Consider the following 72,089-nt stretch of genomic DNA (forward strand, 5'->3'; position numbering starts at 1 on the left):
CACTGGCAGATTGCCATGGTGCAAGCACGCCTGGCAGACTGCCATCCCTGTCAATCCGCCAAGCGTGCTTGCACCTTAGCGGATTGCTGTTATAATGGTGCAGTCTTTCCAACAGAATTAGATTCTGTGTGTGGTGAGTTCATTACATTTTGTGACTGGCCAGTGAGTCCAGGCCCAGCACACACACACAGCAGCTCTGTGCAACCTGAGCACAAATCACAGCATTAGACATATATAATACAGTACTGTATAATATGCAGGTTTAAGTTATACTATGAAAAATGTAAATAAACTTTTGGTTCATTATGAAACTGTTGTGGGAAAAATGTAGTCTCTGTGATGAATGTAGCAGATTTACCAGGTAGTAAGAAAGAACACTAAAATGCAGAGACTTGTTTACATCTAAAAGACATCCATGATGCATGGCAATGTTATGCAACACACAATATGCCACAAATAATGCTCCAACCTTCTGATGGCTGTATTTTAATGTTCCACCTGACTTATTCAAAACATCTGTGTGCTGAAGCGCATTTTCAGCACACTGCTTGTGCTAACAGGCAGAGTTAATGCACATTGTGCACCTGCCTAAGCGGGCACTTATTACTATCTTAATAATGTGCCCTTAAAATAACAGTGAAAAACTGCACCATTGACTTTAGACCAGGTTTTTGTTGGTCAATCATGCAATTGCTCTCCACTGCCTCAGGATAGCAATGCGCTAAAAATGTGCCTGACTACACCTCATTTAAAGACCACCACACCCATTGGCGCTCAAATGGGACACAAGTGTATTTGCTATTTAAACAAGTTAGGCGCTGGAAAGGAAAATGACGACTGCATCAGTCTGAAAATAGCAAAGACACTTACAAGGTGTAAGATATGACCTTTCGGATTATTCTTATATTTATTTTTGACACTTCGCAGCATCTGCAATGATATGTTTTGAATTATTTCTCGATTGTGGTGGTGCAGCAACTGAAACATTTTTAAACCCATACTGTATCTCTGCCATGACTGAATTGCTAACTTAGAGTTTAGTCACTTTTTTTATGGCTGAAACTATAATAACATTTAACTAACACTCTTATCATTATCATCATTATCATTATTTTTATTTATTTATTTAGTTATTCATTTATGAATAAATTGGAAGTAGTTTTTGATTGGTTTTGTAGACGAGGCAGCCTTTGACTCCATAACCTATTGGGTTTCTATTGTAAGGTTTCGATTTATTATTTATTTATTCATTTACATATTAAGTGCAAAATCGTTTTTGAGTCTAGAGGAGTTAACTTACTAATCAATTTACTTTTCTACTATTTTAGATCCGTCAACATCAAGTAGTCCTCTTCGTCCTATACAGTGCTCTCACCGGCAGTCTTGTCCTTTACACTGCTGGCTGTAGATGCTGACAGGCTTATAAAGGAACCCAACACTTTCCCTGACTAAATAAATAGCTTCTGCTACAGTACATCAAAAGCAGACATAGATGAGCAAAATAATTTACAAATAGTGTCATAAGATATTACCTGCATAAAAAGTTAAACGTATTTTATTTTTGATTGTTAAAACATACTGTTATATAGTTAATGCAGTGTTATAGTAGGGTTTTACAATACATTCTTTTGCATTTGTGAATCTCTTTGCAACACACACAATGTATGAGCTCCTTCAACCACTGTAGGCTGCTGATTACATTTTCGCAAGAGCAGCGCCAAAAAATTGCTGTTTTTATAGACTATGTTCTGACTTTTAACAAGCTTTGTTAAAAGTGCAATGCTTGATAATTGTTTTTGTTTGTTTGTTTGTTTGTTTGTTTGTTTTTAACTTTTTAAGCATTTGCTGCTGAGTTGCCTTGAAAGATTATGTACCAGCTCCTATCATAAAGCAGCTATAAATACAGGTGATTAGGTGGATAAGTGAGGCAGGATGTGGCATTGAAAAGTGTCCAGTAATTTAATTTTCTTTTTATGGGTTGGTAAAATCAAAGAAGTAGCATTCTGTCCAAATTAAGTTAATCATAATAATTTGATTATGTACGCTCTATATTTTCTTAACTTAAAAAGAATAGTAAAAAGATGTTTTGAGAAGATGAAGTGTGTAAACGTGTGTATCACGGCCAGAACATTATGAAGCCTCCACCTTTCACCATGAAAGTGCTACTATATGCAGTCGACACTTTAAAGGCGCTGTTTCTCACTTTTGCTGTCTGGGAAAAGATGTCTTTCATAAACAAGGAGAGGAAGGGGACAGTTCTGAGACAGACAGACAGACAGCGCTTACAATGTCTGCAATGTCTGCAGAGCTTCATATTTTTTCCAAATAATACTGCTGACATGTTTTGGCCAGAGGCCCTCCTCAGAGCACTTGAGGCAATGACAATTCAACACAGGCAGACTGTAGACTGAACCCAAAAGGAATGCAAGCTCTAAGATAGCCAGAGACCCAGGACCAATAACTTGAATAATACATGACTATCATAGAGTTGGGGCACCAAGCTTAGACAAAATGGTGCTTGTTTAAAATAATAAGCATGCTTTGATTACTGACTCTGCAATGTTCTTTATATCTTTTAACTCAGTCAATTCAATCAAACCCTTGTTTTACACAATACCTGAGGATCAGAGCTGCATCTGGATTTGTGAGCTGTGGATTGAACTTTAGACATGGGAATTCATGTACATCAATAGAGGAGGTCCTGCTAACTGTATAACAAGGTTGGCTTTGAGAAATGACAGCAAATCTTAACATTGGTGCAGTGATTTTGTTTTGTAATTTTAATAACAATTTTTGAAATACAAGCTTTCTTTTTGTTTTTAGTTCAGCTTTAAAGTGACCATTGTTCTCCTAACACCACAACTTCTAATTGACAAAATGTCTTATGTGAAGAACACAATAATGACAGGAATGCATAAAATTCTCAAGGGCGTACCATTCGAGGTGTGTATGTTGACACTCATAAATGACTGCCTTGCTTTTCAGCGCTCTAATAATGTGTTAGCTAGATACAAGTGTATAACTTTTTAAACAGCTATGGTTGTTTTATATGTATTTAAATTAATGTATCACTTGTAGAGACAAAACATTCATTTGACATATACAAATCAACAACATTTGCTACAAGAAAACATTAAAGTGGCCTCTAATTTGAAACTGTAATGGATAAAAAGCATAGTATAATTGTTTAGTTTAACTTTAATTTGTTCAAAAGTCAGGTTACTAATATATTAGGTAGATTGAAAAGGCCTACTTTATGAGCAACTTTCGGAGTATACAGAGGCTTGTACTTTTTATGGCTGCCATAAATATACATAAAATGTTGCTCAGCTTTTGACAGTCAACAGCAAGAACTAGCACACAGAAGTAGCCACCAAAATATCATTGTAAGAAGAACTCATTCAATCTCATCCTATTCCTCATTGTGTGGCAGATGGACTGCATTTGTGATGTGCATAACTGCTGAGCCTCTGAAAAACAAAAGAAATGGTGAAATTCTCAACTATTCATGTGGGTGGATCATACGCAGGTACCTTAAGTTGGAATGTCTAAAAGTCCCTGAAGCTGTGAAACTCTCCCGGTAACCCAGACTTGTCTCTCCAGAATGTTGGCAAACCTGATTCAGTGTGGAGATAGCCTCCTGTACCTTTTGTGGCTGCCAAACTATGAGCATGTGTGGTGTGTGTGGTGCATCATACAGATGAAGAGGAGGACTGAAAAATATTAAGATGCTATGATGTGATATTAAGGACATCAGTGCATGTTTTCTCACCAAAAAAAACAAACAAACAGTGTAGTGTGTTTCTTCTTTTGCATAAATATGTTTACATTTTCATGACAACTGAGCTCTCTCTCGTAATCTCTTTCTACCTCACTCTTTCTCACTTTCAGAACAGTGGTATCTCTGAATTGGAAATTCTGCCGTCTAGGGACAACTCGTTGTGTCCCCTCCCTTTTTCTCTCTATCTTTCTCTCTCACCCTGTCTAATTTGCAGGATTGTATATTGATTTGATTCTTGAGTTTTAATTGTGTTTTAACACGTCCTGCCAGAACAATATTTTTTTTGCATGAATTGTGAATGGTTTTTCAAAGATGCATATATACTATTTTAAAAGTATTGCAGTTACAATGAATTCCTTAGTATATTACTTGACTCGTAGCTCACAACGATGGAAAGTTTGCAACAGTGAGCACATTACCATCAGTAATGTGATCAAATAATGCTAGATATCAGTGATAGAAAAATCAGGTAACCTGATTATTATTATTTATTGAATCCTTTTTTAAAATAGGTAGACTCATTGAGATTGGGATCTCTTTTTCAAAATAGCTAAATAGTATAGCATGCTCGCTAACATTTGGGCAACATAAGGAAAAGGTTTTTACATTTTACATTAGCATTATGCTGTGGCTATGCTTAATACAATCAAATTTATATCATTATGAATATTTTTTTATTTCAAAGCAATATCCTTAAAATATTTGAACAGAAATAATGATTAAAATAAAAAACAAATAGAAACAATAGCAAGATCATAAAGTTTTTCTTATATCATTATGATAATATTCTGAACTATTTCTATACTTATCAAGAGTATCTGTTAATAAATATTGTAGATTAACTGATCTTATGACACTTAGTTTATCATATCTATCACACCAAGTAACTTTCTGTTGTGATTATATGTTGCCCACCACACACCCTGTTCAGTGGCACTCAAAAAAGATTTGTTTGCCATTAGCTGTCAGAGGTTCAACAATGTAGTCAAACCTGTTTACACTCAACAGGAACACCTCATCCTACATACCGGAATAATGCTGCACAGCCCCCATGCTAATGTGACATTACAATACTTACTTGCCAACTTTCATCTTCATATAATAGACCACAGCTTCAGTGAAAACATATCTTCTCCATGAATAAATGCCTTTAAATCACATCCAGTATATTGCACACATAGGTCCTTTTCCGAAGTAGCACAAGGAAACAAAGAGAGCTTATTACAGTCTGAGTCACAGTCAGAGTGAGGTACAGCTCATGCGTCAGGGGGGCTAGTGAATTCAAAAAAAAGAAAAAAAAAAAGAGCCATCAATAATGCTATTAGCTGTAATTTTCCTGGTATGGCGGTCATAAGAGTTTTTGGCCTTCATTTCACTTCAAAACGTTTGGGGATCACTAGGTACATTGAAGGCAGGTTATCTTTATGTATTCTCTATGAATTCTAATCAGCCTTTTGCAAACATTGTGGCTGTCCATATGTACCCATATCTATTATATACTGAAAAATATACTGTATACTTCACTCAGTATACAACAATACGTCACTACAACAGTCCCGTTTCAACACAAACTGAACATTATAACCATCATGAAGGTAGGATTTATTGCAGGATTACTTGCATAAAAGTAGTAGCTACTCTGTAAAGAAAAATAGAAATTTTCAGTGATGTTAGTGTAGCATACGGAATATCATTGATTAACATGACTGTGCTCAATGGTGTTGTTTTACAGTGAATTGCTACGAAAGCTAGGCTGCCTGTTAAACCACAGTACCTCATTTTCTCCTTCTACATGTGTTAAATACTGAAGATGTTTGTGAAGAAACATATCAATCGTTCTTTCAGAGTTAAATAATCTTCAAATCTTATCTGCTGCAAATACTTTTTTTGTGTTAACTTTGAATTGCTAGTCAAACTCGTAATGTTAAACAAACAAATTATTTCATGTGCATGGAAACACGAGACAAACACTGTCACACTTTAAGTACAGCCTACATAGAAAATTATTCCTGAAGATGCTTTTTACCATTTGGACAAAGGTTAGACGACCTATTATTAAGTACATCAGTACAAACCTTGAGTGTATGTTCAATAATTCCATGTGTGCTGGACAGATATAGCCTATAGTATATTAGTCTTACAGTATAGTGTGCAGAGCTTTGTCAGTCACGCACGTATCAGTCACACATGCTGCTGGGAGAAGAAGTCAGCTTCATGCTCTGAAACATGATCAGGCATATGTAGGACTTATTATGTTATGAAAACACCATATCTTATCATAAACAGCTTAATAATCCATAATATATTTAGTTACTGATGCTATGCACAGATAATAAATAAAAGTCTTTTACTTTCAATCTGGCTGTACCATAAGGAGAAGTAGACAACCTGCAACATCTGCATATAAAACAGTTAATAATAATGATTGGCTTCAGTGTGCACATGTAAGCTCACAAGATGATCTAAACCAGGAGAACGTTGCTTTTGAATATTAGATCTAGATTTACAGCAGTAAATGCATTAAATGAGTGGTAAGGAATGAAACAGTCTTCCTGACTGAACTTGTCCTTTTGAAAGAAGCAGCTGATAGTTTATGTGACAATGTCTAAGTTAATACAGACAAATCATTTTTGCAGCACTGCTCTTTGAAAGTACTAATTATACACTCGAGTTTTGGCACCAGAGGCTGAGACTTTATTGTGATGCCTTATGCATGTTTGAAATTACAAGGATGTTTTCATCATTCACACATCATTGGCATTTATACCACATCAACAAGTCCCCCCACCCATGATCCCACCCCCTAGTCCACCAAGACAAGTCCTGCAACATCTGTCAGATGTTTCAAAAAGCAAGAATTTCTTGTTTCTCAAACAAAAACCTCACTCACCAACAACTCCTCACTTCTATTTGTCTGATGCCATCTTACTGTCAGCTTGTACCATTCATTGAACCACTGCTCTGAACAGAACAATATTGCCGCACGATTGGACTTGGGACTTGACTGGGGTAAGAAAGCAAATATTTCTGTTAATATTGTGTATAACTGATTATACAATTGAACACTGAATATATCAGCCATATAATAACTGCATCACCAGTGTCCATTTGATGTTTACATCTACCCATTTTTAATACATAGATGCATACATACTGCATTTTAAAATGTGGTTTTCTGTACCATTTTTGTAACAGTAAATTGAATTGTGTGATTTTGTATGAATGACTTCCATTTGAGCTCAGAGGAAAGCTATCAATGGAATTCTAATCATAATAAGTTTTTCCATTGTGTTATCATACATTTTGGTAAATAACACAAAAATGCCTGAAGAACAAAGCATTAATAATAGAAATGCATATAACTCTGAAGGCTGTAAAAGTTAAACAAAATTGGCGATGGATTGCACTGTGTGGCTTGTCAGGGTGTGGCCGCTGCATGAGCATCTTATTGCTCTGTCACCTGGGTATAATGAATGTAAAGAGCAATGATTCTTGTGCTGTAGCAGTTAAAATCGTCTAACAGGAATGTCAGTTAATTTAATCCTTGTAAAAGTAATTGTTTTATCTGATAAATACATACCAATCTTTATTACTAGAAAATTGAAACAATGGCTTCTAATTGGAGAAAAAATATGTAAAGCACAGATGTATTTTGATACATGTTACTTCAAATACACTGATTCAGTTTGTCACAGACACTCATAACTTAAATCAGTACTGGTTTAGGGAGTCTAAATGATTGTAACATTTTTTATGTGAAAACTGCATCATTATCAGATAATAAATAAAATGCTGTTGCCTTTAAGTGGCGGAATAAGAGTCCAAACTGCAATCTAAATGAGACAAGATCATTTCTCTTAATAATTATCGTGCCTCTTGAAAATTGTATTGCGTGTTGCCTCTGCATTACCATTACCTTTCATTACTGAGCTGAACATCAGCTTGGCGTCACAAATCAAGAGTCTGCTAGACACCCAGAAGATTCTTCCTTCTGATTTCAGCTTATATTTAAAAAGTGCGAATGTCTGTGAATATAGGTTTAGCTGGTGACATATCTTATGTATGCTCTTTAAGTGATGCCAATGAAGTAAACATAACATAACAACATTTTGTTGGAGTCTAGCTAGCTAAAGAGTTGTTATTAGAATGTTATTGAAAATGTAATTTGATCATTTTCCCATGACTTATAAATGAAATGTTCAGATGTCAGTGTGAATGGAATCCACAAGAGCAGAAAAGTATGCCTCCTAAACTGGTCAGTAGTAACACAAATGATTTAAATGATCTTGTAGGCAAAGCATACACCTGTGATTGGAATCTTGAACAGTCCCAGAGGTGTGATGCTACTTTGTCAGATAAGACAAAGTAACCCAAACTTGTCTCTCCAGAATGTTGGCATACCCAATTCAGAATATCTTACACTTAGAGTGTGTGTTGAATCTCTTTTAAGCTGTTTTATATATTACTATATATTTATATATTTTAATGATTTTAGTCTTTATTTATTTTAACATATCTATCTATCTATCTATCTATCTATCTATCTATCTATCTATCTATCTATCTATCTATCTATCTATCTATCTATCTATCTATCTATCTATCCATATTAGTTCTACGGATCATTTTAGCAGTGGGTCAAAATCAGTTTCATTCTGTTACTACATTTGAGTTTGTATATCATATATCTAGTTGTCAGTTTATTAGGTACATCTAGCTAAAGTTAATGCAGTCTAATACAGCAGCCCTGCTATAAGGTCCTACCTTCCCAATGATTATAAAATTCAGTTTTAGATACTTGTTGAATCAACTTTATGGTCATGGAGAATAGAGTTAAATGTTAAATTGTATTGCGTGTGATACTGACTGGCTTTACTCATATTTAGCACCCTCACCTCACAGAATATTAATAATTTATATAAGAATGACATCAGTGTGCGTATTTGTTCTGCATACTAAAATGTATTAAAAATATATTTATAATGGGTTATATTTCACAGGAACCGGAGACAGGGAGGATGGATCCTCACATATTCATGCTCCTATTAGCAGGTATGGAGAGTTGAGAGTGATTCTCTCTTTCTCTTTCTCTCCCTCTCTCTCTCTGTATGTATGTGTGTGTGTGGGTGGGTGTGTGTGAAAAAGAGAGAAAGAGCGAGAGAGAGAGTGACAGAGAGAGATACTAATATGGTTATAATATTTACAAAAATAACATTATTTTGAACTGGACAAAATTTCGATTTGATCTTTGTGACATTTTCCCCAACAGGACTAGTGGGAACGTCAGCAACCACTAACATGACAACAGGTAACATACACAAATGCTTTAATGTCAAGATATTGAATACACTACTAAAAGCATTGTATTCACATGTTGTCACAGGTGACCTGTTGGTTGTCTTAATTGACCTGTTATCAGTTTTTGCCAAGCCAAACCAAACACTTTGATTATTACATAGTTTATATAATTTTTAGCCAGTAGGATTAATTAATGGAGACATACTTTTGTTTGGTTTGATCTAAATCTCATAAAAACTATTATTGCTTAGCTCATGTGTTAGTCTGCTATACATTGAAAATTTTACAAAATAGATTTAAAATGCTTTTTCCTATCAAAATATTTTTGACAGATGTTCTATATTACTGCAAAACATTGGATTGTTGCTTGTTGCTTGTGAAAATGTGAAAAGGTTTTGTGTAATAAACTAAATCAAACAATTGCACCACCAGTGAACACGACGTCACCACCAGTCAACATGACCTCACCACCAGTCAACACGACCTCACCACCAGTCAACATGACCTCACCACCAGCCAACACGACCTCACCGCCAGTCAACACAAGCTCAACACCAGTCAACACGACCTCAGTGCCAGTCAACACGACCTCACCACAAGCCAACACGACCTCACCACCAGCCAACATGACCTCACCACCAGCCAACACGACCTCACCACCAGTCAACACGACTTCACCGCCAGTCAACATGACCTCTCCGCCAGTCAACACAAGCTCAACACTAGTCAACACGACTTCACCGCCAGTCAACATGACCTCTCCGCCAGTCAACACAAGCTCAACACTAGTCAACACGACTTCACCGCCAGTCAACATGACCTCTCCGCCAGTCAACACAAGCTCAACACTAGTCAACACGACTTCACCGCCAGTCAACATGACCTCTCCGCCAGTCAACACAACCTCACCGCCGGTCAACACGACCTCCCCGCCGGTCAACACGACTTCACCGCCGGTCAACATCACCTCACCGCCAGTCAACACAACCTCACCACCAGCCAACCCGACCTCACCGCCAGTCAACATGACCTCACCGCCAGTCAACACAACCTCACCACCAGTCAACACAACCTCACCCCCAGCCAACACGCCCTCACCGCCAGTCAACATGACCTCACCGCCAGTCAACACAACCTCACCACCAGTCAACACAACCTCACCCCCAGCCAACACGCCCTCACCGCCAGTCAACATGACCTCACCGCCAGTCAACACAACCTCACCACCAGTCAACACAACCTCACCCCCAGCCAACACGCCCTCACCGCCAGTCAACATGACCTCACCGCCAGTCAACACAACCTCACCACCAGTCAACACAACCTCACCCCCAGCCAACACGCCCTCACCGCCAGTCAACATGACCTCACCGCCAGTCAACACAACCTCACCACCAGTCAACACAACCTCACCCCCAGCCAACACGCCCTCACCGCCAGTCAACATGACCTCACCGCCAGTCAACACAACCTCACCACCAGTCAACACAACCTCACCCCCAGCCAACACGCCCTCACCGCCAGTCAACATGACCTCACCGCCAGTCAACACGACCTCACCACCTCCAGTCACCACAATGTCATTGCCAGGTACCTATCCCACAGTCTGTCACAATCTTTCAATTCCACTGTCATTAAATGTTCTTACACAACAATCTAACAACAAGTCAAGGAAAAAATAATTGTCTTCAAGGTATCAATCCATGAAATTTAACTCTATTCAACTTAAAGGACATGATATTGTCATTTAAATATTACTCAACACAAATACAATGTAATATCACAATTCAGTGTAACAACCTGGTTGTCATGACATGCCTGAACATGCCTGTTTTATTTAATTGGCTTAAACAATTGCACCACCAGTCAATGCATCCTGACCACCACTCAACATGACCTCAGCACCACTCCAAAATGTGCAAAATATTGCATTAACATTTGATAATTCTCTGCCTACAACTTCTCTATTACGTATGCATAATATTATACGTCATAATCAATTGTAATAACAATTATGTGTTAAACGTTCCTAAAGCAACTGTCATTTGAAATGAAGACAACCAAAACTCTGAAAGTGAAATTAATGTATATAAAATCACCACCAGGAAATGCAACTTCTCTACCCCTCAACATGACCTCACCACCAGTCAATATAACCTCACCTCCAGTCAATGTAACCTCACCACCAGTTAATGCAACCTCACCAACAGCCAACATGACCTCACAAACAGTCAATGCAACTTCACCACCAGTCAATGTAAACTCAACCCCAGTCAATGTAACCTCAACACAAACCAATTTTACCTCACCACCAGGCAACATCACCACACCGCCTGTCAATGCAACCTCACCCCCAGCCAACATCGCCTCACCTCCAGTCAATGCAACCTCACCAACAGCCAACATGACCTCACAAGCAGTCAATGCAACTTCACCACCAGTCAATGTAAACTCAGCCCCAGTCAATGTAGCCTCACCACAAACCAATTTTACCTCACCACCAGGCAACATCGCCACACCGCCTGTCAATGCAACCTCCCCCCCAGCCAACATGACCTCGCCTCCAGTCAATGTAACCTCACCCCCAGCTAACATGCCCTCACCACCAGTCAATATAACCTCGCCTCCAGTCAATGTAGCCTCACCACCAGTTAATGCATCCTCACCAACAGCCAACATGACCTCACAAGCAGTCAATGCAACTTCACCACCAGTCAATGTAAACTCAGCCCCAGTCAATGTAGCCTCACCACAAACCAATTTTACCTCACCACCAGGCAACATCGCCACACCGCCTGTCAATGCAACCTCCCCCCCAGCCAACATGACCTCACCTACAGTCAATGCAACCTCACCAACAGCCAAAATGACCTCACCGCCAGTCAATGCAACTTCACCGCCAGCCAACACAACCTCTCCGCCAGTCAACACAACCTCACCGCCAGTCAATGCAACCTCACCTACAGTCAATACAACCTCACCTACAGTCAAGGCAACCTCAACGCAAGTCAATGCAACCTCACCCCCAGTCAGTGCAACCTCACCGCCAGTCAATGTAACCTCACCCCCAGCTAACATGACCTCACCACCAGTCAATGCAACCTCACCCTCAGCCAACATGACCTCACCACCAGTCAACCTCAACACAAACCACTTTTACCTCACCACTAGGCAACATGACCACACCACCAGTCAACATGACCACACAGCCAGTCAATGTAACCTCACCTCCAGTAAATGTAACCTCACCCCCAGCTAACATGAACTCACCACCAGTCAATGCAACCTCACCCTCAGCCAACATCACTTCACCTACATTTAAGGCAACCTCAACACCAGTCAATGCAACCTCACCACCAGTCAATGCAACCTCATCTCCATTCAATGTAACCTCAATCACGACAACAATGATCAATATTTTATTGTATGATAGGTGTGCTTATACAAACTGATAATCATAAGCAAATTTCATTCAATTATCTAATAAAAATTGAAATGATTAATTTTGTATAATATAACATAGGTTTTCATTTTCAGTTGCTGCAATGTATGTTGTGATGTAAAACACTGTCAGTGATCCTCCTCTTCTATCTTCATGTTTATTTTAAGTGCAATGCATGCACACATGCACGTGCACACACACTTCACAATAACTTTCTGGTTCATGTTATTTCTGTGTCATAGTATTATGCGACAAACAGACAATATAACGTTACTTTGTCAATTTAAATACCTGGTTGCTAGCTAGCTTTCAAATTACAAAATTAATGCAACCTTTCTCCCAATCTATCACTTTCCTTACTGTCACAATGACTTAAAAACTAGTCAATGAAAAATTATCATCTACTCAGTTAAATGTCAGGTACACTAAAGAAGGAAGCTACAATATGTGCATCACAAGCACTGAGTGCAGTTTTTATATTTATAAATATAGTTTGACTGCTACAATTTCACCACCACCTCCCAAAAATATTTTATATTTCTAGGTAATGCAAGTTCTCCACCTGCAAATGGGACGTCAGCACCACCAATATTGACCACTACTGGCTCTCCCGCTGTAACCACAACACCTGCCCCACCACCAGAGCCAAAACTTAAGGTGGAATTCAAGTTGCAGCAAACTTTTACTCCACAATTGACCAACAAATCTTCACCAGAGTTCAACCAATTAAAGGACACAGTATCCACAGCGGTAAGTAATATATATGTATTTTATTAGTCTATTGCCTTTTGTTTTGTTTCTTCTTTTTTTCAGATTCCAAATAATACTTGGACATTTTAAATAACAGAATTTCAAAAGACACTGTTTCCTTAAGAGAGTTTTGCACAAGATTCTCAACATAGATATAATTTTGACCTTTGTAGTGGGAATTATTTGTCAAGACACTATAGCAGGTGATGGGATATAAAAAGCCAATACTAATACTGTTATAAAATACATTTCCCTTAAAATATTGCTAACCAAAAATATTTAGAGATGTCAGATTTAACACGTGACATCCAAACATTTTTAAAAATGTAGTCAGAAAAAATGTATTGTCATGGTTTAATGTAACGGAAAACAGTAATGAAATTTCATGAAAAAGGTTTGTACTATAAACAGACAATTAAAAAGGATCCTTTATGTTTATCTTGAAATTTTATATATATGTTTTTATATAATTCATTCACAGCTCAACACAGTCTATTCACAAAAATTTGGACCCAGCTTCAATCGCACTGTCATCAACGGCTTCAGGTATACAACATGGCTTGGTGATATATTTTTGCTAATGTATTAATTTGTCTTTGGTATTGTTGTAATGGAAATGGAAGAGAATGTTTTGATTAGTTTTTTTAATATAAATTTTAATTTACAATGCTATCATACATGGTTTATCATTACTATTAGAAATCAGATGTTCAGGTTTTTATGAATGGATATTGTTTTTTCATTGACAAATATATAATTCCTCCTTGTCATGGAGCCTTAGTTAAACAACGATGGCCACAATAGCCAAATAAGATACAACATTAAAAAGTAACTCTAAGTAACTCTGTATTACAGTCAAGGATCTGTTGTTGTGGATGCTGAGTTGATATTCAATAATGCAACTACACTACCAAATGCCAGTTCGGCGACACAAACTTTGAAGACTGCTGCTTCCAGCTCTAATTTTTCCCTCAGTGTCAACACATCATCCATTGTTGCTGAAGGTAAGGCTTTACATTGTTACCAAATGTCAAATTTTGTATATGATTATTGTAAGCACATACTGAATGTATGATGACAATAATGTATTAAAGGACAACACTTATTTGATGTTTGGTATTTTCAGTTGTGGTGGCACCAACTGAAGCCCCAGCCACAGCTGCACCTTCAACACTGATGATAACAACTCCCTCAACAGGTATTATAATGACACAATCAGTCCATAACATTTTATCTCTGTTGAGTTTATACTTTCAGTTAATGCAGTTACTTAATCATTATTCAACAATTAACTTAATCAAACAATTGCACCACCAGTCAACGCAACCTCAACACCAGTGAACACAACCTCAACACCAGTGAACACAACCTCACCACCACTCAACACAACCTCACCACCAATCAACATGACCTCACCGCCAGTCAACATGACCTCACCACCTCCACTCACCACAATGTCATTACCAGGTAGTGCAACGTCTCCCACAGTCTATCACAATCTATCAGTTCCACTTTCTTTAAATGCTTTTACAATCAAAACAATCTAACAAGTCAATAAAAAAAATAATTGTCTTCAAGGTAAAATGCCAGGTCCACTAAAAAGGTATTGTCTCACTACATATTTTCATGACACATTCAGTCCATGAAATTGAACTCTATTCAACTTAAAGGACACAATATTGTCATTTAAATATGACTCAACACAAATACAATGTAATATCACAATTCAGTGTTCACATGTTGTATTTAATTGGCTTAAACAATTGCACCTCCACTCAATGCATCCTCACCGCCACTCAGCCTGACCTCAGCACCAGTCAATACAATCTCATAACCAGTCACCACAAAGTAATTTCCAGGTAGTGCATCTTTTTCTACAGTCTTTATACCACTGCAGTTTCTTAAATTTTTTAAACAATCAAACATAAATCAAACATTATTATTTTCTATAGATAAAATTAATGTATATGAAATCACCACCAGGAAATGCAACTTCTCCACCGCTCAACATGACCTCACAACCAGTCAACATGACCTCACCGCAAATAAATGTAACCTCACCACCAGTCAACATAACCTCACCAACAGTCAGTGCAACCTCACCCCCAGCCAACATGACCTCACCCCCAGCCAACATGACCTCACCTACAGTCACTGGAACTTCACAACCAGTCAATGCAACCTCAACACAAACCAACTTTACCTCACCACCAGTCAACATGACCACACTGCCAGTCAATGTAACCTCACCCCCAGCCAACATCACCTCACCTACAGTCAATGCAACCTCACCACCAGTCAGTGCAAACTCACCCACAGCCAACATGACCTTACCAACAGTCAATGCAACCTCACCACCAGTCAATGTAACCTCACCCCCAGTCAATGCAACCTCACCACCAGCCAACATGACCTCACCCCCACTCAATGTTACCTCACCACCAGTCAATGCAACCTCCCCACCAGCCAACATGACCTCACCACCTGTCAATGTAACCTCAGCACTAGTCACCATGATATCACCACCAGATAACTCAACCTCACTACCAACAGTCACCACAATGCCATTTCCAGGTAATATAACCTTTCCCATAGTCTATGACCATGGTCTTTAACTCTCTTTGTAATCACAATTGCTTAGCCACTAGTCAGCAAAGGTTTTATTCTTCCAGATATGATGTCAGGTACACTAAAGAAGGAAGCTGCCATATGTGTATCTCTATGTAAACACTCAGTGCAGTTTCTATATTTGGTAATGCAACTTGACTTGCTCCAATTTCACCACCACCACCAATAAATGTTTAATGTATTTTTAGGTAATGCAAGTTCTCCACCCGCAAATGGAACATCACCACCACCAATTTTCACAACTATTGGCACTCCTGTTGTAACCACAACACCTACCCCACCCCAAGAGCCAAAACTTAAGGTGGAATTCAAGTTGCAGCAAACTTTTACTCCACAGCTGTCAAACAAATCTTCACCAGAATTCAACCAATTAAAGGACACAGTATCCACAGCGGTAAGTTCATATTGGTATCGCCCTTTGTTTTGTTTCTTCTTTTTTATTTATTATATTTAAATGACAGAACTTCAAAAGACACAGTTTCATTGAGAAAGTTTTGCATAAAATTCTCAAACTAGATATAAGTTTGATTCTTGTAATGGGAATTATTTGTCAAGAAACTGTAGCAAATAACTGGATAAACACTGTTAATACAACATTTTTTTTCCATTTTTTTGTTCTCATTTCATTTCATTTATTTTAGTTAACAGGGAACATGTGCAGTTTTCAACATAAATTTCACCATTTGATGCGCCAAACCAGATTATAGCTTCAAGATAATTTACCTCTGCAGTCTTTTGGCAGTTCATATCAGAAAAAAACCATAGCAATACACAATACTAGTATGTTTTTTGAAATGTTATGTTTTATTTACAATTATTTTACAGTTGAACACAGTCTATTCACAAAAATTTGGACCCAGCTTCAATCGAACTGTCATCAATGGCTTCAGGTAAGAAACATTGTTTGTTAGTATATTCTTAAAAGTTGTTTAATGTATTAAATTGTATTTGATTATTAATGGAAATAGAAAGGAATATTGTAATTATTTTTTCTTTTTCATCACATGCTTTATTCGATAATATTTTTGGTTTCTCATAGCTATTAGAAAATAATGTGCATATGTTTATGAATCAATTTAGGTCATATAGCTTTTTCATTGATATTTATATCAGTCATCCTTGTCTTGCAGCCTTAGCTAATTGACAATGGCCACAATAGCCAAATAAGATTGCAAAATTAAATAATGACTTAAACAATACGTCTGTTACAGTCAAGGATCCGTTGTCGTAGATGCTGAGCTGATATTCAATAATGCAACTACACTACCAAATGCCAGTTCTGCGGCTCAAACATTGAAGACTGCTGCTTCCAGCTCTAATTTTTCCCTCAGTGTCAACACATCATCCATTGTTGCAGAAGGTAAGACATTATATTGTTACTAATATCAAATTTTCTACATTATTATTGTAATACTGAATATATGATGACAAGAATGTATTAAAGGACAACACTTATTTGATGTTTGTTATTTTTAGTTGTGGTTGCACCAACTGAAGCCCCAGCCACAGCTGCACCTTCAACACTGATGATTACAACTCCCTCAACAGGTATTATCATGACACAATAAGTCCATGACATTTTATCTCTGTTGAGTTTAAACTTTCAGATAATGCAGTCACTTAATCATTATTCAACAATTAACTTAATCAAACAATTGCACCACCAGTCAGCGCAACCTCAACACCAGTGAACACAACCTCACCACCACTCAACACAACCTCACCACCACTCAACATGACCTCACCACCAGTCAATTCAACCTCACCACCAGTCAACATGACCTCACCACCAGTCAGTTCAACCTCACCACCAGTCAACATGACCTCACCACCAGTCAATTCAACCTCACCACCAGTCAATGCAACCTCACCACCAGCCAATGTTACCTCACCACCAGTCAATGCAACCTCACCACCAGTCAACATGACCTCACCACCAGCCAATGTTACCTCACCACCAGTCAATGTAACCTCACCACCAGTCAACATGACCTCACCACCAGTCAATGCAACCTCACCAACTCCAATCACCACAACACTATTGCCAGGTAATGCAATCTGTTCCACTCTATCATTGCCAATTTCTTTAATTTTTCCTCACAATCACAAAAACGTGACCATCACTCAATGAAATATTATCATTTTGTGAGTAAAATGACAGTAACACTACAAAATCTAACTGCAGTATTTGTATCCATGGCATTGCTTGCAGTGCAATATCTGTATTTTAACCCATTTATATCCACAATATAATTGCATAATTTGTTTTACAGCACTTAAAGTAGTAGCTGGGCTAAAATTTTTGAATGTTTGAGGCTACCGTGCAAGCTTTTCTTAACATTCTTTTTTTTTTTGTCATTAATCACATGTGGTTACTCATTCTATTATTTTTTTCACAAAAACACTTAATATAGTTTCCTCTGATCCATTTATCTAAATCATTCATACACTTAATGACCAGATAGAGTCATGTAAGAACTGACTCATAAAAAGATTTTCCAATTTACTTTTAAGGAGAAATTTAATTGCAATAGCACGAGCTTCCATGCATTTCTATGGGGTTTATGGGTATTACTTTGTTCCTTTTTGAGGTTTCCCAACCACTGACAAACACCCACACCCACACACACACACATATCATCCTAAATATCATATGATATTAATGGCAGTATCTCAAAATCTACAAGGAGCTACAAATGCTGGGGTACCTTTGGATTCAAAATGACTTCAATTTCAATATTTATGCTTTGATCCAGTGTAAATCTAATATTTAGCATGTCAAATTAATGTTAAACTTATATATATGTATATGTATACTTATATACTTATACTTATACATATACTTATATATATATATATATATATATATGTATATATATGCATATGTATGTTGGATTTTCCTTGACATACTAAATATAGTGGTTTGTCATTAATGGGTTTGCAGCTTGAATTGTTCTATGGTCATATTTATTAACAATAAATATCTAATACATTTCTAGGTAATGCAAGTTCTCCTCCTGTTAATGGAACATCAGCAGCACCAGGAATCACAACTATTGGCACGCCAGCTGCAACCACAACAGCTGCCACAACATCAGACCCAAAAATTAAGTTGGGATTCAAGTTGCAGCAAACTTTTAATCCACAGCTGACAAACAAATCCTCATCAGAGTTTAACCAATTAGAAGACAAAGTAACCACAGCGGTAAGTTCATATACAGACAGTTGACAAATTAAAGGAAAAACTTGTATGAATAAGTAGAGAAACATGATGAATGCAGATGCTTTCAGACATGTGCACTGCACATAGACGTTTTACTAAAGACGTTAGTAAATAGGGTCAGACATTGTGGTCGACAACACATTTGATGAGGGTGATGTCCATATTTTAGCGCTATATACAAGGAAAAACAGAAGAACAACTTCCTTAGGTGACTGAGAATGTCAATGCAGGACATTGTCAGACTGTGTCAGCAAGAACAATCCGTCGATTACATAGAGAGGGATGTTATATTAAGGTTGCAGCATATAAAGCCCCCATTACCACGATGAATGCACATTTGAAAGTTCAGTGGTGCAAAAACCATAGACACTGGTATACAGAGATGTGGAAAATAGTGATATGGTCAGATGAGTTATCTGTTATCATATTGTTGACAAGTGGGTGAGTGCATGTGTGGCGTACACCAAGAGAACAGTATAGGCCTGAATGCTTCAACCTTACAGTGAGGGGATCCAGTGGCTCTGTCATGCTGTGGAGGGCTTTTACTGGCATGGTTTGGGTCTATTTGTCCCCTTAGAGGGAAGGGTCACTGTAAATCAATAAATACAAAGTTGTTCTGAGAGATCACCTTTATCCTATGATGAAAAATTTCTGTCCTGATGGGAGTGGTATCTTCCAGGATGGCAGCGCCACCATCCACAGAGCATGAGTGGTCACAGAGTGGTTTGAAGAGTATGAAAATTATATGAGTCATGCTGTGGCCTTCACAGTCACCAGATCTCAACCCAGTTGAACACCTATGACAGGTTTTGGACCGATGTGTTAGACAAAGCCAAATGAGGCATCCCTCCAGTATAGTCCAGAGGCTTGTAGAATTAATGCCGAAGAGCATTGATACTGTCCTAGTGGCATGTGGTGGTATATTCATCTTTGTGGTGCAAAGTTTTGAACAATCCAAGATAGATAATCACCATTAATGTAATGCTAATTAACGGTTAATAGGATACCTATAAAGCGGCGTGATACATGTAGTTAAAAGTCCCAGTGCTGTTGTCTCTCGTCCAATCAAATTACTTGGTTGGAACTAACTGTTGTATAAAAAGGTAATATCAATTTTCTTGCCTCATATGTATTTTGACAATTTATAACTTTTTTTAAATGTAATTCATTCACAGCTCAATGCAGTCTATTCACAAAAATTTGGACATAGCTTCAATCGAACTGTCATCAACGGCTTCAGGTATAAATCATTGCTAACTTTGTTATTTAAAAAAGTTCTTTTTGCCTGTTTGCTATTGTATTGTTCTGTCTTTTGTTAATAATAGCAATGAAAAGAATGTTCTAATGTCTTTTTTGGTACTAGAAAACAGTGTTCAGTATTTTATGAATGGAATTAAATCATTTTTTATTCATAAATATATCATATATCATCCTTGTCCTGGAGCTTTGGTTAAATGACAATGGCTACAATAGCCAAATAAGGTTACAGTAGTAAAAAATAACTTCAACAATATTTCTGTTACAGTCAAGGATCCGTTGTTGTGGATGCTGAGCTGATATTCAATAATGCAACTACACTACCAAATGCCAGTTCTGCGGCTCAAACATTGAAGACTGCTGCTTCCAGCTCTAATTTTTCCCTCAGTGTCAACACATCATCTGTTGTTGCAGAAGGTAAGACTTTATATCAATACCAAATGTCATTATTATTATAATACTGAATTTATGATGACAAGAATGTATTAAAAGACAACACCTATTTGATATTTGTTATTTTTAGTTGTGGTGGCACCAACTGAAGCCCCAGCCTCAACTGCACCTTCAACACTGATGATTACAACTCCCTCAGCAGGTATTATCATGACACACCCAGGAACCATGAAATTTTATCTCTGTTCAGATTGTACTGCCATAAATACTGTCACTTAATGATTACTCAACACAATATACCAAATACAATACACTTTTCACAACTCAGTGTAACTTCCAGTAAATGTGACATATGTATCTAATCACCAGTTCTAATCAATGGAACAACAGGGCACAACAAGTTAAACACCGTGTGCAATCAATGAAATATTCTATATGTTTTATTTTATTAACTTAATCAAAATCATTGCGCCACCAGTCAACACAACCTCATCCCCAGTAAACACAACCTCACCGCCAGTCAATCCAACCTCACCAGCAGTCAATGCAACCTCACAACCAATCAATCCAACCTCACAACCAGTCAACCTGACCTCACAACCAGTCAATCCAACCTCAACAGCAGTCAATGCAACCTCACACCCAGTCAATCCGACCTCACAACCAGTCAATCCGACCTCACACCCAGTCAATCCGACCTCACAACCAGTCAATCCGACCTCACAACCAGTCAATCCAACCTCACAACCAATCAATCCAACCTCACAACCAGTCAACCTGACCTCACAACCAGTCAATCCAACCTCAACAGCAGTCAATGCAACCTCACAACCAGTCAATCCAACCTCACAACCAGTCAATCCGACCTCACAACCAGTCAATCCAACCTCACAACCAGTCAATCCAACCTCTTCACCAGTTAACATAACCTCACCACCAATCTCCACCATACCACCTACTGGTAATGCAGTCTACCACAGTTTATACATCATTACCAGTTGACTTTACTCAGTAGACAGAATGCAATGTTTTTGTGTAATTGTAATCAACATCAAAACCTGCATTATTCCTAACTTCAATTTATGTTTATATCAACAGCTCCAAATACTACAGCTGCTCCAACTACGGCTCCTAATGCAACAGCCGCCCCTACTGCTGCTCCAACTGCTGCTCCCAATGTAACAGCTGCTCCAACTGCGGCTCCCAATGTTACAGCTGCTCCAACTGCTGCTCCCAATGTTACAGCTGCTCCAACTGCGGCTCCCAATGTTACCGCTGCTCCAACTGCAGCTCCTAATGCAACAGCCGCCCCTACTGCTGCTCCAACTGCTGCTCCCAATGTTACTGCTGCTCCAACTGCAGCTCCTAATGCAACAGCCGCCCCTACTGCTGCTCCAACTGCTGCTCCCAATGTTACTGCTGCTCCAACTGCAGCTCCTAATGCAACAGCTTCCCCTACTACTGCTCCAACTGCTGCTCCCAATGTTACCGCTGCTCCAACTGCTGCTCCCAATGTTACAGATGCCCCAACTGCGGCTCCTAATACAACAGCTGCCTCTACAAATTCTTCCACCGCTGCACCAGCTATTTCAACCACCTCTGCATCAACAGATCCTCCTACCTCCAGTGAGGGAACTCTGGGTCTTCAGTTCAGTCTCAACCAAACATTTACATCAGTTCTCTCCAACTCATCCTCAGCTGCATTTCAGTCTTTGGCTACAACAGTGGTCACAGAGGTAAGATGTTGCTGAAATCCTCAATGGGGTTTTTTGACTTAAGCCACAAAAGTGGTCAAAGAGTTTAGATGTTTGAATATACATCAGCCATATTTTAAGAATTATTATATGAATTTCCATAATTCACACTTCATACAATGACTATTTCATTGTATTAGAAGGTATTTTTTTCTGTTCTTATTGGCTTCAAGTTTCAAGTCACCTAGTCAGACTGAGCCCACATCCCATTTGTTTTATATTAAATTGATATGTTCTCTTTTAGGTAAATGAAGCGGCCAAAACGCTGTATGGATCATCTTTCCTTCGTTCCTTCATTAATGCTTTCAGGTAAGACTAAATTTCAATCACTAACTAATGTTTTCCAAACGTGTGCTGGTCAGTTGCTTTTATAAAGTCTTACTCTCGCTCTTTGTCACTGTAGAAGCGGATCAGTGGTTGTCGACATGACTCTTGTGTTCAAGGACAAAAATTCAGTTCCTTCTGCAAGCAATGCAACTACGCAATTCAGCACTCAACTTTCCAGCAACTCTTCTACCCTGAACCTTATACCAGGCAGTGTATCTGCACGTAAGTTATTAGTTTTATTTCAGACTTTTTGAATTCATGGTTTACATTTATTAATCTGTTAAATAATGAAATGCAAGTTAATATGTCATATACTGTATGTAATGCCCCGATTTTTCTAAATATAAAAGCAAAATCCGTGCTCAAGTTTGGGATGTAGCTTCTTTTTGAACATTCATTTTGAACTTGCAAAATTTGTTTCAATCCAGAGAATTTCACTGATTAATATTTATGTTTTTTCTAATATTTCAGAGACGACATCAAGCAGTCCTCCTCGACCCACGATGGGCTCATTGGCAGTCTTTTCACTAACACTGCTGGCTGTTGCACAGATGCTCATTGACTTATAGTATATTATAGGGTTATAGTACACTGACTTGACTAATAACTTTTACTGGCCTATCAAGTGTGGAAAAAAGCAAGTAGCAATGAACCAAAAAAACACATGAATGTACATTATGAAATTTACCAGTACAGTGTCATGTGGTAAAAAGATATGTGCTGTGTGTCAAACATTGAGAAAGTTTTTCAGTATTTTCCACATTTGATGTTGAAATTTCTTGTTTTAATTACATTTTTATTTACGTTTTATTTAAAGTACCAATCATAAAGATTTTAGGGTCAACAGTATCTCTATATGATTTGGCATTTTTGTTGCAGTTGCCATTCAATGCATTTGTTTTGTAAAGGCTTCTTTATATACTATATTCTTCATTGTGGCATTGATAATGTTTTCAAAATGTAAAACAATAATGTACCAAATATTTATTTCAAAGTAAAAGCATTGCATGATTCAGCAAGATATAGTAAATATCCAATGCCATTGTTCAGTGTGAATGAAGGAGCAAGTGTCAACATACTGTGGTGCCAAAAGCTAAAGATATGGAGGTAACATGATCTTGATGCTGGAGAACAATGATTCATGTTCTGTCTGAGACCAACCATTAATGCTGGAACTTTTAAACATTTTGAACTATGAAGATGATCTTCATAGTTAATAGATTTGAACATTCAGAATAATTGGTATGGATATGCTATATATTAGTTTTGTGATGACTGAATGGAGCTGAACCTTTTGAAAAAAATGTATTTGTAATTGTCAACAACAAGGTTTATGATTATCACCAAGACTTTAAGGGAATTCAAAGAATACATCATAATGTGGACATGAAAGTATCAGGAGAAAAACCTGGCTTTTCGACATCTGAGAACCTTACAAGAAACACATCCTGGCAAGATTCTGCACATCATGTGCAACTCTATCTTGTTCTGAAAATCACTTAATCAGAAAACAAAGGTAAATTAATAGCCACATTGGAAAAGAGGAGCTGTCCTAAATCGTCTGTATTGTTTGAATGGTGACACAGAATATATAAATCTTCTCACGTGTCATATCTTAAAGGTCTTTGATTTCTGATTGGACACTTTAACCAGTTTTTGATGTCATATCTATGTATTTTTCATAGTTTAACACACCTATTTAAGCTTTTGGTTATACACTCTAGCACATACAAACCTGTAATTATGAAACTGCCTTGTTGCCTTGGCCTGTGACTGCATAATCAGGTATGTAATATCTAGAATGGTGACCACATCCTGCATATGAGACTCCCAAAACGGGAGGGTTATGGTTTGGGGTTTTAAAGGCTCCGTGATTTGTGTAGCTTGTGCATACACAATATTACATACATGATATTTCTAATAGTGAAAGTACAATCCATTGACTTCTATTGAGAGTGACTTGCCATTTTCTCATAATGTACATGCAATATGAATGACACACCAGAAGAGGGCTGCATTGCCCCGAGGATGTTTCAGACTTGTGTATGTGCGTGAACTGCTTTCATCCCTGAAATGTTATATTTATAGTTTTGTGCACTCTTGTTAGTCAAGGTCGCACTGCTCTCACATTACCCCCAGCTATGACCATGACTTAGCTTTGATTTTTTTTTTTTTTAAATGGCCAGAGAGAACAATTTTAAATGAAAAAAACGTGAATCAATGAGAAAAACAAGAACAATAGCGAGAAAAAAATAATTTATCTGAAGTTGTTTGGCTCCAAGTTCATATGGGATTTTTGCAGCCCCAAAAATTTGAAACTGAAATGACTGTTATGCAGGTGTGTATTCAGTTTTCTTTTTGCCCCTCTAGCAGATATTTTATACCTAAAGACACATTCAATCTATACACTATAATGGCCATAATAATTACTTAATTGAGGTGGGGGGTGGGGGGTGGGGGGTGGGGGGGGGGTGGATGGAAAGGAAGCAGAGAGTTAATATTGGCTTACTAACCAGATGGGGTCAGCAGTGTATATGCAGCATCTTCTTCTGAGGGTAAGATGTGGTACATAACTGAGCATTTTACAGACTTATCTTTTGAAAACAAGTAAGCTGGAATACATTAAAAACTAAGTGTTAGTGTTAGCTCATGGTACCTACAGTTAATAAAAACCTGGTGGCTATAGTCCTCATTTCAGCTGACAAAGTCCACAGTTGCAACTAGAGAAGCTCCTTTTGTTTACATTTGTGTGTCACTAAAGATCCACTGTTTAAAAAAAATATAAATTTCTACTGGTAAATCTCCTCCTGTTATCTCTGTAAAATGTATTTGTGGAAAGTGACTAAAGCCTGCACAAAAAGTGGCAAGATGTGGCTAATTTAAAATGTCATACTTAAAATATTTACACATATGCAAGAGTAATACAAGTGGAAGAAAGAAATAGTCAAATTAAATTTTACAAAAAAAAAGAAGTAAGGATTCAATAGTCAGGTGAAATCATCAAGTTAGAAAGTTAGATCATGGATCAGTGATTGATTGGTTGGATAACACAGCTCATTCTTTCCTTCTTGCCTGACTCAGAGGAGTCTTAAAAGTTGGCATACGTTGGCATACCCCAGATTGAGCAAAAAACCTGCAAAGTTGGAATAACGTTTGACAGATGAGGAAACACTAACTCCTTCATTGATTCAGCACATTTAAATGAAATATATGAAACAAAGTGTCACTGAACATTTTGCAGATACATACAGATACATTCAAAAATGTTTCAGTTTTGTTCATTAAAAATATCTACTCATGTTGTTCAAAAAAAGTAATCTGGACAGCATTATGTTTCTCTTAAAATATATTTTATGGATGCAGTTTTTTAGTATATGAGCATAAATTTAAGGAGAAAGTATGGCAAATTCATACAAAGTCCACAATGATAGAAAACTAATTTGAAGGATCATATACTACCATTAGTCAGTAGTACACTGCTGATAATGAAATGTGTAATCATACAAGATAGGTCACTCTATTTGTCCTCCAGCAAATGCAACAAAGCACGGGAATCAACCTCTGCTCACTCCTCTTTCGGAAACAAAAGAACAGATGTGCAGCCAGTCTACCCTGTCTGTAAAGCACACTTGTATTACACATATGAATGACTGGTCTGAAAAAACACTAGTTATTGAGCCAATGTGCCTTTTATTGCACCCTTCATTAAAAATCCCCCATGTTTAATTAGAACACATCCGCCACACTTGAGATACGTCTGTCACTGGCTGAGGCCCAAGGTATTCAAGCTCAGTAGGACTGGCTGTGCTCTACTGCACACTGAAACACATGAAAGGGATGATGAGCGCTGTTTCAGGGGTATGTAGAAAGTGAAGCTGCACCCATGCAAAACTCGTTGGAAATGTGAAGTCCGATAATAAGTATCTATGCTGTCAGTATATGCTTATACTGTATATATTAAGAATAGAACTTTGTTCTTATTTCTTTTTGTTTCTTCAGTTATATAATATTAAGACAAAGAAACAATACATGGACAGGACATGAACATTTTTTGTATGTAATTTCTGCCCTGGATAAACACAGCATCATACAACCGTTGTGTTGTCCACTACTACTTACTGTCTGAGTAAAAGTCTGCGCCGTGCAGCTGCTGGTTCATGCTACCTTTGGTTTTTTCCAAAATTATGCTCACTGTAGGTGTCCAAAAAGACGCCTGTATTCAGATGCTTTCAAAATTGATACAATGTCCAAATGTGTTTTTCAGCAGTTAAAGATGGCCCTCACAGCATGTAATTTGTAAACTTCTGAGTTACACTGCTTCCAAACTCCCCATGCCTGGTGAAGGTATTACAATCCATCCTGAAGGGGACATAAATGTCTGAATCAAATATCATGGCAATCCATCCAACAGTTGTTGAGACATTTTACTAATAAACAAAAATGCCAACCTGCAGGAGGTGCTACAGGGAAAGTCAGAGGATCACCAAAATCAGTAGGATTAATCTTCTGAAGACTGAGAATGTCTGCACAAAATGTCATGGCAATCCATCTAATTATAACCATTTAGTGTTTGCACTGTATTATATACAGTAGTCTATAGTCGTAATGACAGGGTTAGGTGCTTACATTAAGTTGGTGTCAAATATAATTTCCTCCAACATGATTTTCCATGCACTACTGTGCAAATGTACTAATTTCAGAGTCATTTCAACATACTGTACCACAATAAGAATGGCAGTGTCATCAAAAAAATAGAAAATGTAAGCCTCCTGGTTGCTCTTTGTAGAGTCGTTTGAACTGAGTTGGCAGGGGAGTTGGCAGCAGACTGTATTTTTTACTGTGATTATTGTTGCATGTGTTCATTGCAGCCCACTTCCCACATCTCCCATCCCTCTCCTCTCCGTGTAGAACCAAGGTTGACAGACCTGTAGTATGACACAGACATGAGGACTGACGATCATCTCTCTTCTATACAGGTAAGTGACATTGTTTAAACATTTTTTTGGTACTGCCTAATGTGAACCAGTGCAATAAACAAATCTTTGATTTTAAACTGAATTTAAAAGATCTTGTTTGAAATGCTAACATCTATAAATAAGTCATCTAGAGTCACAGTAACTGAGCGGCTCTTGGCAAAGATGGAAAGATGCGTATACTACTGAATTTATGATACTTTAAATGTGGCTTTTTCAGAATTGCAGGTATTATAGCTTCTAAATGAAAAAACAACTAAACTTCCTGCTTCGATATTTTATATTACATTTTAATGTGAACACCAGCACCATACTAGGAGTATTGTTTTCTTCAGTATTTCATTGCAAAGGATGCAACCACAAAGAAAAATATAAAGATATTTTTATTATTACCAAGCATCAAATATGACAAACATAAAAATAATTTTGTTTTCACTAAACTACAGTTGGTAATATAAGCTTGACAGGAAGACATTATGTAAAGCTTTTGCACTGATAATAACTAACTATTGTCTACGAGCACTGTAAATCACCAAATTGACTTTAAGAAGACAATTTTATGGATAATAGAGGATGGGAATATGTACTGTACAAAACAATAGACTTTATTATAATTGCGTGTTTCTTGCAGACATGGGGCTTCTAAAGATTAGAGGATGAAAGGGAACAGTGACGTGTGTGTGTGTGTGTGTGTGTGTGTGTGTATGGGGGGTGGGGTGGAGGTGACTGCCCTTACCATTTTTGCGCAGTGCCAAAGTGCCCTCTACCTCCCTGAAGAGGGAAGTGTGGCAGAGTAAAATGCACTTTCACCTGCTTTAACTGAATATATGATTAATTTATGAGCAGCTTTCAATTCAGGAATGAATATACACCTAAATAAAATTTTCAAAACTGGATGGGTATGATATATACAGTATGTCGTGAGTTTAAATGAATACATTTATTTATTTTACCTTGACTTCATTGACACTAATGTGTGTCATTTCAACTCAACAGGTCTTCAAGCCCAAACAAGAACCTACATTTTCAATCAGCTTTGCTTTGCCATCACTGCATAGTCCCTGTGGTGTTCATTAAAATCTGTTCCAAATCAGCTGGAACATCTGCTCCTTGTTCACACCACTGGCACTTGGAATTTGTCATATGTGTTCAGCTGTGTGACATCCTCTAATGTGCAATGCCTGAATTCAGAGGACTAAAATTTAACAAATACATAATTATTCCCAGAGGCAAACACACTTGGAAAATGAAATAAATGACTAATATTCTCACAAACCTCCAATGCATTTTGTGATAACATTGACGTGATGATGTTAATGTGGAGAATCCCATGCCTCCTCAAGCTACTTGGTGCTATCTGATGCTTCAGAGTATTTTTTTTTGTTTTTTCTTGGATTAGAAAACAAGTGCTAAACGTAATAATGCATTATTCTCATCATAATATCAAGACCTGTGTTGATGGAAAGAACATCTGGTTTTGCTCACTACACCAAGCAAATAGATAGCATTTTAGACAAGGCATATCAACGGCTTTTCAACCCAACACTCTTTCGTGATTGGTACGTCAAACTAAAGCTTACAGCTTAGAAATAAATTAATGACAAGTTGAAGCAGAAGTTCTGTCTGAAACAAATTTTTGTCTCTGTTAATGAAGCACTAGAGTATAAGCAGAGCGCTTTGAAATGCCTCTCTTACTGCAATGTCAAACAAAAACACTCATTTCTTACAACTGTATCTGTGTGTTTTGACAGGTTTGATTAGACCATGGATAACGGCAGCTTGGGATTGCTTGGAGATGCTAACACATCTCTTCAGATTGAACTTCAGTCCTGTACTACAGTGAGGAACCAGGCCTCTCGCATTTTCCTGTATGCCTCCCTCTCTGTTGGCATCGCCTGCACAGTGGTGGGAAATTTCCTGGTGGTCTTGTCCATCGCCTACTTCAAGCAGTTGCAATCACCCACAAATTCCTTCGTCATGTCCTTGGCAGTGGCTGACTGCCTCGTTGGCCTGGTAGTGATGCCTTATAGTATGATTCGGACTGTGGAGGGATGCTGGTACTTTGGTGCCCTTTTTTGTCAACTTCACTCGAGCCTAGATGTGATGCTGTGCACTGCCTCCATATTTCATCTAAGCTGCATTGCCTTTGACCGCTACTATGCTGTCTGCAACCCGCTAGTTTACTCTTTAAAGATGTCTCGTAGTCGGGTAGCTCTCCTCATTGTTGTGTGTTGGGCTGTTCCCATGCTCATTTCCTTTGGCCCCATAATGCTAGATCTTCATATTGCTGGTGTGGACATCTTGCTCCCTAAAGATGTATGCGTATTCTTGGTCAATCGAATTTATGCTGTCATGGCTTCCATGGTAGCCTTCTACTTGCCGATGGCTATCATGCTAGTAGCCTACTGGAAGATCTTCAAAGCCGCCAAAAGGCAGGCCAAACAGATAAGCGCCATGGAAAGCCAGATGGCGGCTGGAGTGGGAAAAGACTCGAGCAAGAAACAAAGACACCGAAACACTATGAGGAGGGAGAGAAAGGCTGCAAAAACTTTGGGTATCATCATGGGAGTTTTCCTAATCTTCTGGATGCCCTTCTTTACAGTCAACATTGTGGACCCATTTATTGAATACAGCACAGAAGTGGTTGTTTGGGATATATTTTTGTGGCTAGGCTATATCAACTCATCTCTAAATCCCTTCCTGTATGGTTTTTTCAACCGTTCCTTCCGCAGGGCATTCCTCATGTTCATTGGCTGCAGGGTATGCCTGCCTGGATCCTCCCCTGGGATGGAGCTATCTCACACTAGGAAAGATGCAAATGAGCGTGCAGATAAATCATGAAATACAGATAATATCTCTATATTTTGTGGAGGCATACAAACATCAATGAATAGTAAGGGCTATATAGTTTTGGGAATCAAAGGCACTGTTCAATGTGCTCCAACCAGTTTTTTATTAACAGCCAGGCAAAATAATGTTTCAAAATGTTTCAATTAGGAAGAATTCTTATTCTAAGAATTGGTAGTAAAGTGGGACTGCCATCAACCATGACTTCAACTGTGATGTCTGAAATAACTTCTTTAATTTCCTTATAAAAGTAGTGTGCTCTGTTGCATAATGTGTTTTTATCTTGTGACAGAAAAAAAGGATCTGAATAGGCTCTGCCACAAAAGCTTTTTCCAGTATTAGCACTGTCAAGTAAATAAGCTTTGGATGACTTCCATGTGTTACTATGGTACCCCAATGTAGAAAATGTGCTTGTGATATTAGATGAATATCAAACCAGAAAGTAGTTGTGAACTGTGGGAATAATTTGCCTATACATGCCAGTCATCATCAGGCTAACATTTACCTGTATCCCTATAATATGTTTACGTCTAAAGCAGACAGATGTCTATTGGTTGAACTTGACTAATTCAAATGATTGCCACGTGTGTATATAGCTACATTACAGGGCCTAGAAACGGCTGAAAATGACTTAACAATGATTTGCTTTCATCAATACGAGTGAGGAGGAGGACCGAACTAGATCTTAACCACAGATAACAGGTTTTTTATGAAAGAAAACAATTTCCAATGGTTAAAAAAAAAAAAAAAAAAGGAAAAGCAAAGAAAACGCATGACATGGAGAGGCAACATCGACCTTCACTATGGGACACACGGAAGATTTACATCTGAAGTAAAGGACTTTCTCATAATGATAAACTTCATGATTCTTTTCTTCGGGACTTTGATGCACTGATTCCAAGCTAAAGTTGATTTATTATTATGTGAAGTAAATTTACAGTTTTAGTATCCACATCTACTGTATCATAGTGGTTGAACACCAATCTCTATTCAACCATATCACATGTATATTGAGAGTTAACCTATGAAAAAATACATAATACAAAATCATGATTAAAACACAGGCCTGTTTTATTCCTGTTTACAAACATTACTGACGTCAACAAACCTTGTGAGGTCACCAACATTGTCAGATAGAATTACTAACTTTGATTTTGTTGTTGTCAGTCTGTATATTCAGCTCTCTCAGTTTGGGAGTAATAGTTTATTCTAATTCTGTTTTTTATTATGGTGGTGGGGCAATGCTGCTGTTTACATTTGGGTTGTTGGTTTGCTTTTAACAATGATAGATGTTCTCACTGCCATTACTGAAAAAAATATCACATGATGTGTGAACTCTTTCAGAAGGACCAAAAACTGTAGAGCTCAAGCCTAACTAAGAGAACAAGGTATCCAGGTGATTGCACTGGGAAAGGCAAAGTCATCCTGGCATATCCTACAGATAAGGATGATGGCACACACAGTTTTAAAGTGTGTAATGTGTGATGTCAAATGAAATGAAAGGCACACATTTGACTGTGCCTCTCATTGTGTTTAGACTAGCAATCTGTGTAATTTTACTGTCTGGTTTGCTAGTTAATTACACAATCTCTCCCTTAGACTGAGCAGGAGCAAAATTTGAATTCTGTGAATGAACATGAAAGTTTAATACAAATCCCTTATTTTACACAAGGGTAAATCAACACCTATTAAATACAACACTGTACCAAGGTTCGAATTATGGGGGGGGGGGGGTTGCTAAAGTCTGACACCCCTGATTAAGATTTAGATTAAGATTAAGACGAAAAAAAGATGTATTAACAACAGTTCAGAGGGGTTGAAACATTTATATATCCTTCTTACCTGTATTACATGTATTTCCCATATTCATGTCTCGAATAATCCTGTACTACAATTTCAGACACCCCTAAAGTGGACTATACCATTTCTCTACCTTGATGTTAGCTGAGCATCACATCTGCCTTCGTCACTCCCATCAGTGGCTAGCGTCTCTATTGTGCAGGTAAATATAAGTAGTAGTCGCTAACTATCCAGATTGTTTAATACATTTTACTTTCTTACCTTTTGAGTTTCTGAATCAGATTGTGTCAAGTATCTGGATGAAGGCTAATTTTAGCTAGTTTCTATCTTTTGCTTTAAGTTAGAGTTAACCAATGTTAGCTAGCTGATAGCACACCCTTTCATTTCATTACCAATATGAAATGTTTAGGTAGCGAAAAAATGGTGCTCAGTCACGAGCAGTGATACAATGGATTAGATGCTGTAGAGATAAATTTTGACATCAATATAGTGTTAATTATTTCATTTTAATAGTTTCGTGGCTGTGGTGGTTTAGTCTTTTACATTTTCGGTATTATGCCCTTTAAGAGGCACCCTCGTTGTTTTCAATCAGGAATTCAGTAGTTTTACTTGGTTGGATAATTGAACAATATGTGTACTAAAGGCTAAGTAATTGTATTAGCATTTTACTCTAAATAATAGGCTTAAGTACAATTTTGAGGTACTTGCACTTAACTTGAGTATTTCCATTTTTTTGCTACTTTATACTTCCACTCCTACATTGTACATGCTACTCCACTACATTTATTTGACAGCTTTAGTTAAACAAGCAAGATACTGTATTCACTGTTACATCTCAGCTCACTGAAGCATGTGCCTGCACTGTACTGGGTTCCCTTTCACCCTGGAGAAAAAGTTGATCCCCTTATTATAATTAGCACTCTGCACAGTACCAGTGTAAACTGTATCTTCAAAGATGTCTCAAGCAACTTGTCCTTCTGGCAAAACCCCAGTAATTGAAGTAAAATTTGGTATTTTGACAGCTGTTAGCCAGCTGCTGATACAGTAATGTTGCATGATTGGAAACCTACCCCATAGTTCGCAGTGCTACAGCAGTTTTCTGACTTGTGTGAGTTGTTGTGTTGCTTTAGCCTTTTGTTGTTTGAAAACTCTAAAAAAACAAATGAATACATTGAAATCGACATATAAATACGTGGCCTCCTTCAGTGTGCTCCTGCCAGGGTTGGTTGGAAGTCGAATTATTTAAGTGGCACCCATCCAAATCTGCTTTTTGTGATGAAAATAAGCTGAATACTAAGTATAATGTAGTGCATAATCTTAAACCTTAAGCATAAACCTCTCAGGACTAAAAAAAAATGACTATATTAACTATGAATATAACTATTCACTGTAACTATTCACTATTGTATTTTGATATTTTAAATAAATAAAGTTATACAAACATTGAATTGATGTATCCAAAACATTCTGGACCCCTGAAATAACATGTTCACAACATTAAAAACAAGCATATTTTACTCAAATTTTATTTATGTTTTAATCTTCTTTTATATTTCATGTCATCTAATTGTTTGTGGTGTGACAATGAATCACACTCCCAGCATAGATATTTTATTCAACATTTTTATCTTTTGAATTAAATTTTGCGCCATTGAAAATGAGAGATAGACAGAGGGCCAATAATAATTACTTTGTAGCAAGATGACAATGTATCTGTCAGAGCTATCAATACTTCAGATAAGTGGGACCCAAAAGTATCATGTTTCACAATCCGCCAAACATTCTTCCATTATTGTGATTGATCAGTGTCTAATCATGCGGCAGTGTTACTTTCTAAACATGCTTGATGAAGTCTTTTGGTATAAATGGAAATATGAAATGAAGTTGTGTTTTGAATGTGCTCATGAAAACATTGCAGTCTTAGACAGGACACACTGAATGTAGGAGAATAGTAAAGTTAGGCAGATGGTGGATAATTGTGCACGTGAAGGTGTTCTCTCACTTTTTGCATATTGACATTATTATTATTTTATTTTTATTTCATGATAACAAGTTTTTAAAAAGAGGCTCAATGCCTTTTTAAGGAGCAGTCTTACCCATAAACATTTCATAATTAAAATATTAATTACCCCAGTAAAAGTTTATAGTTTCTTTACAGCTTAAAATGTTAATACACAGATTGAGTTAGAGGGGCAACATGCATGACATAGACAAAAAATGTTTAATACTCTGTTTAATTTCTGTGTCGTAGTTTTTCAAACTAAATGTTAAACAATCACAATTTTTTAAAATTTAAGCCTGTGTTGAGTTTGTAATTTAAAATTTGTCTTTTTAAACAGATATAACATTTACACTGTGCACAGGTTTTGTGGCACATTGTAGCCAATGAAATATTAAGTAAAGCACAACTGATGAGGAAATATAAAATGTAAAATAAAATATATGTACATTTTTTCTTTTTCCAGTTTTAAACAGAGCTGTTAATCTGCTTCTTTTGTGATCTTGCTCATTTAAACAGCCACTTGTGCAGCAACATTGTGTTAGTATCCAGTCAGGTTTTGTCTAAATGTTTAATCCATTTCCATGGTGATATTCCATGGATGAGGTTTATTAGTCTTAATAGAGGTAAGATCTCTCTCTCTCTCTCTCTTCTTCTGCTCTCTCTCTCTCTCTCTCTCTCTCTCTCTCTCTCTCTTTCTCTCTCTCTCTCTTTCTCTCTTCTTTTTTCTCTGTCTACTTAACTCACAGAGCTATTGTAGTTATTTCTCATTTATTTTGTGAATCAGCAGTGTGGTGAGTTGTGCTAGACTTATACCAACAGTCAACCTAACAGGTTATCTCACACAGAGCAAAGGGCTGTGTTGCCATGGTAACAAACAATCACATCTGCTGACAAATGACCACAAGAAGAAAACGACTCAGTTTGTGGTTTAACGTTGCTGTAAAGTGAGCTATGAGACTGGAAAGTGTTTCTGGAAACCCTGGTAACTTGAAACTATAGCTATATTATTTGTTGCAATTGCCTCACTCTTCTTGTAACTTGTAACCTAATCCTGCAAGGCACTTAGATGCCCAGTGCATAGCAAATTAGCCTTATTCAAGATAGTCAAGAACAATACAGCCTTGTGCCAAAGATGCACTTAGATGTTTATCTGGAGTCTTTTTCTTGCTCTATGCTCTAGAGCATAGTAAAAAAGGGTCTCTGTTAAACCAGCAGCACCACTATCACCAGCGCTAGTACACTAGCAGTACACACCATGCAGTGACTTGTGTTACTTGAGTTAGGAAATAGCTTTGATGAAGTTATGTTGTTGTTTCAAGTCAGTTTTTTGTGGGACAGAGGGAAGAGTGAAAATAATTGGAAATGGAGAATAAATGGTTCAAAGGACATTTGACCTTTTGAAAAAGACCACAACAAACATCATCTGAACAGTGACAGCTATAGTTTTGTATATATTTTTTTAAAATATATTTCTGCTGTTCATGTCTGGATTTTGAGACTATCCCATACACTGGCAACAATTTGTGCTTTGATGTTTTAGTCCAAGATGAGCACTGTCTTCTGTTTGTTTTCATCCAATTCCTTCTCTTCATTGAGATTTTTTTTCTGTCATTTATTAGTTAAATTATTACAAATGCAAAAGGTAAAGTTCTGTTGGTTGATTTTGGTGGAATGAAGCTAATAGCAGGAAGTCATTGAGATTTCTTAGTCTTCATAGAGTCTCTTTTTCTCTGTTTCTCTACAATGCCTAGTGTTATGTGAGTGTGTGTGTCTCTGTGTTACTCTCACTTTAAATTCCTAAATTCTTTATTTGTATTTGATTCTCAATCAACAGATTCTCACTCTGTTCACCTTGACAGGTTAAGATATTGATTTTTTCCTCTGTTGGTATTTTATTTAAAAACAAACCATTTTGCTTTCCAACAGGCTAAGTTAAACTTGGCCTGAAAAAAGTGTGGTAGATAAAACAACCAAAACAATAGTGACATCTGCTGGTTGGGGCAGATGTTTTTTTTTTTTTTTATTCATGAAATAAATTATAATACTTCACTGTAATTTAACTGAAAACCAGAGTTAGTCTCATCTTGTTCCCCTCCTTTTTATTTTACATTTCATTTGACATTAACATAAAATCAGAAAATACAAAAAAAGCATATTTATTTCACATTAGCACTCACTTGGCAGAGCAAATTACAGTTAGGTGGGCCAAGTAAACTCATGTCGACACAAGTCAATTCAATTTTAATTATATAGCGCCAATTCATAAAGTTATCCCATGGCACTGAGATAATGGTTGTTTATGCAAACAAGTGTGCATATCAATGCCAAGTGAACTTATAAATCCAACTTTTAAAATAAATACTGTGCAGCATCTCTGTTTTCAGCTGGCCTCTTATCTTTACAATGCTTTGTCAAAACAGAAAAATGGCACATGAAATACCGTAATTCATTCAACATTAAAAATTGCACTTATGACTCTAACTTTGCTCTGTTAGAGCTTAAAAGTTACATTTTGTAATAGTGTTTTTTTTTTTTTATTCTTTTTTTTGTTTCAAATCAGCTGAACATCAAACAAAGCAGTCACCATTCAATGGGAGTCATCACACAGTATCAGCTGGCTAATACTTAAAGACATGGAGACAGTAATAATGACACTGGTTTATGTTAAAGTCTTACCAAAAGTGCATACACCTGTCAGCTGTGAGCTGTGTAATGTCAATGAAAATAAAGTCCAAGGAGTTAGCTACTTTGGGTCCTTTAAGCAGTTCATGAGAATTTTCATCTAAATAAACATGATGGTCATGAGGGATTGAGATAAAATTTTAGTCTTGTTTGTGCTGGGGTCAAGCCATCATTCTCAGTCCATAGCTTCAGTCAAGCTTTGATTCTCAGATAATCTGTGAACACAAAATTATGCCCTATCTTAGTCTTTCTTGCATGTTGGTCCAATATGGCCCTTTGAAAATAAATAAAAGATTCTGTGATGACCCTCTAAATGTCAGTCTCTTTCAGGCCATAGCAGTCTGCCAGATCATAGAACTGATAACTGTTCTGCTCACAGGAGTTGTAAATCCCCATGGAGACTGTGTCTACTATATCAATCCGTCCCACTGCAGGTGTGGTACCTTTTCCTGTCCCTCCTTTAATTTTATTTGACAGATTGTTCACTTTCTTTTTGAGCTGGACAGAAGACTTTTGCAGGGGTGGAAACAGACTCCATCCTTTGAAACCTAGCGAGTGCCCTTTCCCCTTGTGTAACAATGAGCTGCCACAGGATTCATGTACAGTGTAGCCAGGCTTATAGTCTGCTCTCTGATCCCTTGTCTTTCCTTTGACAGCTGTCCGCCACCTCTGGTCATAGAAGCGGCGAAGGACCCTCTGTCTTTGGTGACACTGGCACCTGAGGAGCCGAGTGAAAGCCCTCTGGAACTCTTTGCTGGAGCACGGGTAGATCATGGGGTTGATGCAGCTGTTGAAGTAGCCCAGCCAAAAGACTACCTTGAACACAGTGTCAGATGGCTTCAGTGCCGGGAAGAAGGAACCTATGGAGAAGAAGGTAAGATTTGTGAGTAGCCAAAATGTATAGTATATAAACAATACAGGATACTGCTGTCAATGTTCCATTAAGAATCAAAATAATTTTTGCAATAAATGTCTTCAAAGTTCAGAAAAGTTGAAGCAAAATGTAGGTACAGGGAATGTAACGCTAAATACAGTTTATGATTTTTGGAAATAAAATGGCGACCATTTTGTCAGACTGAACAGGTTAAAAATATATAACAAGTAAAAATAGTTAAAATGGTTTATCTCTTTTAGGAACTACATAGGAAAGCATTATTAAGGATACATACACTACAAACAATGCACTACTGTGGGCACAGTTGTATTAAGCTATTATACTACATACATATTTTTCATCCCTTTGACAGTCAGATATTCACAGCATTATTTATGTAATGATCTATTGTGCAGCAGTAGCTGTTTGTTTGTGTTTATTAATAGGAACAGAGGAGGTTCTGACAAATTTGTGGACTTTTATGAATGGAATGGATATTTACAGAGGAAGTATTAACCACAAGCCTGAGTGCACATAGCTCTTTCTATGATGCCTTTGCTGGAATAGAATATGTGATGATGAGACATTTTCTTTATTTGTGCCGAATAGTTCAATTTCTTGGTTTTAGTTGATGCAACATTGGCCCTACATTGACACATTAAGCAGGCTGCTAACAACAGAAAGGAGATTAAAATTTTCTTGTGGTGGTGAGTTTTCCTGTGGTATGTGCTTTCTCAAAGAGGATAAAGTAGAATGTGTCTTGTAAGGTGTTTGCCATGCTTGAATGAGATACCTGATGTTTGATTCATGACGCTCTGAAAATTCTACATGTAATACATTGCCTTTGCTTGTGCAGAGGTTTATACCAACCCTGTCTTTCCATCTTTGTATGATGGAAAATCCTGCCATAGACAACCTTGAAATATTACATTTATCAGCTTTATCAGCTTTTGTAGGGTGGTTTCTTTTTTGGCATGTAAAGAATGGTGATTCAACATAAACTGTCAGTTTTCTTTTTTTTTTTTTGAAAATTGCTTCCTGTACAGTACACCAACAACCCAGGCTCTCATTACCGTGCTCATGGTCTTTATACTTGCACTGGCAATTTTGATATGACATGCTGTTATTCATGGAATGTTACTTTTTCCTATTGCTTTCTAGTTGTTCTTGTCTCCCCAGGCTTGGATTTAACACAGTGTTGACCCTGGACACAGAGGCAACATATCACAGTGCTAATGTCAAGTCTGCACTGCTTGGGCCCAAAAGTCCAATTTCATTTCAGTTCTGTTAGTACAAAGTGTTAATATCTGAAATGGCTTGTATGTGATTTTCAAAGTAATGGTTTCATGCCGTTTTGACATCAGCTATCAAACGACATTCTGTGCACTAACAAATGCAAAACAGGAGACTTGTGCCATTTACTCGAGGACATAAACTGCATAATAAAACAGATTTTTCTAGCTTACTTGTAATGTTTTCTGTAGCATGTACAGTATTTTATGCTTAGCAGCTCCTACCTGGCTCTGACTTTGCTTTCATTTCTGTTAAAAGACTTGTCTTTAAACCAGTTCTGATTCTGAATCTTTAAAGATTAAGATGAAAAAAGTGATTAGGGGAAATTATGTTCTCCATTGATTCTTCTCACTGAAGTCACATCACCTTAAAGGCAGACAGCTAGTGATTCATCATTCTGACGCACAACCACAACACCGTGACAACAGGTGATTTTTTTTTCTTCTTCCTCTTTTTTGTTTTATTGCCTTTGAGATAACAGTATCTTTTAAGTCTGATGTGTGCATGATGATTGCCATCTTAAATCCCCTCTGAGGATGCAATTTTTTTTTAAGTTCACATAGGCTCATACCCCAGTACAAATCATAAAGTCAAGCAACAAATGATTGCTTTGGATACACCCTGAATCCTGTGGAGGAGTCTGGGGATGTGATGGCTCTTTTGTGTGAGCAGGCAGAATCCTGATTGGTCCTCAGTTAAAGAGCTTATGGCATTATCTCCTTGACATTTAATGTTCTGTGAAGGTCAATATTTGACACAGCTTTTTAAAAAAACTCAACCTCAACATGTGACCACCAAGGATGGTGGTTCAGTGAATACTTGCATTATGGTATGCATTTATAGAAGGTCTTTGCCTTAATCATCATGACATATTGTAATGATTATAATAGCCATAGGGTTACTTATATTACCAGAAATTCTATATATTACAGGATTTATTGGACTATTTTTTTGTGTAAGGCTGGTGGTATATTATGATTTTATTATCAAATCCATCCATGAAAAGACCAAAATCAACAATGAACTGGTCTCTCTCTCAATACTTTCCAACTTCCCCCATTCACTCTATGGCTCTCAGCCCCAAATCCATCGGTTCCTACAGAAGATGTAGTTATTTCAAAATGGGCCATGAATGAGAAAAATTATATATATACAGTATATATATTTAAAACAAATGGGACTGTAGTTTTTAGTAAACTTTTCTTGTAAAATATTTATTGGGACTATTCACAATTGCAGATGTGAGTCCTGTACAGCAGCAGGACAGTGTATGTGGGATCAACTCAAAATAAACTATGTTGCCCAAGCTCATACAAATGAAGGAAGATGTTATCCAGTGCAACTATGTGGCTTATTGGTGTGAATTTACCTTTTTTTTTTTCTTTTGACAACAATGGAAGTCATATAGGAATAAGATATATCAGGCTTTGGCTGCACAGCCAATGTGTGCTAGTAGTATCAATTAATTGTTGGTTTTGGTCTTTTCATTGGATTTTTTGACAATAATAAAATATATAATATCACAAGACTTAAACCTTAAATTGAGAAAACCTTGAGCTCTTGTTAAACAAGCATAACACTCTAACAAATGTAAATTGTAGAGTTGAGGACCACATATATAACATTCCAGGCAAAAGTATCAATCTACCAAAGCATAGTGTTTAGAAATAAATGAAATGACACACTGGGTTTCCTTATGCTATTAATCTCAATACATACATGTTAGACAGTGTTTTCTTACAAAAATGTTGTACAATATATATTTGCTGCAAAACTATATCATTTCCAGTGTATTGTTTCTATATCCCTAATTTCAGAATTGAAAATATACATTCAAAACACAAAGAAGAACAACTGCAGAAAATAAAAGTTTGAAACTTGACACATGTAGGACTTTGTGCCTTCATGTCGCAAAGATTTGGATTTATGTGAGCATGGACAGTAGAGCTTGGAAAAAAAACCCGCCAATTATAACATTGTCTGGTAATTAATACTAAAATGCTAATTCTACATTCCCTGTGCAATAGGTTGTGCTTGATATTTTATCCATTATACTAGGAGAGAGACAGCATTCAAAGTAGCTCTCAAAGGCTATTTCTCTTTATTCCATCACTTCTCTGGCAATAGAAAAAATAGTACTCATGAGTCTAGTGCACTAATATAAGCAAATGGTGTTAGGGCACTCTAACTAGAGTTTCAGATGAGTCAGGCTACTCTGTCTAGATTTGCATCATCACAGAAAAAGGGGTCTGAGTGGCATAAGAGGTGGTAAAAATACATGTCTGCCTTTCAGCAAAAGCTTACTCATTAATGATGTCTTTCTACAAAGGACCAACATCAATCCGCCTGACTGACCAAGTGTGGAAAAGCAGGGCTTGTACTTGTGGGTTGTGGCTGCGCTACACTTGTCAGTCCGTCATTTAGTAAACAAACTGCAACCCAGCCCATAGGGGTGAATCCATAAAAACAACATTGTAATACTTTATTGATCCCTGCGGGGACCTAATGTTTTAAACTACTTCCACCGGGGGCTTGAAATGTTCAGGGTGAAACTGGAGAACAGCATGTCTGAAGGGATTTAACAGGGCAGATGATTTCTATCAAGGAGCTGAAACTCCTGTAAAAGTTTTATTGGGCTTTAACAATCACAGATGACAAAGATGATAATGACGGCCTGACTTCCTCTATCATGCAAGTTAGATCCTCTAGCATCTACTGGGAATCATAAATTTAAAACAACAATTTATGATAGAACATAATGATTCCTTTTGGCTGAGCTCCCCTTTGTTTTCTCTTGAATAATGATATTTCAGTGTCGTGCCACACTGAGAGTAATGGACTCAGCCTTGACATCTTGGTTGAGGTTTCCCAGGAGCAGGTTGTATAATGTGATCACAGAGTCAAGTCAATATGATCAATATGATTATATAGATGAAAATGATTTGATTAGACATTGTTTTTTACAATCAACTCCAAACTTATGGTTCAGAATAGTCATAATGTGTAAATACAAGAACATGTGAATAAATGTTTGGACAATGAATGCAAAAACTCACTCATGTCTTCACTCATTTCCAGACAGAAGAAGAGATGAAGTCTCCAACTGTCTTTGATTTCTGGATACAAATAAACTTGCCCTTTTCACTCCCATTGAGTGAGTAAAGTGATTAGCAGCATCCATTTCATTCCTTGCACCCTTTCTCCCCCTCAGGCTTTTCTCTAATAATTTGATTGTGTAAATTTAGAGGGGCAGCAAGAGTGAGAGTGCTGTGAGTGCTATACCTGATAAGATACTAGCCATTTGTTCATAATAGATTTTTTACAATCAATTACTTCAAATAAATGCAAAATGAAAATTCATGAGGCCACCATTAGTGCGTGTGTGTGTAAGTGCAGCTCCATATGCATGTAGCATTTTTCAGTTTGATTTATGTGTAGCCATAGTGACTTGCTTTGGTCATCCCCACTAAAGGGGGTTTTCAAACATCTGCACAGATTAGAAAATAATTCGTTATTCATGTTTTATCTTGCTGATCCTTTCAATGTTCAATACCGTGGTCAGTTTTAGACATATGCTCAACATTAACACCTAGAGCAAATCGTTTTGTGTTTCCTGGACTTCCTGGTGGCATTTGATGTAATGATTGTGCTGTGGCCTTCCCCTGCTACAAATGTGGACCAGGCAACAAAACCCTTAACAAGCAAATACAATATCATTATTTTATATCAGTGTGTGAGACTAAAACAGATATTCCACAGGAGCTGACACTTGGAATGAGCAGCTGTGATGCTTTGCAAGGTACTGGGAGCATTTAGTTTGAGTGCTCATTACTGAAGAATGTCAGTGTACTATGACTGCTCTTTAAAAAATGTCTATATCAGCCAGCCCTCAGAGCTCTCAAAAAAATTACAGACATGAAACAAGCCACAGTAATGGTCAGATTGCAGATTTGCCCCTTCCTGACCAAAGGATTTGTTTTTATAATATTATAACAATCTTAATTTGGATCCATTCCTGGCACAGTTCCGAAAGAAACAGCAAATGAAATCCTGCATATCCCTTTTTTTCATGTTTCCTCTTATGCCCAAATCTTACTGTGCATGTTTTTATAGTTGATGATGTATGTTTTCTTTAACTGTAGTGTCTTTGGTGTAATACTGGCCTGCTCCTGCAGCCAATAGAGTTATTTTTATAGATACGTAGGCAGTTCTCTGGAGGAGCTGCCTGAAAAAGTTTAATCACCCCAAATGACGCACAGTTATTAATTATTCACATTAAACATAAATCAGTTAGAAAATATCTAATTTTGTTGCAAATGACGTACATCTACCATTTTAGGTGCTATCAGTCAAGGAGTGAATTATAAACTCAAGTAGGCAACCAGTGAAGGCATTTAAGGTGACAGAATTTTTAAGAATTCGTTTGTTTAAGGGTTCTTGAGAAAAGCAAATTTGACTGTGAGGATACAGGCTTATATGAAGCTGTGATATCCCTCGGTACACCGAGACAGACTCACTGAAAGCTATAGGGAGAGAAATGTAAAGTTATAATACATACCCATTGGCAGAAAGAAGAAAAAGGGCAGCCAGCAGAGGATAAACATCCCCACAACGATGGCGAGGGTTTTAGCCGCCTTTTTCTCCCTGGAGAACTTCATCAGCCGCACCGAGAGCGAACTTCTGAACGGGTGGTTTTTGTTGCTCTTTGAACTGCTGGCAGGACGCGCGTCCTCCAGCACGCTGCGACAGTGTATCCGCAGGACCACTTCCATCGACTTGTTTCTCTCTCGCTTGACGCCCGCTTCCAGGCTCTTAGTAGTCCTGCGGGCCACCACATAGACCCTAAAATACATGAAGAGGATGACCATGAGCGGGAGGTAGAAAGAGAAGAGAGAGGAGAAGAGCGCGTAGCCCGGCTCCTCCGTGATCTTGCAGATGCTGTCGTCCACAGGCGGCGGTTCCTTCCATCCCAGGAGCGGTCCGACAGAGATGACCGTGGACGAGACCCACACTAGAACTAAAATAGCTACCGCCTTCCTCTCTGTCATTATGCTCGGGTATTTGAGGCAGTGTTTCACCCCTATGTACCGGTCTATGGAGATGATGCAGAGGCTGAGGATGGATGCGGTGCAGCAGAGCACATCCACCGCTGCCCAGATGTTGCAGAAAACTCGGCCAAACACCCAGCATCCCAGAACCTCTAAAGATGCAGAGAAAGGCAGCACAATAATGCTCAGCAGCAGGTCTGCCATGGCTAAGTTAACAATGAAGAAGTTTGTGACAGTCTGCAAATGTTTATTGCACACCACCGACAGGATGACCAGAATGTTCCCAACAATTGCAACCAAAATAAAAACGGAGAGAAAGATCCCAACCCCGACAACCTGCGAGTCCAGTGTGAAGTTCCTACATGTCGAGATGCTGTCGTTTGGAAACGTTCGCTCCAAAACAGATCCATTGAAAGCGTCAGTAAAATAGATCCCATAGTTGCTTTCGTTCCTCAAGTTAGAGTCTGACATTTTGAAACGCCATAAAGAGAACTTTAAGGTAAGTTTACTAAAGAAAGCAGGGCACTGTCTTCAGTCTCATTTCAGTGTCTGTTTCCAGCAAGACAATTAAACGCTTGTCCTCGCAGGCAAATTTTGCCACAGCCCGAGCGAAGGATGTAAAAAAAAAAAAAAAAAAAAAGAAGTCCATATATCTTCAGGCATATGCATGCATGATTAGGAAAGTGATATCTTCAAAAACAGAAGTATTCAGCTCACTCAAAAATCAATTGCGGATTAGAATCTAGAGGAAGTAAGAGCAATGTTAGATGCAATAATAAAGAAAAAAATCAAATATGTTTAGGTCCATTTCAGCGCATTTCTTCCATGCGATGGTTTTCCACTGGTGGCATCCTTTGTAACAACTCCCTGATCACAGTCAGAGCTGGTACAGCAGGTCTGAACCTACAGCTCCACCCACACGTCACTATTTACTGTTGCGTTCACAGTCTCCACAAGAGAGCGTCTCCTAAAATCTGGATACGAATTCTATGTGACACACTAATTGAAAGTGCTGCCACTTTTCATATCTTAATCTGACTTGTTTTCATAAAAAGATGTTAAATGTTCTCTATATGTATGCGTGTTTTACAGTCTTACAATGCCTACATGTGAAAGTAAAGTATAGATTAAAAAAAAGAGGAGTAAAAGGACAAAAGAGAAACCCTCAACACTGAGACGACCTCTCCCCTCTACCACAAAGATAAGACAAAGTAACTTCTATCAGATCATCTGAACCGCCACCAGGCACCAACAAGCCAGCACTGACCACTTGAGTGAAAAACTATGCCTTCAGCCAAAGCTGTGAAGTCTCCAATGACACTGCAGCTGCCAGCCCCAGGCCTAGTGTGCATAGTTTAAGTAGAAGGACAGGCCTGCACAAACCGCCAGGGAGCCTGGAGGAGAGGACAGGTCAGAAGGCAGAGTCATAGAGCGGACAAACAAACCATGCATGGGAAAACATCAGCCCAGGATGCTCAATTACCACTTTGTCCAGCGTGTTGTGACATAGAGCTCCATCTTTTTAACAGCATATGATTCATTACATACATGCACTGGAGTCAGAAAGTCTGAGACCACTGGTCAAGATACTTTTGTTTTGCATTTGCTTTGAACGTAACACTTTTTTTTCATTACACGTGATAATATCAGCTTAACAATGTGGGTAAAAAGTTTATTCATCTGACACTATCTTAGTATTTGATATGTCCTGACCTTTTGCTTTAATGACAGTATGCACTGGAGTTGGCGTGGACATGGAGGTTTGTGCAAAACCTGAGGATCCATGTTAGCATGATCTGACAACATGCCAAAGAGCTTCTTGTGATGTCACAGATTGCGTGGCTCTCTCAGTCTTCAGGTGCCCCCATAAATTTTCATTGAGGTTGAGGTCAGGTGACTATGGAGGAAAGTCTATGACAGTCAGGACTCCTTGGTCTTCTTAGGTCTTCCGGTAGTTCGTGCAGAGCTCTGAGGTGTGTGGGGTCATTATCCTGCTGCAGTACGAATCCTTCGCCACAAAGATTCAAACCGGGTCTCTGAGGAATGGAGTGATACTAATCCTTGGCCAGGGTGGAGTCAATTCAGTCAATTCAATGCATGCTTCAGTGGAAAGGATTAGCTTCAACTCGGAGAAATATGACCTTTTGTAAGAAGGAGTTAAATTGGTCAATACCCTTAACTATCTTTAATTTGAAGCTTGACCTAGAAATAGAGCAGAATTTTAAATATGTCTTCTCCATTTTTCATGACACAACTTCGTGTGCCTTTAAATGTTTCATGAATCCCCAAAGTTTCTGATTATTTCTAGGTTTTAATGAAAATATTAGAGATTTTTATTGTGGTCTTGGACTTTTGGACCCCACTTTTCTGGCTGCCATGTTGACCTAATATTAACTATACCCAATATATGTATCCAATTCCAGATTTACAGTTACCACTCTCACCAAACAGCCAATCACCAAAAACTTCCTGAGAGTGTCTCACAAAGGTTAAAGAGCATTAAATGTCACCACTTTGCAATTGTTGGTCTTAATCTATATCTTATTATTATTACTGCTTGAAATAATTCTAAAAGTTTAAAGCCCTGCTGGGGATACATGTTTGAGGATGTGTGTCTGGGCAATCTCATCCCACAATGCCCGCCAGACAAACTTTTCTATCCTAAAAGCTATTTGTGATACCAATACCGATACTGAGATTGATACTTTATTTAACAAAACTCCAGTTAAAATTCAATTGTGGTTTATGTATGGTGCCCTGCATGAAGCTCATTACACATGACCATCCACCACCCAAACCTCAATCGCCCTTACTTACAACATAAAGGGCACAATACTTCATCCATAAGTCTTTGCACCTAAATCTGTGCTAATCCATCCAATAATTCTCAAGATGTCACTCTGGACCAACTGAGCAATGCACAGACAGACAGACTGCTCATCAAACCAACCATTGCACATTGCGAAAAAGCACATATGATGCATTTGCAAACTAGGTCTAATATGGAGTCAGGGCTCTGGCTGTGGGCAGTGGCACTTCTGTTTCTAGTCACAGTGAGTCTGCCCATCTGTCGGAGCACATCCTCATTACTGGATTTATTAAAAAAAAGCTACAACCTCATCCAGCCCACCTGCTCCTCCTTATGAGAGGGCTAGATCCGCAGTCATGCAGAGCCAAGTTTAGACCACACCATACAGGAGAGATTTCTTTTTTTTTGATGGTACAGAGCCTGTCAACGATGAGTATAGTTTCAGATAATGGTATATGGAATGCATTGTAGTTTCAGGTTGCTAATGGTTCTTTATTAGAGCATTTATGATTTACTCATGACTAATTATTTTCTGAATATATTACTTCAGCTAGTTAAAATGAAACCATGACAGAGACTTATGTTCTGACTGTCTGCTTTAGGGGTATTTTAGGCATTTACATCCATATTGGGTTAACTGTGCAGAAACTGTAGCCCATTATATACAGTATATATATAGTCACCCACTTTTAGGGGAGTGCATCAGTACAATGATCCTAAACATATAACCAAAGCAACGAATCAGTTTTTTGTTTTTTATTTTTTGTTTTTTTTTTGGGGGGGGGGGGGCAGAAGAGTAATTGACCACCTTTGTATTTGTTTCACTTACTGAAAACCAGACTAAAGGCAAAAAACCTCCAAAGCAAGCAGGATGTGTAGTTGGCTGCTGTACAAGTCTTGCAGAGCATCACCAGGGAAAAAAAAACTGCTGATTTCTGCGGGACTACATATGGTCATTGATTGCAAAGAATTGATTCTGATTAAATATTAAATGCTTACTTCAGATTACTTTACTTTACTTTCTCTAAAATTTGGGGAATACATGAAAAAGTGGTATGCTATTAATCTAATGTTTCTGTTTAACCCACAACTTAAAGATTAAAGTCACCACTTAAACCTTTTAGCCATTGTTTAGTTTTGAATCCATTGTGCTGAGAACCATAATAATAAGCTACTTAATGCGTCCTGAAGGTCTTTGATCTTTTTTTTTTGGTTCATTTTCTGTGCGGCTGTTCACCCAAGCAGAGTGTATGAGCTTTACTGATGGGCTGATTTACACACAGGCTCATGTATGACAGGATTCAGTCTCTCAGTGTATCTTAGTATTGGACTCATAGTATGGCAACACAAGGTATAAATATATTCTGATTTGATGAGCTTTTGCAGTTTCTGCCCTGTGTGTCCATGATGCTATGCTCACTCTGTAGCGTAGGGGAATGAAATAGTTACTCAAAGTGTTGGGCACCAGACAGCAGAATAATAAGAATATCCCAATCCTGTAATTTTTTAGAAAATAAACATATAAGTAACTTAGCAAGATAACCCGGTTAGCCTATTACCCTAGCTACAACAGTATATCACATGAGAGAAATAAACACCATTTACCAAAGCATCTAAATGTTATTGGAACCAAAGCATTGTCAAAACGATCAAACCACTCAAATCAAAATAAAAGTATAAGTCTAATTCCTAATTAATTCTAAGTCTTTCTTTCACACTTCCGAATCAAATCTTTTTTAGTTATTTTTTCTCTTTTTTACCCAATTATATAGGTTAATCCAAACAATATACAGTATATACCCCATATCCATATAAGAAACAGAAGTAAATCTCATTACAGTTCCTAAGCTAAATCAAAAGTCCTTTAAATACTTTCTGGTTTAGTGATTGTTGTGTTAAATTCAGTTCAGTCTCGTTGTGTTGAGTTCAGCTACCTTAAACTTTTGGGTTATCTCCATTTCTGCCTGATCGCAAAAGAAAAATCTGTATCGTACACAACCGCATCTTCAGATGTACTCACCCTAGAGGCTTTTGGCCTCTATCAAAACGCTCGGTATTTCCTGTGATAATGTACTGTATGTGTACAGTAGAAAAAAACATTTTCAGCTTTGTTGCACATATCTATCTGCATAAGCTATTTCATCCTAAGTGAAAAAGCCTATCACTAGTGTAAAACATATTTTGAGGGATTTATCTTTTTCTGTGTGCAATTTTAAATGTTTGAAATGAAGCTGGAGGCTGACAAAAGGGGGGGGGGGGCATTCTGTTGCCTACTCATATTGTGAGTCCTATTTGTTATGGTGCTAATCCAGATATTTGCACATATACACATCACACACACACACAACAACACACACATACACACATAAACACATTCTTCCTTCCCTCTCTCTTTCCTCAGACTCTCAATATGGTAATCTGCCCTAGACTTTGACTGTGTGCCATCTTATCAGTCCTCAGCAGAGCACTGTGATTCAGTCGGCCACAAGTCATGTCGTTCTTTGATATCACTTCATACAGACATATGACTGCTCAAAGGCTCAAATGTTTGAAAAGGTCAAATGGTCAGACATTTCCCATAATGCTACTTGGTTTGTCACATTTTGTAGCCATTAAGACAACTGACCGGCATGTTTGTGAGTTAAAGTAAACACTGAAACATGATGCATGTTCACAACATTTTTCACACATACTTTCACACTTTGTGGAAGGCTGTAAATTGAAGCTACTAAGCATCAAGGGAAAATTTGTTGCATTCACTGCTTATTTTTAGCAGTGTGGAAATGGATCCATTCGAGAGACTTTGCCAATGTTTAATTAATGACATTACAGAAAAGTTTACTGTTTACTGGAAATTCAAATCTTGGTTGATTCTGGTTTAACTTTTTTCTCTTTCTTTTTTTTTGTTTTATAGCATAAAATATCATTGACATTTTAATTTCTTTCAATTATGCACAATCCTGGATGCTTTCAATGACTTCATGAAATTATTAACACATACAGTTTTGATTTGCAGGCGGATAAAGGTATTTTTGTGATCCTATTAGCTTGTGAATTAAGATGTTTGGAAACAGTGTCAAATAAGGACTCAGTTTTTGTGGCATCTGTGGAATGCGAACTATATTATGATTGTCATTTTGGATTGGCATGTTATGAGACTGTTCTGTTTGTCTAAGAGTCCAAGAGGCCATGGCACTGGACCTGAGATAGACCAGAGTACTAGCACACAAACAGGGGAGACTCAGAATCACTTGGAATGATGTGTTTTAAGAATTAGCAAAGCGCTACGCTGTTTAAGGAAAGCCACATTACAGATGTGATCATTTTCAGGCCAAATTTGGGGAACTGAATATGCATGATATTAGGAACAAGAACAAATACATGTTGAAAGAATTCAAAACAAAATACTTGGAAATAACTTTGAATAATGATAACATCAGACTGATTCGTTGTTCTGGAGTTATTCTGATGGTTCCAGCTCAGATGTTTTAAAAAAAAAAAAAAAAAAAGGACAGACACTGACTGGGATCTGATATTTGAAAAAAAGGGACTCTTGTTGCATCCCTAACTTTTGTTTTGCAGTTTAATTGAAACCACACATATATTTTACACATTTGAACACATTGTAGACATTGAAACATATCTTATTTTTTTCTAATAATGGTAGTACAATTTTCAAAGGAATATTAAGTAAATGGCCTTAAACTCCCAACACCATAATGAATAATAAACTGTAAATATTGTAGACACACTAATACTTTTATTTATGTTCAATATACAAAGACCATCAATACTAAACAGTTCACACTTTATGTTTGGACTTTTGTTTAGTCATGTTACACCACCACACCTGAGGGGGCAGATAACAGCGCCTTTTCTGAATGTGGTCGCTGCATGTGGCTGTAAAGACAGAGCAGTGCTATTAGAGTACAGCACAGCAGATAAATGACACACATCCAAAAGAAACAAAGCATTTTCTCCTGAAGTCTCCTGGCAACTGGACCAAATCCGCAGGCTGTTTGTTTGTTGCTCACAGAGGGAATGTATGGAACTCCAGAACGTTAGAGCCTGGTGGCAGTTTGCCCCTCAGAGATGGTCCAGGGTTGGGTTGGGTTGTGAAGCTTCCTCTGCCTGAAAGCAAGCTTAGTGGTGACAAATAAACACACAAGGCGGCAGTGGCTCAGGTGGGAGAGGGAGTCATTAAATTGTACAGTTGGTGGTTTAAACCCCGCCTCCTGTTGTCCAAATGTCAAAGTGTCCTTGAGCAAGACACAGAACCCCAAATTGCTCCCAACTAGCAGGCCAGCACTTTCCATGGCAACCATCAGTGTGTGTGTGGGTAAATTAGAGGCTTTGTAAAATGGTTTGTACAACTCAGTTTCAAAAGCACAGAACCATTTACATGACTGACAAAAGTTTCCCAAACATTGCTTGCGTCTCCAACTTTACCACTGGCAGATGCAACAGTTGTGTTTGTGTTAGATCACAGATCATCACCGTCTGCCATGATACGCACGCAAATACTGCTACCACCACAGAGGTATTTTTCCTCTGGAGATCAGACTTGGGCCTGGAACTAAGAAAAACACACAGGTGGGAAACCATCTGTTTGCTGGAAACTGGCCATGTAACATAAATCAACTGGCCCAAACAATATAGAAAGAGGTAGTGAGGCAAAATGGCAAAATAACGACAGAAAATTGAAACACCAGCTTAACAACTAAGCTATGGGCAGTTAACACAAGCCCCCAGAGTATTTTGTTGTGTTGGTTTTAAGAAAGAAAAATTGGAGGGGGAAATAGTACTGAGGGAACTGCTGGGCAGAAAGTCATTTGAAATGCTGATTTACGTCCTCTTGTTAAGGATGATTTTGGTGTCTTGCTGGTAGCATGTTGATGCACCTACGGCAATGTGAGTTCTCGTTGCATTTTAATGGTTTCTGAAAAATCTCAATTACAGTTTGTGCAAATTGATGTGGTTTTCCTAAAAGACCATTTTCCATGTTGTATGCCCATGTTTTTGAAGGCCAAGACATAAAAGTCTGTATTTTCTCATAGAGGCTTTAATATGTGCCCCGGAGTATTTCAAATTGACTAAGACTGCACAAAACATTTCTGTTTCAAGGCCTGAATAATATCTGTTGTCTGGGTGATATGAAATTCATATTGATTTGAAATTTCCCCAGGATAAGGAGACCCATGGGAGTCAGACAGAATAAAATCGAAATAAAAAAGAAATGTTGACACACAGGGAACATGAATAACAGTAGCCCTGTGTTTCGCTACACAAATTACAGATGATAATGGAGGATGTGATTAAAGGACACTCCCATGCCCTTTTGCTAACAGGCTTCAGTAAACTGATTCTATTGGGTCCAAAAGAAACAGCTTGCTATCATGCTATCTCTGTTTGAGTTCACAAAAATTAAGCAGTCAAGATATATAAGTTTAAGTTGAACATCTCCCATTCTTCTTTGCCCTTTTTATTTTAAGTACAGATAATGAAAAGGAGAAGAAACATAAGGGGCAGAAATCTGATGAGAACAAAACACCAACGTAAAATGACACATACCGTGACTGCAGAGTTTAAATGACAGATGAAAGAAACTCTTCTGGTGTAGTTCTATCATCTCTAATGCCAAAGTATATGAGGTATGAGATTTTCCATCAATATTAGAGCAGTGCCGGCAGCTTCACAGGTGAAATAGTCCTTGAATTTTGGTGGAGACATGCAGAAAACTGTAAATTACAGTTCAGAGCATGTGTTGGCGATTCACTGCAACCTGAACTTTTTTAATCAAAAATGGGGAGTACAAGTTATAAATAACTGTAACTGCCCCTGTGAAGCATTTAATGCACAAACAGTACATCCATTATAATGTTGTATAATGTTGCTGTAAGCACACAACAACATCTTTGTAGAAGTTTAAGTAGTAGAAATGAAAATTAATTTTGGATCATATCTGCAGATACGCTGCTTTGTAACTATGAGTGCAATGCTACCACAGAGTTATTTATTGACACGTTACTGTGTATTCTTTAACAAAATAATGTCTTCTTTTAAGCAAATGTATTTTTTAAAGTAAGTGCATTTAGCATATCAGATCAATACAAATATGTATAATACAAATCATCCCTATATCAAACTGTATACAGATCAGTCCATAAGTTAAAAAGTAATAGTCAGAAAAAATAAAGCTGGACACCGTACATTTTATAGAATTTAATGGCTGATAGAAAAGTCCTGGCATTATTCAGGCTTATAGCAATGTAATAACATTTTATATAATAAACAATTGAAAGATTTACACGTTATTCCCCTCTTTGGTTGAATAAATGCCCAGTGTGTTAACTATACAACCAACATTTACAAGTGCATGAATTAAGGTATTCATTGCAATATCAGAGTATATACTAAAATTTTCCATCACATATTTATTGCCTAATACCTGTAAGATGTCTCAACTTGACTGTGTATTTGTGCTGTCCAAACTGCAGTAACTCAGTATTCTGCACATCTTCTACTGGCACTCTTCATCCTCTTCAGGACTAGGATGTGCCCAGATGCTTTTGAAGTGAGGGCCGCTCAGTCTGACCTATCATCGCTCTGTGTCCTGATTTCAAAGTGGCAGGATATAGTGACTGAATGTATTGTGAATGAATTGTGGCATACAGAGTATCTTACCTGCAGCATCTATCCTGGATGAGAAACATGATGAAGTTACAGCAGACTTATGCTTAAGGAACAGATGAACTAAGAAAAAATTCCATTAAGGGAAAGAATTGAAAATATTCTTATGGGGGTTTAAGCTCTATTAATGGCTTAGGCACCTCATACAGTTATGGAATTTACTCTAGCTGTGTTGTGTGTGAGGGAGCTGGTAACTGCCGTGAAGACTTAAAAGCAGGATAAAAAAAATAAATAAACAGGTTCAGAAAAAGGTAAGCAGTCAGTGATCCAAAAGACAAGAAGACAGGGAAAAAATAACTGAGAACATCCAGAGACAAAGGCTGGAACGCTAGCACAGAGGCAAGCACAATATATGATCTTGCAAAGAGAGTTAGCAAGTGCGCAGGTGTATTTAGTAATGGAGTGATTAGGTGATGAGGAGCAGGTGACTGGGGAACAACAGGGAGGACTGAGGACAGATGAGGAATGGTGAAGTCAAATTTTTTAAGCTAATTTAAATCAAATATACAGAGCAATCATCTTGCTTATTTATTTATATATTTCAATTAAAATACCTACCGATTAACAAGCGACTGAAACCGTCTTGACCTCTGTATTTGGTGGATAACTGTAGTAAAAACACTGATGACTTTTGCAAGTATTGCAAATCATGGAATGTTCCTATGATTGTGTCTTCTATTCCTTGTGTGAGTAGAACTTCAATGGGCTTCGCAGAGCGCAGCGCTTTAACAACAAACACAAGTCAAAAGTTACAATATTAGTTTGTAATAAAATGTCATAACAAAACAAAATGGTAAAATCCCTGGAAAGGGCCCCAAAGAGAGGAATCTCCCTCATAAACATGCAGAGAGAGAGAGAGAGAGAGAGAGAGAGAGAGAGAGAGAGAGAGATAAACAAACATCAGTGCAAGCTTTTCAAAAGTTCACAGTATGTGAATACTGAGACTGCAAGATGTGGAAGAGGGTCAATCAATACAAAACTCAACAAAGCAATAAAAAACAGAACATAGTCAGCTAGTTAGACAATCCTATAATCTTAGCACTGCCACAGAAAAAAAGTTTTATCCCTGCAATTTCTAGGGCTGAGACCTCGAGATGACTCACAGTCATTGTTAGCTGGACCTGAGGAGCCTAACAATGCTGAGGCAGGTCAGACGTTCTGAAATATAGCCTGGACAGACAAACAACAGAGAATTTTGAAATGGATTTTAGTTTGAGTTTGAGCCGCCTAATTAACCTCAGTATAGCCGGACCTTACAACAGGCAGAAGTGCCTTTAATAATGTTCAAGAGATGATTCGAGGCTGAAGCTGAAACTAACAGCAGTGTGTCAGTGGAAATATCTGCTGCTTCCTGTCTTACACACTTACACTCAGTGTAATGAAATTTACATTGACATTAATTCACTGTACGTCCCAGAACACTCAACACTTTTTTTTTATCTGCGTGCTTGTTCTGTTGGCCTCTCTCTGACACTGTGCAAATCTCACTTAATTACGAGGCAGTGACTGAGTTTACTGAGACAACTCTCCTGAGATCTGCTCTGTGTACTCTGAGTGTCCTCCAAAACACAGGGTCCCCTACAGCGCCTTTCTCACGCTACATGCACTTTGTTGAGTGTGTATGTGTGTGTGTGTATGTGTGTGTATGTGAATGCCTGTGTGTGGACAGATGAAAACAACACTTACCCCCCCCCCCCCCAAAAAAAAAGAGATACTGTCAAATACAACACACACACTCTCATCATCTTTGCCTGTAGTCAGTGTCGTGTAAATCTCGCTTGATTTCTGGATTTCTGTGTGTGTGAGAGAGAGAGGGAGATAGAGCGAGAGGGAGAGAGAGAGAGAGAGAGAGAGCTTTTTGCTGACAGAATGAACACTGCAATAAGGGAGATTCTCCTTCCAACATCATCTCCTATTTACACCCATTACACTTCTGTCTGATTATTTAATCACTTCCTCCATAATTAAAATTCATGCTTCCTTCCTAATTGCTAACACAGTCATGTTGCCCTGGGTCAATTTCTAGTCAACTCAGAAAATTAATTCCTTAAAGACCTTTTGGCTTGTAAATTTTTCAATCAATAATGTTCATTTAGCATGAACCCAGTACTATCCCTCCTCTGGGAAGTTGTGTTTTTCATTCTTCCCTTTATTACTCCACATTCTAAACTGCTCACTATTGTTTTGTCTATGATAAATGATCATGGTGTTCGTCACATTTGAGTGCACCAGTATGAAAATCAAGAAGCTATTGTTTCACCACCACTCAAATGATCATTGATTTAAATGTCAGCTTTGCAACAAGAAAGCTCAGCCCGGTCTGAGGCTGGGTTGGAAAGCTATTATAAAAATTTCTAAGTCATCTTGTCAGTTGTGATGGTGCCTACGCATTGTAGGTAGCTGCAGTATCGGTTTGACAATTAAATATATTACTGTCAAGGACATATAAAGAATTTTTACCTCAGAAATTTCCTCTCAGATCACCCAATTAAAACAGAGCATTTCCTCCATTTCCCTCTACTCCATTTCCATGGGTAGCAGGACAAGCAAATTCAGATATACAGTACAATATAGATATTAGAAACTAGTCTATCACACTACAACTTGTGTTACCTACTGGAGAATTTAAACGCACAGTAACTTCTGCCATTAAGGGTCTCTCAATAAAAACAATAACAAAAGACAGTTTTTAGTAGCATCATGAAGTAGTGTTGTCTTCACCACCATTGCCGTCAGTTTGGATTCTTTCAGGTTTATACCAGGACTGAATTATTCAGACTTCTCCTCTCATAATAAATCAGGCCAGGTGATTATAGCTGGTAAAAACACTGAATAAAGTCAGTGTTTCAGCGATGCTGTAAGGCAGACACAGTAATGTTACATGCTATAACTTAAAGGCTGCAAATAACAATTAGTTTCATTATCAACTAGACCTTATTACACCTTATTGAAACAATGCTCTGTTCTTTCCTGTAAGTGATTAAATTAAAAGCTGTTTTGTCATGAATGCTTGCATACCTTTGGTTTGCCACGGAGTTAAACAGAGAAGCTATGAAAATGATCTTCTAAAATGTTCATGACAAAATAATTAGGGGTGATAAATAATTGGGTTGTAGTGATATTTCAGGCTTTTGTCGTCTATTAGTATCATGGGTGTCTTCAATCTTACCATTCAGCCTATTCAAATGAAGGAAAGTCTTCATTATGCTGTGTTCCTGTGTCCACAGCTGCGAATATTATTAAGAAGTTTAAGGTCCATCGGGTCGTGACCCCGGATTTAACAGAAGGAATGTCCAAATGGTGGAAAAAGAACCAAAAAAAACTTGCAAGCTCAAGGTAAGACACTGTCCGGTCAAACCTTACATCACTTTCTGATGTGACATTGCAACATAACCTTATATTACATTAAACCTCAGTCTTCTGTCCCAGACTCTGCAAATGAAGTCTGCTTCCAAATATGTTGCCTTCCTAAAACACATTTTTGATAATCATCAAACCAGAAGAACTCAGATTATAAATGTGACAAAAAAAATATGCAACAACATATTGATTTAGACTAGAAAAATGTTTATAGTTTAGAAAAACTGTATGCGTGTGTGTACTTCACAGTTTTACATACTGTCATCAGTCATTTTCTGAACTCCCGCACAGCAACCAAGCAGGGATCAGTGTGGAGTTGGGAGGGAAATGTTTTGCCCCTGTGCCACCCAGGTGACATGTCTGACAGGATCAACACTGATTTACATTTAACATTTAAAATCAGCACTTGTCCATTGTGCTATCACCATGGTGAGATCATCAGCAGGGCTGGCTTTTATGAAAATAATAGGTTGACATTTATCATATAATTTTGGACAATGAAGCTATTATGGGTAACACCTTCTTTCACAGTCCGCTTCCTTATTCCCTTTGCCCCCTGTCTCCAGTCCTTGCTCTCTTCCCTTCATCTCCATGTTCAGATGTGCCATTCTTCAACCGCCCACCAGATGTCCCTGGACTTTTTATTCCTGTTTACTATTTTCACTTACCTGTTCATCTGTCATCCGTAATCACCCGTAATCACCACTATTTAAACCTGCCATTTTTCACCGGTTCTTTGTCAGATCATGTCCTTATGTTCCTGTTTGCTTGTGTTTGCCTGTTTACCTGCTCCCTGTGAAAGGAATCCTGTTTTCTGTACCTGCCTGTCAACCTGCCTGCCTGCTCACCAGTCTGCCTGTAAGCCTTATATCTTATATTAAACGCAAGTTCACTGAATCAGCCTGCCTTTGTGTCTGCGTTTGGATCTTCCCTGCCTGTGCTGCTTCCATCAGCCGTGACACATTCATCTTGAAAACACATTTTTGCTGTCTGGGACAACGACAGCTTCTACAGATTTAACCTCTAATTGAGGCAATTTCCCTACCAACGATTGTGCACTGGCTCCCTTTGAGGACTCAGTGACACATTTGTTCCAGCAGCCAGCTTTAGTAATAAGAACTAAACCATTTTCCTCCCCCCCCCCCCCGCTCTGACAGGACTCCAACACAAGTACCAGCCGAAACAGTAGCTGAGCAGCTTAGCTGTGGGGCATGTAGCTGGTCAGTGTCATGACATGAGGGTCAGACAGCACAACAAACTGCGTGTTGGAGCTTGACTGTAACAAGAATACTGAAGCGCTCTAAAAAGAGAGGTCAGAGGGCAAGAGTGGGCAAAAATCAATGTCCAACAGTGTGGAAAAAGTTGTGATAGGACATGAGGACTGAGCAGAAACTAAAATTGGGCAAAGGTGAGAAGGCGGCCAAGACAGGAAGTAAATCCTTCAGCAATGCCACACAGTCACTACAAAGGTACACTTTTTAAAAGTAATGTTATGATCCTATTAGACAGTGTTTTTTTTTATTCTAGGAGAAACTTGATGGATGACTTTTGGTGTGGATATTTAGAATGTAGAGTTCCACTGACAAACCCAGCAAAACCAAAGTGGGTCTGCATATTCAGATTTTCTTTTTAACATACAAGGAGAGATTTAGACATCAAGACTTGTTGGGAAGGAAAAAAAAGCCATTATTTAATAGTCTAAGTTACTTCTTCCCCTTTACATACCAAAATCCACAGTAATGAGGAAAAAAACAAAGAAGGTTCTGTCTAATCCAGGGTTGTGTAGCAACATGTCAGTTAGACGTATGCTGCAGCAGCCTAGTGGTCTTTGGTGGGGATAACAGTGGCAGACTGTGTGTGCATGCTTATATTCATCCTGGTTTAAACTGTACAGTTTGTCCTGAGGGATCAAGGAAACATTAAGCCTGGAGCAATACAGAGTTACATGAATGTGAATTCTATCGTGTCAACTTGTCTCTGAAGCTTATGGAAATGTTGATGAGTAAATCTGCACAGAGTGGGAGTTCATACCAAACAAATCCGGTATTCCTCAACTCCAACTCCTCTACCTCTTCTGAAGATTTTGTGCAAATAAGTCTTGTTTTATGCAACAACAAAAAAAAACAGTAGATTGTTTCTCAAAAAGTGTACTCAAATCAACACTGTTGTAACAAAAGAAACAGAAATAAAAAGAGCTGCATTCATTATCTTTTGATACATAGCTAAACAGTATCACAAGTAAGAACTGCAAACGCAGGGCAGGTGACATTTAGCTTAGTTTATGTTTGACTGACACATACATCAGTCTCAAAGGAATTCCCACATCTTATGATTTGGATTTGTATAATCCTATAAAGCAGGGGGCCCCAAACTATGGCCCGCGGGCCACATCCGGCCCGCCAAAGCAATTGGAGTGGCCCACTTAACGATCCCAGACAATCCCTCTAAACATCAACCAATTTTTATTAAATTGCATTTTCCTATCATAACATCATAACATATCCGTACTTAAAGGTTGGCATTCTAATTAAAATTGACCATAGTTATGAGCTATTTATAGTTAATAGTGGCTCATCTTCACCTCCTCACACAATGGTATATTCTGACGTGACTTTGATCGTGACCGAGCCAGCGTCAAGCTGCAAAGTTCTGAGGTGGGAATCTGTCATGAAGGTGGTTGTGTCCTGCATAAACTTCATCAGAGCAAACGGACTTAAACACAGGCAGTTCCAAGCCTTTCTCTCCGAGCTAGAATCAGCCCAGAGTAAGCTGCTTTACCAACTGAAGTCCAGCTGGTTAGCGGGGAGAGTTAAGAAGGTTTTGTACAGATTCCTGCTGACCGAATCAATGCTTTCTCACTGATAAAAAGGGAAAACTGTCAGAAGTAGGTCGACAAGAAATGGGAAAATGGGAACCTCGCTTATTAAACGATGTGCAGAATTTAAACCGGCTCAACTTGCAGCTCCAAAGGCAGGGAAAACTGAATCTGAAATGTATTCCCAATCAAAGTAATTGAGCTTAACTAGCACTGCTTTTGAGAAGTGCAAAAAGATACCCATCTCCTGTACTCGCGCCTTCAGCATGAGAAAACCAGCAGTTCCCGTTCCCAACCGAGAAGTGCAAAGGACGAGACTGGAAAACAACAGAGGGCGAGTTCGGTGTGCGGTTCTGTGAGATTCATGTCCAGTAAAGAAATCTGCACATTCAAAGACCCTGTTTGCTGCCGACAGTTAAGACACCCGCCCTCTCTTAAATTTTTGAGACTGGCTGAGTTGCAGACCTCGTGATGTGCTTGAAAGACTGTATGCCCCAAAGTCTGATCAAGTACATCTGCTTGCCTCCCAATAGATACCAACATAAGAAAGCGACGCAACAAAGATGTCCAAGTTTTGGAGCACATATTTGTGAGCAAACTTTTTCAACAACATGAAGCTGATAAAGAAAAGTCCGCACGAGATCGAAGTCTCACAGATAACACTGCATCAGTCTACAGAGACTGGCTGAAACTGGAATGGAACCTGACATCGATCTCCTCACAGTCAGAAGCAAGCCACAGCCCGACAACTGATTGTAAGTACTTATTCAATAGCATAATATTAAAAAATGTATTATATAATGCTCTTGTTATAGGCAACATGTCTACCTGATTCTGACCCTATTCTGTATTTAATATTATTTCAACACCTGTAAGACAGAAATTACGTTTGTTAACTCACTGTACCTGTTAAAAATCACATCAACCTCATTCTTCTAACGAGGCATCCCTGCCGAAGGGAGCGATACTTAGAAGCCTGGGGCTGAACATATGTTACCAGCGTGAAGCCGAGTCTGTAAGACACCAATATGTGGTGGACTTTGTGTGAAAATTTTTTTGGAAATTATTAAAACACAGAATTTAAGACCGTGTCCCCCGGCAGCATATGAGAGACCGCCATGGCGGACTACTTCGGAAGGGAGCGACTCAGAAGGCTGGGGCTGACAGTATGTTTTCAGCCGTGACGAGCCGAGTCCTGTAGACAACAACTTGTGGACTTTGGACAAACTTTCGGTTGTGACATTCAACTAGTCTTAATGGTGTGGCACCTCAGCAATATGAAGAGATACCCATGGCGGCCGCCGGCGCCCCCCCCCCGGCACAGGCATGCGCCCAGCAAGCAGAGGCTAGCCGCACGAGCGCCTGGCGGCCGCCCCCCGCCCCCCGCCAGGCATTGTGCCCAGCAAGCAGAGCTAGCCGCCCAGCGGCCTGGCGGCCCCCCCCCCCCAGCAACAGGCCATTGCGCGCAATCAAGCAGAGCTTAGCACGCGCGGCCGCCGGCCGCCGCCCCCCTCATGTCTTACCTCTGTAGACGATGGCATCCTTCCGACAGGGAGGACTCTAGATGCCTGGGGCTGAATATGTTAGACTCTCAGCGTGGAGCGGCCGAGTCCGTAGGACACGAAGATGATTGTGGACTTTGGAAAAATTTTTCAAGTGGTACATTAACACTAGTCAATGTTGAACTAGAACGTGCGCCGGGACGTGGACGCGCATGGCAGCGGCGCCCCATCCCCGGCAAGGTTGACAAGCTCCGCCGGCCTGCGCGCGACAGTGTCCAGAAGAGCTGGCGGCCGTCGGATGGAGGCACCCTCAGAAGGCATGGCGCCGCAGAAGTGCAGCCCCGCGGCCCCCCCAATTCTTTAAAATCCTTCCGAGGGGTGATAGGTGGCTGAATTTCTCAGCGGTACGCGACGATCGTAGACACAAAATCTTGGTGAGACTTTGGTACAAAACTTTTCTGTTGTCGACATTCAACTAGTCTTAATGGTGTGGCACCTGTCATGCATATAAGACAATGACACATGGTGGCCATTCGGAGGGAGGACTCAGAGGCTGGGCTGAATTGTTACTCCGTGTCAGCGTGGAGAGCCGAGTCCGTAGACAATCCAATTGTGGACTTTTGACAAAAAGTTTTCGTTGGCAGCAAGAAGGGCCTTCGGAGACGTTTAACGAGGCATCCTTCCGAAGGGAGCGACTTAGAAGCCTGGGGCTGGACATATGTTCTCAGCGTGACGAGCGGTCCGTAGACACCGAAACATTTGTGGGACTTTCGTAATGAAATTTTTTGGAAAATGATGTAAAACACAGAAATTTAATCCGTGTCCCCGGCAGCATATGAGAGTACGCCGCAGGCGGCCACCTTCAGAAGGAAGCGACTCAAGAAGGGCTGGGGCTGACATATGTTTCTGGCTTTTTATTGAGTCAGAGGATGAGCCGAGTCCGTAGAACCAAAATCCAAACTGGTGGACTTTGGTACAAACGTTTCCGTTTATGTCGACATGTGGGGCTAGTTGCTCATGGTCTTAATAGGGAGTGCACCTCTAGATATTGTGAGAGAGTGACGGCCATATTGGTGGCGCCTGTCGGAAGGGTTTTCAGCGACAGAAGGCCGGGCTTGGAACTAATGTCTGCTGTAGGTGCACAGTCGCGAGCGAGCCTGAGGTCCCGTAGAACATCGATTTGTGGACTGTTTTTGACCAAATATTTGTCGTCGTGCAGCAAGCGGGCCTAGTCCGGAGACGTTTACGAGGCCAGTCCCTTCCGAAGGGAGCGACTGTAAGCCCGGTGGGGCTAGCAATATGTTACTCAGCGTAAGAGAGCCGAGTCCGTAGACACGCAATTGTGGACTTGAGAAAATTTTTTTGAGAATTGATTAAATACAGACGATGTGTAACCCGTGATCCCCCGGCAGCAAAGTGAGAAGACCAGCGCATGGCGGCCTTCGAGAAGGGAGCGACTCAGAAGGCTGGGGCTGACATATGTTACTCAGCGTGAGTGAGCCGGAGTCCGTAGACATCAAACTGTGGACTTTGGACAAACTTTGTTCCGTTGCAGACATTGCAACACTGTTTTAATGGTGTGGCACCTCAGGCAAATATGAGAGATGACCGCATGGCGGCGCCCTTGGAAGGGAGCGACTCAGGAAAGGCTGGGGCTGACATAATGTTACTAGAGCGTGAGCACCGAGTCCGCTAGACACCAAATTTGTGGACTGTTGGAAAAGCTTTTTCCGGTTGCGACATTCACACTATCGTAAATGGTGTTGGACTGACAGCATATGAGAGAGTGAACCCATGGCGGCCCTTCGAAGGGAGCGACTCAGAAGGCTGGGGGGCTGCATATGTGTAATCAGCGTGACGGCCGAGTTCCGTAGACACCCAATATACTGTGGAATTTTTGACAAAATTCTCGTCGCAGCAAAGCGGGCCTGGAGATGTTTAACGAGGCATCCCTTCCGAAAGGAGCGATTTTAGAAGCCTGGGGCTGACAGTATGTTACTCAGGGCGTGACGAGCCGGAGTCCGTAGACAACCAAATTTGTGGATTTTGGAAGAAAATTGTTATGGGAAATCTATTAAAAACACGGGAATTTACCTGTCCCCCGGAAGCGATAGTGAGAGACGCAGGCTGCCCTCAGAAGGGGACCGATCAGAAGGCCTGGGGGACATCATGTTACTTCAGCGTGAGAGCCGATCGTAACAACCAAAATTGTGGGATTTGGACAAACTTTTCCGTTGTGACATGCAACTAGTCTTAAAATGGTGTGCACCTCATGCTAGAGAGATGTACATGGTGGCTTCGGAAGGGGAGGACTCAGAAGGCTGGGGGCTCGACATATGTTATCAGCGTGACGAAGCCGTAGTGCCGTAGAGCACAAAAATTGTGGACTTTGGACAAACTTTTCCGTTGTGACATTACACTAGTTCTTAAATGGTAGTGGCACGCTCAGATATGAGAGATGACTCATGGGGCCTTCGGAAGGGGAGCGACTCAGAAGGTGGGGCTACATATGGTTATACAGCGTGATGAGCGAGTCCGTAGACACAAAACTGTCGGATTGGTACAAACTTTCGTTGCGACATTCACGACTAGTCTTAATGGTGTGACACCTCAGCATAAGTGAGAGAATACCCATGGGGTCCTTCGGAAGTGGAGCGACTCAGAGGATGGGGCTGACATATGTTACTCAGCGTGACGAGACCGAGCGGGTAGACGACCAATGTTTGTGGTATGTTGTTGACAAAATTTATTTCGGGCCTCGGAGGGAATGGATTGTAAACGCGAGCATCGCTTCCGAAGAGGGAGTCCGATGTTAAGAAGCCTGGGGCGTACATATGTTATCGCACGTGGACGAAGCGAGCACCAAATTTGAGGCAAATTTGTTGAAGTATTATTTAAAATCACAGGACATTATAACGTGCGGTGTCCCCCGGACATAAACATGAGAGACGCCCATGGCGGCCCTTCGGAAGCGGGAAAGGGACCGCAGAAGCGGCTGGGGCTGAACATATTGATTCTCAAGCAGTGACGGAGCCGAGGTAGCAGTAGAACACCAAAACTAATGTGGACTTTGGAAACAAACTTTCCGTTGTGAACAAATTCACGACTAGTCTTAATCACGCGGTGAGCACGCTTCAGAGCTATATGAAGAGATGACCCATGGCGTGACCGGCCGCTGCGCTACACGGAGCTAGGGGACCCCCCGGCACAGGCATTGTGGGCCCCAGCAATGCAGAGGGCAGCCGCGCCAGCCGGCCTGGCGGCCCCCCCCCAAGCACAGGCAGTGGGCGCCCAGCACACAGCAGAGGCTAATCAGCCCCGCCGGCCGCGGCCGCCCCCTCATTCTTCTCTTAAACGAGTGCATCCCTTCCGAAGGGAGCGACTTAGAAGCCGGGCTGACATATGTTACTCAGCGTGAGAGCCGAGTCCGTAGAAACAAAAAATTTTTGTGGACTTTATGAGAAAATTTTTTGGAATGTAATTAAAACACAGAATTTAACCTTTTTCCCGGCAAGCAATTATGAGAGACGCGCCCATGGCGGCCTTCCGGAAGGAGTGAACTCCCGAAGGCCTGAGGGCTGACATATGTTTTACTAGCGTAACGAGCCGAGTCCGTAGACAGACAAACTTGTGGAACTTGGACAAACTTTTCTGTTGTGACATTCCAACACTTAGTCTTATGGGTTGGCACCTAGCATAGTGAAGAGGATTGAACACCTGGTGGCCATCGAAGGGAGCGGACTCAGAAGGGCTGGGGGCTTGACATATGTTACTCAGCTAGTGAACGAGCCAGTCCGTAGACAACCAATTTTGTGGACTTTTGATCAAAATTTTTCTTGCAGCAAGGGGCCTTCGAGACGTTTAACGGAGCTCTTCCCGAAGGGACTACTGTAGAAAGCCTGGCGGCGACAGTATGTTACTCAGCGTTGACGAGCGAGATCCGTAGAACCAAAAAATTTGTGGACTTTCGAGAAAAGTTGTTTGGACAATGCTTAAAACACAGAATTAACCGTGTCCCCGGCAGCTATAATTGAAGAGCCCGCCATGGCGGCCATTACAGAAGAGAGCGACTCAAGAAGGCTGGGGCTGACATAATGTTAATCAAGCGTGATGAGGCCGAGTCGTAGACTCGACAAATTGTGGACTTGGACAACTTTTCCTGTGTGAATTCACACGCTATCTTAATGTTATGTGGCACTCAGCAAAATATGAGGAGATGGACGACATGGTGGCCTGTCGGAAGGGAGCGACTCAGAAGGCTGGGCTGACAGTATGTTACTTACGCCGCGTGAAGAGCGAGTCCGTAGACACAACTTGTGGAAACTTTTGAACAAAATATTTTCAGTTGCAGCAAGCGAGGCGCTCGGAGAACGTTGTAACGAGGCATCCCTGTCCGAAGGGAGCGACTAGAAGCCTCGTGGGCTGACATAAGTTACTCAGCGTGACGGGCCGAGTCCGTAGACACAAAAGTTTCGTGGACTTTCGAGAAAAATTTTATTTGGATAAAGTGAATTAAAGAACACAGAATTTAAACCGTGTCCCCCGGCAGCTATGAGAAGACGCCCATGGCGGGCCCTTCAGAAGGGAGCGACTCAGAAGCTGGGCTGACATATGTTACTCAGCCCGTGATTGAGCCCGAGTCCGTTGAGACACCAAGCTTGTGGACTTGGACAAACTTTTCCGTTGCGACATTCACGACTTAGCTATAATGGGTGGGCACCATTCAGCATATGAGAGATGAACCCATGGTCGCCCTTCGGAAGGGAGGCTCAGAACAGGCTGGGGGCTGACATATAGTTACTCAAGCGTGACATGAAGCCGAAGTCACCGATGACACAATTTGTGGACTTTTGACAAAATTTTTCGTCGCAAGCAAGCGGGCCTCGGAGACGTTTGACGAGGCATCCCTTCCGAAAGGGAGCGTTTTAGAAGCCTGGGGCTGACATATGTTACTCAGCGTGACGAGCGAGTCCGTAGACACCAAATTTGTGGATTTTGAAGAAATTTTTTGGAAATTATTAAAACACAGAATTTAAACCGTGGTCCCCGGCAGCATATGATTAGATTAGATTAGATTAGATTAGATTAGATTCAACTTTTTGTCATTGGCACAGAGTACACGTACTAAGACAACGAAATGCAGTTAGTATCTAAACCAGAAGTGCAAAAAGAGAGTTAAAGTGCAAGTGTGTGCTGTACAGGTATGTAAAGTGAGGGTGTGCATAAGTAAAGTGACTTTTGAAAAGAATATTTTTTGGAAATTATTAAAACAGCAGAATTTAACCGGTCCCCAGGCAGCATATGAGAGACCGCCCTGGCGGCCTTCAGAGAGAGCGACCAGAAGGCTGGGCTGACATATGTATATCAGCGTGATGAGCCGAGTCGTAGACACCCCAATTTGGTGACTTTTTGACAAAATTTTTTTGTCGGAAATTATTAAAAACACAGAATTTAAACCGTGTCCCCGGCAGCATATGATTAGATTAGATTAGATTAGATTAGATTAGATTCAACTTTATTGTCATTGCACAGAGTACACGTACTAAGACAACGAAATGCAGTTAGTATCTAAACCAGAAGTGCAAAAAGAGAGTTAAAGTGCAAGTGTGTGCTGTACAGGTATGTAAAGTGAGGGTGTGCATAAGTAAAGTGGACTTTTGAGAAAATTTTTTGGAAATTTTAAAACACAGAATTTAAACGCGTGTCCCCAAGGCAGCATATGAGTGAAGACCGCCCATGGCGGCCTTCAGAGAGAGCGACCCAGAAGGCTGGGCTGACATAATGTATACTCAGCGTGATGAGCCGAGTCCGTAGACACGCCAATTTGTGGACTTTTGACAAAATTTTTTTGTCGCAGCCACAGCGGCCACGCCGGCGCCCCCCCCCCTCCCTGGCACAGGCATTGCGCCGCGAGCAAGCAAGAGCTAGTCCGCTCCCCCCCCCTCCCCCCGGCATTACCATCAGTTTGTGTTGTTATTTTCTATAATATAAATGGAGTATCTGTGTTACTTCAAATAAACACATGTGAAGACTTTTTATTACTTTTTTTTGCAAATCAACAGGTGGTGCCAAAGCCAAACGAAGGGCAGCTACAACAAATTATCATTGTAATCTCCACAATAATACTGGTTGTCACCCTGCCCCATATCATTTCCTGTTATAGACTAACCTCGGCCCCCCATCTCAGAAAGGAAAGTTGATGTGGCCCCCACTGAAAAAAGTTTGGGGACCGCTGCTATAAAGGCATGCATAGCCAAAGGCATAAGCAAACTAATCAGCTGCTTACCTGTTTGCCTGCTGTATTTCTAAGTCTGTGGTGGAATAATGGTAGAACGTTGATATATTAGAGATGTAATGCTTCTGAAGAAACACAAACAGCGTGGTTCAGTCTTCAGCTTCAAAAAAACATAATCTGACAACGACATTACACCATAACCACAGTTATAATAACTGTATTAGCTCTGTCTTTAACTATCAAGACAAACCTTCCACTGTAGTGGAGGGTTTGTTTACAGAAAGGATATATGCAGTGACGTTAACAAGTGAGGCATGATGATGATGAGGGTCTCTGCCATCAATCTGCATGTAGGTGCACAGCTAAACAGCCAGCTAAACACACTTCTAATAAAGGTTAAAGACAGTATATGTTCTTCTTTGTGTTTACTGCCACTGCAGAAGAAATAAATCTTGTTTATGTAGTGTTGTTTTATTTGGTTGTGTTTCCTGTATTTGTGTTTTCTCACTTTCGCACCTGTGTTGTCAAACTAATGAAGAAGTTTTCCTCTTTGTTTTGTGCATTGTAAGTTGCGGTGGTTGAGCTCTCAGGGCCAGCCAATCAAAAAGCAGAATGTGTTCTATCACCTGTATTAACATCATATGCCAACAAGGATGTCCCCTTTAAACTGCAACTGTTATGGAGCTGTGCCAGTAGCGGTTGCTGCTAGCAACACAATGCCCAACTGACACCAATTGCTGGTGGCAGAATAAGGGGTGATCAGTCAAGGCAAACTATTTGCCATCAGTCCCCACCTGTGGGGTTTGAATGATGCACTGGTGAGACTAACAGGCAAATACGCAAGAAGGCTCCAGAACAGGTGCTTTAGATGGCCTTCACTGAAATTGAAATTTTGAAGCTATATAACCTGACTTAAACTCAAATTGACCTTGTTTGATTAGGATATTCTCTTTTTTCTATAAACGAAAGGCATATGCTACATTTTTTATCTTGACTATACAGCAGGATGAAAGAAAACACACAAAACCATACAAGCACAAGTCATTAACCTAAATTTAGTGAAGATGCTATTGTAATGAGACAAAGAACAATGTCTGATTGTTTCGTAATTACTAGTTAGGAGAGAGGGAGGTGGGCAAATGTCTCTAAGCTCTCCAGTGTCTGTTCTTCCAAAAAACTTACTGATGACTGACAAGTCCACACAGTGACAGTGGAGCCACAAACTACAGAGCAGCTACTGGTATGTTGTGTGGTCGAGAAAGATCAACTTAATAATCTGAATTTTAGGGTGGAAATGTATCTGTGCCTTTTTTGCACCTGTGGGTGGACAGGTGTATGTTTTCATCTTGATGATTAAATTTCTCCTCCTTGCTGACTGCTGCTTTGTTCTGGTGATTTGTGTTAATTACTGAAAATTATTTTCGCACTCCTACCCTCATAGCTGACTGGGGGAGAGTGACAGGTGTGAGTGGCCATGGCACTTATGTGATTTGAAGTGTATCCGCAAAGCTCTTAAATCTGTTTCATTAGAGCTCACACACTTCTCCAAAATGAGGGTCATGCTCTGAAAACAGATGTAAAAAAAAAAAAAAAAAAAAAAAAAAAAAAGACTGACAGGCCCATTTCATTTAAATAATATGAAATATAAAAACAAGTAAAATTCCACTGTTACAGATTGTAAATATAAATGAAATACAAATAAAACACATTATGAGAGCCTTTCTTTGTCTGCATGTATGTTTGCCCATGAGTGACACTTTAACTTGACAAGAAACCTTATTTAAACAATAAAATAATTAATTAATAAAACAATTTAAAGAGAAAAGTTATGTTAGCAGGTTTAATATGCCTAATGTGACGATAAAATAGACAACTGGATTAATGTCAGTTCCAAAACAAAAGTATTTAAAAAGTGGTTGGTGCTATTCTACATTATTCCTGACAGCAAATCCTATGAAAAGATCAAAACTGTCCTTCTCAGTACTTTCTGACTTTCTTGCACTGTGTGTTGCTTTCAGGTCATTGGTTCCTACTGAGAATATAAATCCTAAAAAACTGCTCACAAATACATAGTTTCGTTTTCATAAAAGGTGAAATCTCTGTAGTTCTGTAGTGAAGCGCTGTAGTTTTTTTTGTTTGTTTGTTTGTTTTTGTTTTAGCAAATATTACTCAAACAGTAGTAAATGGATTTGCTGGGGACTATTTTCAGCTGTGGATAAATACACATTTGGTATGCTAATGAGTATTTCTGGTTAGGATAGTGCATGTCAGATTGACTCTAAACAAACTATGCTGCCCGTGTTCAGTGTAATGAAGGAACATGTCAGTGTAATAGTTGCCTCACAGTGAGGTTCCAGTGTTATTTTCCTCTGGTATACACAGAGTACAGAGCTCTAAATGTATCAAGTATTTTGATAATTTCCTTTCAGGCCGCAGAGTGTAGGTCATGCTAACATGATATGCCAGTACGGAGTGCATGTAGAACAGTGTGCATCCCTATCCTCACAAAATATTCGGTTGTAGGCTACATAAAGCTGAATTTAACTTCCTGTGATAATTGTGTTGTTGCTTCGTGTGAATTTCTACAGTAAATTAACAAAACTCCTCCAACTCGTAGATACAGTAACAGAAATGAAAAAAAAGAATAACCCAGAGGCAATCAAATCAAAATGCAAAACAATTATTAACGCTAACGAACTTGCGTAACTGAACCATACTTCAGCGGGAATAAGGATTAATAAGAAGCTAACGAACACTGAGTCTACCGTCTGACTCTGGCACCTGAATGAATCTGTCAGGCCCTCTACTTCTTCTGCTTCTGCCACCACTCCCTCCAAGCTGGCAGCCACTCTCCCCATCGCTTTCCCTCTATCTCTTTGCCCTTGTCAGTCATGTGTTTAATTGCAAGAGGAGAGACAGGTGTGCAAGAGGTCAGGCTTCCAGCTGATCATCATCATCATCATCATCATCATCATCATCATCATCATCATCATCATCATCATCATTATCATCATCCTGCTCTGCTATAAATACCTGGACTCTTCTGCCTGGCTTCCCTCCTCTGCAAGACCCCAGCCTGCTCCATTCAGCTCCCAGCACCGGTCCCAGCCCTGACACCTCTCTACCTGTCCCTGTCTCAGCATTCCCAGACTAAACTTAACAGAATTTGCGCCGGAGCTCCCAGTCGGTCTCCTCAGCATTCTTCGGTGCACATGCTGCAGTTCAGCAGCAGCAGCCGAGCTGAGTTGTTTAAGTGGGGTTGCAGCACTGAGCGCTCTCCCCAGTGAGCACATATATAGCTACAGTAAGCCCCGAGGAGAAAACATCAGTCAATCACCACCTGCACTGTTTTGCAAAATTTTGTCACAAAGTACTTTAAGTGGGTTTTTAACACAATCTAAGAGTTGCAATGCTTTCATTTATAGGGCTAATAGTGTGTTAACATCTAAAATATGAAAAGGCAGAGCTTTTTTTCATGTCAGACTTTAGACTGCAGGCATGTGAACTTAATTTGTATTGAACTTGCAAAAATACCACTAGAAATTTGTTGGTTCATTTTGGAGTAATGGAGGTCTATGGCACAGGAGTACGTTATATCAGGCTTTGACACCACAGTCGATATTTGATTTTGGTCTTTTCATTTGATTCATTGACAATAAAAATGTATATCATCAGGCTTATCCTTCAACAAATACAACAATTTTTTTTTTTGGGGGGTTGTGGGCAGTTGGAGCCAATCCTAGCTGACATTGGGTGAGGGCAGGGTACATTCTGGACAGGTCGCCAGTCTATCACAGGACTAACGTATAGAGAAAAACAACCATTCACACATACAGGCAATTGAGAGTCACCAATTAACCTGACCTGCATGTCTTTTGGACTGTGGGAGGAAGCCGGAGTTCCCGGAGGAAACCCATGGAGGCACAAGGAGAACATGCAACATGCAACACATCCACGCAGAAAGGCCCCAGCTGATTCAAACCCAGGCGACAGTGCTAATAACTGCACCACCGAGCACTAACCATATTACATTTACTATAGTTTAATATTATCAGGGACATGTTTATTTGAACAAAACTGTTTAATGTTGTTTCATTAACAGATGGCTGCGGTGAATTGATCCACGGGGAGGCATTTCTCACAATCACAGTTTGGGGTATTCTTTGGAAGCTGTGTCTCTAAGAAACAACTTTTAATAACAAGGACGTCCCACTTATGGGAAATCGCCACTCTTTGATTTTTGTTCCTTCCAGCAGTTTGCTTTTATCTGCTGTGTAACATTTCCAATAACAAACACACTAATTAG

The 72,089-nt window shown here is 39.2% G+C and overlaps 2 protein-coding genes across 2 annotated transcripts; one reads left to right on the plus strand and one right to left on the minus strand.

The window, feature by feature from the left end:
- Positions 1–29,590: 29,590 nt before the first annotated feature.
- Positions 29,591–30,667, plus strand: LOC111231399 (5-hydroxytryptamine receptor 4-like). The gene has a single exon (XM_022758475.1). It carries the CDS (start codon positions 29,591–29,593, stop codon positions 30,665–30,667), a length of 1,077 nt encoding a protein of 358 aa, XP_022614196.1.
- A 5,903-nt stretch (positions 30,668–36,570) lies between these two features.
- On the minus strand, positions 36,571–44,963 carry adra1d (adrenoceptor alpha 1D). The gene is made up of 2 exons (XM_022758546.1): positions 43,883–44,963; positions 36,571–38,017 (listed from the first exon to the last, which is right to left on the minus strand). Exons 1-2 carry the CDS (start codon positions 44,841–44,843, stop codon positions 37,467–37,469), a joined length of 1,512 nt encoding a protein of 503 aa, XP_022614267.1. The 5' UTR covers positions 44,844–44,963; the 3' UTR covers positions 36,571–37,466.
- Positions 44,964–72,089: the final 27,126 nt, after the last annotated feature.

The sequence above is a fragment of the Seriola dumerili genome, unplaced genomic scaffold (genome assembly GCF_002260705.1).
Source record: "Seriola dumerili isolate Sdu_G_001 unplaced genomic scaffold, Sdu_1.0 BDQW01000301.1, whole genome shotgun sequence".
Lineage (NCBI taxonomy): Eukaryota > Metazoa > Chordata > Actinopteri > Carangiformes > Carangidae > Seriola > Seriola dumerili.

What these genes read in the sequence shown, in the direction of transcription:
- LOC111231399 (XM_022758475.1), top strand. Translation starts at nt 29,591, where the DNA reads ATGGATAACGGCAGCTTGGGATTGCTTGGAGATGCTAACACATCTCTT.
- adra1d (XM_022758546.1), bottom strand. Translation starts at nt 44,843, where the DNA reads ATGTCAGACTCTAACTTGAGGAACGAAAGCAACTATGGGATCTATTTT. An exon ending in TTTCTTCTTTCTGCCAATGG is followed by an intron (nt 38,018 to 43,882) that starts GTATGTATTATA and finishes TCTTCTCCATAG; the next exon opens with GTTCCTTCTTCCCGGCACTG.